Raw genomic sequence first — 72,089 nt, forward strand, 5'->3', positions numbered from 1 at the left:
GATCGGCCGTGATGCCATGCGTACACGCAGTCACGCGAAGTGCAGTAGCCACCAGGCCACATGTTCCTCGAACGTGTGTGCCCCGCCAAAAAAAGAAAAAACGTGTTCATCCCATCACACATGTGATATGTGGCTGCAGTCCAGTGCTGTCGCGTGAGCCAGATAGGAGTCCAGAAGCCGCACGTAGCGGCGGAATCCAACTCCGACACGCCCACCGCGCACGGCACGACGACGACACGCACCACGGCCGATCTCCATCGGCTTTCGACCCCACCCTAAAATTTGTAGTTGGACACCCGCTGGATTCCAGATTCCGTCGGGGCCGGGCCCGGAGACGGACAATGACCGCGCACTGGTCACTGTCGTATCGTTCCCGTATCTGAGCCACGGGGTGTGCGCCTAAAAATATGAAGTCTATTTTAATTGATTTGGGTAACTCCTCAAAATCAGCTAACTTTTACATAGTAAGGGCCTGTTTGGGACTGCTTCATTCCAGAAAATTCAGCTCCGCTCTAGAAAACATAAGCCAAACGGGGTAGCTTCACGATATACAGTTTCATAAAAAAACTAGAATCTGGGGTCCAACTTCCTGTTTTTTTATGAAGCTCTCTAGAAGGTGCTCCATAAAATTATAGAAGCTGGAGTTGGATTGAAATTACCCACCACTGCCACCCGTAAGTGGATACCCCTTCGTTTCTCCTCTCTCATCCAATCAAATAGATCATTTCCACCAAATTTTCCATTCGTGAAGCTGAAGCTGGATAAAAGCCAAACATTCTCTTTAAAAAAGCTACAACTTCTATATGAAACTGCTCCAAAGTGGATTTGGTGGAACGAAGCTGTTTTTGATGGAGCAGAGCGGTCCCAAACAGGGCTTAAAATAATGTTTTCTAAAATTCTGGGTGTGCCTCACCCAGCACACCCCCAGGTACGTCACTAGCGCCCGCCACAGCCCCAGCTTCTTTTTTAGAAGAAAAATTACGCCACTAACGCCCGCCACTGCCAAGCAGCACCTTCAAGAAGGATAATGACAACGACGACACTACTGCCCAGACAGGTTTTGGGGTTTCCCCCGGTACGCTTCGGGGAGTGAGGAGGAGGTACACCCGTCATCTTTCAGGAAGGAAGGGTGACGCTCTCAAGCGTCACCGTGTCGGTGTAAAATGACAAGGATTTCTCCCGACCCCCAAACCACCACCTCCCGGACAATCACAGGCGCTCCACCAAGCATGCCATCCACCAACATAAGCCACCACAATCCTGCAGGCACCATCGTCGTCTCACCATGGCAAACGTAGCAAGGCCGGTCAGTCTGAGGCGAACCACCCGAAGACAAGGCCTGACAGGAGGACAACCACGCAGGAGGGGACTACCTCCATCGTCCAAGACGGTCGCCGTCCGGACACGACGACGAGAGCATACCGAGCCATTGGAACCGGAGGGCGGCAGCAGCGCAACCACCCGGAGGACGTCCTCCACCGACATCGGCAGGTGCTCACCAGACACAGCAGCCGGGGCACACCACGCCAAATAGGACCGACCGAGCCCCAGCCAAGCCCTAGGGCTCGTAAAGTTCCCGCCGTCATGCTGCTGCACGTAAGCCACCGTCGCCGCTACCCTCATGCAGCCTAAAAGCTCAGCCGGGCATGGACAAACCCATGAAGCTCCCATCGCCACGCTGTAGCAGTGCGGTGTCAACGCTGTCATCCCAGCCGCGAGCCGCGCCGTAGGCCAACCGGAGACAGCGAGGCAGGCCCGACCTGCAAGGGGCCCATATCTGGGCATGTAGGGCCGGAGCGCCACCATCGCCGCCCAACCACCAACGGCAACACGACCGCCACCAAGGTCACCCACGCCGTACCAGGGGGAGCCCTGCCGCCACGCCAGGCCAGTGCCGCCGAGGAGCACCACCATGCCCCGGGCTGCCATGCGCCACCCGAGCAAGGATGAGAAGGGCCGGAAGCCTGCTGTCACCGGGGCCGCCCGACCAAGGGCCGGCGCGGCACACCGGCGACGACGGGACGGAGGATGGAAGGGGGTGAGGAGGCGGGAAGCTGGGGGCACGACTCGACCGCCGCGGGGGCAGCACGGGTCGCAGGAGGGAAGAAAAAGGTCAGACTTCTCACGCCCCTCTTAGAAAGAGAGAGGAAAAAGCCTATGATTCCTCTGGCTTTTGTCGACGCCGCCACATGTCTGTCTAGAGGCGCGGTTGATACTGGCCCCTTGCCGGCGCGCGCGGAGGAGGGGGTTGTTTCTTAAAATTTTGCTAGGTTTATGTCCTTCAGACGGCGGCACGCCTTCGGTTCGTTATACTGTTTGTGGTCTTCGCTAGTTGTTCTAAAGATCTACATATAATTTTTATCATTTATGAGATAAGGTGAATAGATTGAATGTTTTCAACAACAGAAGAAGAAGCAACGCCCAAACCGCTTCCGGAAAAGTAGGATCGCACGAGGCGGTAAGGGAGGCGACGAGGTTCCCTTGCGCGCCGTCGGTGACGCCACCGGTTCCCTCTCTCTCCGTCGGCCGCTCCGACGGCGGGAGGGAGGGGGAACCTCGGGTCTGTTCGCTAGGTGGGTGTGTGGTAGGGTTAGGGTTGAGGGAGACGCTGCCGAGGCCGTTGCGGTGGTGTCGATTCGGAATAAGTTTCTCCGGGCTCCGTTCATGGTCAGGCGAGGCTTTTACCTTCGTCTAGGAGCCAGCGGGGTTGGTGATTCCCGGATCTCGTCGAGGTCGCGGGCTATGGTGGCTGGAGGTCCATTGGCACTGGCCGTTTGGGTCCTCACATGGGCGATGGATGCAGGGAGACGAAGACCCTTCTTCTTCCTTGTTGGTATGATTTGATGCTGCTGTTCTTTTCCTTCCTCTGCGTTGTTGCTGGTGGGAGATCCTGATTTGTCCGGACGGATGGCCCGGCCGCGGTGCTGGACCGGTCGGATGACTCGAGTTATCTTCCTCCCGGAAGGGATACTTTTTGCGGTACTCAAAGCCAAAGATGGCGACGGCTGTTGCAGGTGTGTTGGATTGATGTCCATGCCTTCTCATCGCTGGTGTCAAGAAAGGAGGAAGCAATGTGACGGCAATTGTACCGTGGTCGAAGAAGATGACCTGCTTGGGACTGGTTGCAGATCCTTATGCTGCAAGGGTATTCTCTCAAGATTCAGGGGTGATGACACAGGGCTCCGGAGATCTTCTTGTTATGGTTGTCTTAAGTACTTTAGGTGTTCATGGTACTCTGTGTTTACGGTTCAGTGTGTTTGTAAGGGTCAATTTCTTTGTACTCATTCGTGATGTGAATGAAAAAACACCTAAAAAAATAAGAAGAAAAAAGGAACACGCACCCGCGGCCGTGCAGGCCGCCCACGCGCGTACAACGTACACGTCCATGCAGGATGCAAAAGGAGCGGTTTCGGCCATCGCCACCGGGCCCCGTCTGTTATGGACGCTCCCCGCGGTAGTCGGTTCCCAGTAGTACCGCCGGTGAGCCGCCATCGGTGAGAATCTCGGTGGATTCTCGCAACTTGCCACTAGCTCGCCAGTGTTTTTTAACCCCGAGATTCTCTGGACCACAACTTTTTCTACCCCTTCTCTTTTTTGCTTCCTTGCTTTCATTTCCTTTCCTTTCCGTTCCTCCTTTCTTTCTTTCTTCCTTTCTCAGCGTCAGCTATAGTATTTTTCCAGTGGCCGTCCGCCGTCGTATTCACCATCACCGTTGTGCACGCATGAATGCATGCATGCACTGCACTTGCCTCAATCTATTGTGCCAGCAAGCCAGCAACAGTACTGGCATGTATGTACCGATGGTGGGGGAGTTGGGTGGCGATCCAGGAAGATGTCACCCTGGAGTTGGAGAAAATTGATAATATGACACACTTTCTTGGAACTTTGATCCTATGACACACCTTTGTTCTGTTTGATTAGATGACACATCTTTCATTGATAACTTGATTAACTGACACAAATAAAGTTTTTCTTTCATTTTCTAGGTTTGGGCCTTCACGTCATATTTTATAGGACGTTTTTGCCCCTGGTCGTTATTTGACCTGCCTGGTACGATCGCTGGTTCTTGGAACGAGAAGCACAGAAGGCGTTGCCGCCACTCGCGCTGCCGCTCGTGCACAGAACGCGCTGCCGCCGCTCGCGACGCCGCTTGTGCACGGAACGCCCTGCCGCCGCTCGTGCACAGCAGCACTCTAGTCGTTTCCTCCCGTTGCCGCCTCATCCATTGACTCACAGGTTCCATCACATGTCCCTCCCTCCCTTCTCCTCCTCCTCCTCCTCTCTCTCTCTCATGTATCGGCGATTCTGCAACTTGTAATTTGCTTCCTAGTAATCAGAGATATGTACAATCTGATGGCGAAGTTGTCATTGATTGGTCCACTTTTGACATAACTCCTGTTGGTGATGATGTAATAGCTCCTATGTCCGAGGAAAACATGTGTGCCGTACTTGAAATTGAGGATGAGGTCGAGGATGCTCAAGAACAAAATGAGCCAGCTCCGGTTGTTGCCTGCCATGTTAGTGAGGAATTAATGGCTGAGAGAGCCATACCAGTAGATGACCAAGTTCCTGAAGACATAAAAATGTTATATGACAAAGATCATCCAAAAGTTGAGAAAGGTTCAATCTTTCCAACAATGATAGAGTGTAGGAGGGCTGTGAGACACTGGGCAATTAATGAAGAATTCAACCTTGGGACTTATAAAGCTAACAAGAGTAGGCGGATGGCACATTGTATGGCCGAGGATTGTCCATGGAAAATAACGTGTTGTTTGATGGCTGATAAGACAAAGACCAGGGTACTAACATAGCTTAATGTTCATTTTACTTTTATGTTATCGCAGCATCCAATTATTGTAGCTATAGTAACAACTTTGTCATGTATGCAGGTTAACAAAATAGGACCATCATACACATGTGTTTCAAGTAGCAGGCTAACTTCGGCAATGACCTCACAAGACTGGGTTCAAGAAAGGTCTAAGAAAATATTGAGAAAAACTCCAAGTATAGGATGTAAGGATTTACAAGACACGTTGGAGGAAGATTGGAATATAACCACTAGCTATGACACTGTGTGGAAGGGGATGCAGAGAGCAAAGGATGAGATATATGGTTCGTGGGGTAGTAGCTTCTGATACCTATTCAATTTCAAAGCAGAGGTAGAACTGAGATCTCCTGGAACCATTGTTGAGGTCGACACTAAACAAAAGGACGGTAATGTTTACTTTCGTAGATTCTTTATGGCACTTAAGCCTTGTGTAGATGGGTTCCATGCTGGATGTAAGCCTTTTCTTAGCATAGACTCAACTGCATTGAATGGAAAGTGGAATGGTCATTTAGCTGCATGCACAACTTTAAATGAACATAATTGGATGTTTCCTCTTGCATTCGGTTTTATTGAGGTTGAGGATGAAGATAACTGGACATGGTTCATGACACAGTTGCGTAGAGCATTGGGGCCAACTCCAAAGCTTGCTATATGTACTGATGCATGTAAAGGTTTAGAAAATGCGGTTAAGAAAGTTTTCCCTCAAGCATAGCAGAGGGAGTGTTTTAGGAAAGATAATAAATTAATTGAAAAAAGGAGAAAGATGGGGGAGAAGCTACATGGAAAAATGCTGCCAGTAGTTGTACAACAAGTGAACAATAGAACAAGAGGGCTTGGTCACTTGAAAGTTACTAGAGCAAGTAACTCTAAAGGTGAAGTTAGGGACATAAATAAAGATAATCTGAGGCATGTGGTTAACATAGAACTAAGTGAATGCACATGCCTAGAGTGGCAGCACACAGGTAAACCTTGTGAACATGCACTTGTTTTCTTGATTGGAAAAAAGGAACGTGAAGATGGAAAATTATCTCCATGAGTACTACTCTGTTGAAAGGTTTAGGGCAACTTACAGGGGGGTCGTTGAGCCTCTCACAGGTCGATCACAATGGCCTCATGTTGAACTAGACATTCTGTTGCATGCCCCACTCCCCAAAAGTTCACTAGGAAGAAAAAAGAAGTTAAGATTAAAAAGTTGCCTTGAAAAGGGAGGGGGAAATTATAAAAAGAAACCACCGCCAAAGGGTCAATTAGGAAGCCAAAATAGGTGCAAGAAGTGTCATGAATTGGGACATAGGCAAGCCGGTTGCCCAACTAATGGGGTGAAGAAAAGGTAATATTTATTGGTTCACATTTACTCAACTCGTATCTGATGTCATATTGTTTCTTTCTAGAACTCGTCGGATTTGTTGTTAGGAAACCAAAACCTAGAAAGATAAAACCAAACTCTGAAGTTGATGTCGAATGTACAATCCCAGGAGATGCTCTCCTTCAAGCTAGCCCTCGCCCCATCACAAGGAGGTAATGTTTTATTTCTCTTCAATATCTCTACAACCGTGGCATGTTTTTCTCTTGATAGATGTATTATATGTAGCCAAACATCTCTTTGAAGCCCTCCTCGAGGGGAATCTTCATTGGCTATTCCACAACGCAGCCCTGGTCCAATCACAAGGAGGTATATCTTGTTGCAAATTGTTCAATATTGTACAAATGTGTTATGTTCTTATCTTAAACAATGCCCTTTTTTGCAGCCAATCGTCTCTTGGTAGCCCTCTCAGAGGGACATCTTCATTCACTATCCCACAAAGCAGCCCTGGTCCAACGACAAGGAGGTGAAATAAATTAAAGTTTTTCTTCAATTGTGTATAACCTTTGTCCATTTTTAATTTAAGAAATTGATGCATTCTGTAGGAAACTTTCTATGGAAATAAGGACTTCCACTTCTTCACCAAAAGTTGTTTTGAAGGCCGCAAAGAAGATCACATCGAGGAAGAGAAAAACAGTATAGCATACCATGCTATGATTTCTCGTGCATGTAGTAATCTTCATGAAATTGATGCAACGTGTTGATGAAGTTGATGCAAGTGAATTATTGCCCTCTGTCTTTCGTGATATTTTCGTGTGTAGTGAAACGAGGACTCACTTTATGCTTTTGAATGCAACTTGTGAGGCATGACTCACGTTCTGCTTTAAATCAAAATTCATACCTATCAATTATGGATTGTCAAGTCTATGTGTACATATGCACCCTATTCAGCTGATTTTGTGGATACACATATGTATTCTTGTGACATGTGAAAATGGTACAAATCTAAAGGGAGATCATGTTAAAAAAATGGTAAAAATTATGTCAATTGTTTGAACAAAACTGTACATAAATTCATGTTAGAACCATTAAGCGAGGGCTATGATACTTCAATCAACAGCAGCGAGCAGCTGCAAAAGGCTCCAGGCAACAACAATAAGCTAGCATGACCTACAGAGCTACTTCATGCAACAACTTCGAGCAGCTACAAAGCTAGCAGCGATGGCATGCTCCGGCAACGCCGCCGGCCGGCCGGCCGGTTAGGGAAGGAGAGACAACGAGGTGGCGGCACGTCGGAAGGAGTCACGACGAGCACGGCGCCGGGAAGGAGGCACGCAGCAGGATCACTTGTTTTCATACGTAGAGGTCCCATATGTACGTGTGCAGCCTCTACATGCATAGTGACCGAGGCGTGTTTGACTCCATGCAGTTGAATCAGTGCGAGGGCAAAAGCGTCCTAAAATAAACTACGTGGGGGCTCATACATGAAACATGAAAGAAAAACTCAATTTGTGTCATTTAATCCAGCTATCAAACAAAGATGTGTCGTGTAATCAAATCAAAAGAAAGATGTGTCATATGATCAAAGTCCCAAGAAACGTGTGTCATATTATCAATTTTCTCCTGGAGTTCGCGTTGCGTTGCGTTGCGAGACGTAACTCGTTTCCACGACGTTCCTTGGCTAGCTGATCCCGGCCTCTCTGCTTTTCCCCGATGATCCGAAAGAGAGACGGCGCTCACTTTCTTTCATTTCATTTCACGGAAGCGGAGCTGAGCAGAGCTCAGGGCTCCGTCGATGGCGCGAGTCACCGCCGTGCCCCGGTGGATGGCGCGAGCCACCCGACGCTACGTACCCCGGCGCCGGCCGGCGGGGCACTCGGGCTCCTAGTCGGAGGCTCGCTGGATCCCGGATTCTTTCGGCTCACCACTATATCCTCCTGCCGCCGGCGCGACCAGTTGCTCACATTTTTAACCGCGAGATTCTCTGCACCACAGCTTTGAGCTTTCGTCCATCTCCGACCCATTTTTCCCTCAGCCAAAAAGGAGATTAGCCGTGGCTGGCCGTCGCTTTCCCGATTTGTCTATGCCCGTGCATGCACCATGCAGTCCCGTCACGCAGATGCGCCTACCCTGAATCCGCCTCTGCCCGATACGAAGGCGTGGTGGGGGCGGTGGATCCAGGCAGGGGCGGAGACAGGGGTGACGAGCAGGGCCTCGCCTGCCCCATGATATCTAGTGTATATTTTATTGATATGTATAAATGCTCTATATATTTAGAGCAATTTTAATGGGTTGATCTATTTCGTCCGTCGTCGTTCGTTTGGAACGGCGGGGACAAAAACAATGGTCCAACGCGTCGATTTATTGTCAAAACGCGTCTGCTTCATGTCCGTATCGATCCATTTTTGCTCAAATTTAGAACCGAAATGCGTTGATGCGGACGCGCGCCTCTTCGGTGTCTGGCCCCAACCACCGCGATCAACATTATTTACGACGACCGTCATCCTTGGGCCCACGCGTCAGCGACCGTCGCCGACCTTTTTTAATCCGAGCGTGCGGTGGGTTCAGTCATCTGTTTTCAGAACCCTCCCCCGTCCCCATCTCGCCACCCCTCGGTTTCCTCGTCGACGACCCAGCAGCCATGGACAACGACGTCAACCTCATCATTTATGCCCGTGCGGTGCTTCCAGAGAAGGTCGCCTACCTGCAGACTAAGAGGGCGATGCATCAGGCGCACGAGCGCGTCCGTGCTGCGCCATCGCCGACACCAACACTACCCGCGCCGGCATAGCCCACCCCCGCTCCGGCACAGCCCGACCTCGCCGTCGCCGCGGAGGACGCCTAGGTTTTTTTTCTTTTTCATTAATAATGTAACACGTGGACTCTCGTCGATCTTCGTGGCCGATTTTTAATGAATAATTATACATGATTGATGCACGCCGATAAAAATGAGTCGAACCAGCGTTGGATGCATGCGCCGACCCAAAATGTCGAAGCGGACGTTCATGTCCGCCTGGTCGATCCAAGCAGACAAAAAAAACGGATAAAATCACCGTCCGTTTGGATCGATCAATTAAAGTTGCCCTTAATTTCATTTATCAATAGCTATATTCAAATTCTGGCTCCGCCATCGGATCCAGGAGGATCCCCGTTTGGATGGACGCGATCCTCTCTCACGGGACCCGTGGTCCGCCGGAGTCGTGTTGCGAGACGGAACACGGGAGGTGGTTGCCACGTACGTACGTATGTTCCGCCCGCCGGCCGCTGATTCCAGCCTCCGTTCCGCTCTTGCCCCGGAAGAAACCAACGAAAAGAGAGCCGTCGCTTTCCATTCCGTTTCGTGGAAGCTGATCGCGCATGCAGAGGCGAGCTCACGGCTCGGACCGATCGGTCACGCTCCTGTGGGTGGACGGCACGAGGCAAGGAGAGCCCGTGCGGCGGGGCTACAAAGGCGGGAGGCTGGCGCCACAGCCACGCCCCCTGTCCCTGTGGGAGGAAAGGGACGAGGAGCCTGCCGCCAAGCCACCCCAGCCCCCAACCCAACCCACAGAGGCCACACACGGCGGCTCATCATGGCTCCCTCCTCCACCTCGCGCCCCTCCGTCGCCGTCCTCATCCTCCTCCTCTCCGGCGTCCCGGCCAGCCTCCTCGCCACGGCCCCCGTCTCCGGTGCGCGTTCCATTCCATTTCACTCACACAGACGCGGTCCTCATGAAACTGTTTATCTTTCTCATCCATCCATGGTTATTTTGCGGAATCAATCAGACGGGCCGGAGCAGCAGCCAGGAGGAGGGGATGGCCTGTACAGGGAGATTCTCAGGGACGAGACGGTCCTCCGGCTCAACCAACTCGGCAAGGTCAGTCAGACTCTCTCTCAGTCTATCCATTCCACGCTGCTGCGGCTCAAGGCTCTTGGGCTGGGCATATTCAGAGTTCTTGATCCGCTTTTCCAGCTCCACATATATATTCAGGGCTCCGACCTTGATCCACTTTTCCAGCTCCAGATACGGGAATCTTGTTTCATCGATCATCACTGCACCTTGACTGTTCTAAGATCTTCAACCACTGCTCGTTATCCCCTCCTAGATGCAACCAAGAACATCTGGGTTTCTTTGTGCAGTACGCAACGCAACAGTGATGAACTGCGGGTATTGCTTGCATATGTCATCTTGTAAGCAACGCGGCTTCTCTTAGCACAATTAAGATCAGTTGTGCGGCACACAACAGCCATAAACTGTGCATGCTGCACATGACTTGTCTTAGCACAAGGCTCTGCAGCACGCAACACACGTAAACTCTGCGTATTGCGTGTGTCATTTTCTAAGCAAGATGACTTCTCCTCGCACCGGAGACCATCTCATACAGCAAAACCACCAAAACTAGTTCAATTAATAACACCGGTTATGTACTTTTTTAGCAAGTGATTAGTTGGGTGTTGACGCAACCTTTTCCTTTTTTTCACGTTTCGATATATAGTTTTGTTCGATTGTGCTTCCCATCAATTCCATGAATATAATCTTGTACTACATGCCCTGTTTTGGGGGGAGATAAGATAACCTGAGGCAACCAAGGTTGCTCAATTTTCACCTTCCGCAGCTGGATTATTATACTGTTCAGCATAAGTAATTTGGGGTTTCCAAGACGTGTGCTGTGCCTTTTGTCTTACTGTTTGGCACCATAGCAGTTCAGCAAAGCAGGAGGCACGTAACTCTAACACGGCGTTGATTGCATGAATCAGATATCTGATGGCGAAGGGTTCCTCGAAAGGACGTTCCTGAGTCCTGCTTCCTTCAGAGCCACTGATGTCATTATCGGCTGGATGAAAGATGCCGGACTTACGACGTATGTCTGTTTGCACTTACAGTCATTTTCTCACGCTTTCGACTTGACTGACCTGTTTATGCTACTTTCTAAAGGTGGGTTGATCAAATGGGTAACATTCATGGCCGATTTGAACCGTCCAATTCGACAGAGAAGGCTTTATTGATTGGATCCCATATGGTCAGAGCTATCAATTCCTTGTTTCATGCTGTGATTATTTTAGTAATCAATGAGCTAACACTGACTAAAAATTTCTTGTATTGAAAAACAGGATACTGTCATTGATGCTGGCATGTACGACGGAGCCTTGGGTATTATATGCGCAATCTCTGCTCTGAAGGTTTTGAGAGTCACTGGAAAACTTCAGAGGCTCACTAGACCAGTAGAGGTTAGAGAATTCCCTAGTGTTTCCTGTTTAGTATTGCTGTTTTTTGAACTGAAGTTTAATAATGCAGTTACTATGTTATCCGCATAGTGTGCTTGTCTCACTGCAATCAGTGAGCTAGTTGCGCGAGCCATTATCTTATTGCTCGCAGATGCACGATGACTCACATGCGTCGCACAAATACGACACTTAATCTGCACTGAACTTGTCCCTGTCTTGTGTATTTAATTTCACTACTTCAGAGCGCTTTAATATTTAGTGTTCACTAGTTGCTTCCAGTCAGCATAATCCATCAGGATGTTTTTTTTCTTTATTTTACTAAATGACGTAGGAAAGTTTTAACTTTTAGCAGTGTCTATGGCCTAATTGTTTCAGATCTAACTTTGCGGTGCTGATTAGATAAGCAGGTATGAGGCCTGCTGCTATTTTAATAGATAACCAGACAGGCTACAAACATATATGTAGGCCTGGAGGAATCTAGTTTTATAGTGTTTCTCTAAACGTTTGTCGCTTTCCATGCTAATCTCGACGAGGACGTGTACCGGTGTACGTACACATTGCTAATCGCTTGGCTTTCGTTATTCTAGCTGTCTTGATATTCAGGATTCATAGCCTATTAGATGCCATGTGTTTTGATTCATCAACATATGCTATTGCATTGCCTTTAGATCACTGATATGCATTATGACTATAAATGTCTGAATGTATCACCATGACAGAGCATTTTTCTGCCTTGTTTACCTCAGGTGATTGCATTCAGCGATGAGGAGGGAGTTAGATTTCAGACGACGTTTCTCGGAAGCGCCGCTGTAGCTGGTATTCTACCTGAATCAATTTTGCAAGTATCTGACAAGAGGTTGCCCTTTTTGCATAAACCAACCGGACTACCTTTTGAAAACGATTTGCTGATGCAGTTTATATGTTATATTCAACTTCTTCAGTGGCACTACAGTTCAAGATGTTCTTAAGTTGAACTCATTTGAGGCTACTGCTGCTGCCCTTGGTCAAGTCAAGTACAGCCCGGAGTCGGTGGGGAGTTACGTTGAGGTATGCAGGATTTGCATATCGCTTTCGTGTAGATGCACACTCACATTAACAAGTTCAGTACTTACCGTCTCTGTTCATCTGTTTATGTATGGCAGGTTCACTTGGAACAAGGGCCTGTCCTGGAAGCCCTCCGTTATCCCCTTGGCGTCGTAAATGGAATCGCAGGGCAGACGCGATTGAAGGTGCATTCAAGTTCTCTGCTATTTTTGTTTTGCTGAAACATAAACATCACAACCTAAGACCAAACATAATCAAGTCAAACCAAACTAAATTATGACCAGGTAGCATTGCACAGTATGTAAAGACCAGCTTTTGCAAAACAACCAAGATGCCATTATATAATACAAATTATTTCAAAATCACCAGCCACTCCAGGACCGCCTTTTAACGAAGAAAATAATCAACTAAGCAATTCGGTCAGCAGTCTTTCTTTCAGCAAAGAATGTGAGCAGCCAACATGAAGCATTTAACTAATAATCCCTTGCTAGTTTACTACGCCGGCCCGGTATGACGCTTGCTCTGTTTGATCAGATTATAAGAATCGCTCCTTGTGAACGGTGAATATGACATGAGTATCGCCATCACCAAAGTTGCTCTGTTTGATAAGAATTAATTTCAGGTCTCCTTCTCTCTGTTTGATTTTCGTATGGGCGGTGCTCTGTAAAGCTTATAGGTTTCCCAGTCTCAGATTCCTATAGACCCCAGTGGCACAAATCGACCCCTAGCTCTGTGGCTTTTGCTTCCTAAGTTGAAAATGCTTAGAATTTTGTGGCTGTTTTATATTAGGTAATAGTAGACGGTTCCCAAGGGCATGCTGGGACGGTTCCAATGAAATTGCGCCGTGATCCGATGGTTGCAGCTGCAGAGCTGGTGGTGACACTGGAGAGCCTGTGCAAAGAGCCGAGCAGGTTCCTGACCTACGACGAGGACTGCGGCTGCTTCACCGAGGAGTCCCTCGCCGGCCTCGTCTGCACCGTCGGCGAGCTGCTCACCTGGCCCAGCGCCAGCAACGTCATTCCAGGCCAGGTAATTAATTAAGCTTGATCGTCATTGAAAGTCACCTGGTCTGACAGTTGATGCCATCAATCACCTCTAATAAGATTGGTGTCATATGTATGGATATGATACAGGTGAACTTCACGGTGGACATACGCGCCATGGACGACCAGGTGCGGGAGACGATCGTGGCCAGCTTCTCGAGGATCGTCATGCAACGGTGCGACCACCGGCTGGTCGACTGCGCCGTCGAGCACAAGGTGGCGTACGTCAACCGCTGAATCATTTCAACGGCGGCGCGTGAGCTGGATCATTCATTTAACGGTGGTGTGTGTTGGTGTCTACCTGCAGCACTCGGCGGCGGCCACGCCGTGCGACCCGGAGCTGACGGCCGAGCTGAAGCGCGCGACGCGGTTGGCGGTCTCGGCGATGGCGCCCGGCGTCCACGGGCACGGCCATGCGGGGACGGCGACGCCGGTGCTGATGAGCGGCGCGGGGCACGACGCGATGGCGATGGCGCGGCTGACGCGGGTGGGGATGCTGTTCGTGCGGTGCCGCGGCGGCGTGAGCCACTCGCCGGAGGAGCACGTGGCGGAGGACGACGTGTGGGCCGCCGGCGTCGCGCTGCTCCGCTTCGTCGAGCAGCACGCGGTCGCCGAGCTGTGAGATGTGTGAATGTGATTGGTCAGTGCCTCCGAAATGTACATATGGACTGGACTGGACGGGCGTCCCATTGGGCCGAATAAACGGGTCTCCGATGATGATATCTGTTGGAATTGAACACGAGCTGGGCCGACCCGTTAACATGTAGCAACGCTTCCGGTTTTACAAACCTTTGAGAGATTGTTGAAACTAGTAGTCATACACGTGCGCAATATGATTTTTTAGGTTAAGCCTAACAAGAAATTCTTTAAATATGGAAGGAAAAAAATTAATAATGTAATAACATAACGAAGGCAACAAAAATGTGGATTGTAATGGTTCCTTTTTTCGGCCTAGAAGATGGTAAGTTTGTCTAGTGCCACTATTTTGCACGCATGCTGGTGAGTTATACAAGGAAAACTATACTTTACAAAGTGATGGCAAGGAAACGAAAGCTTCAAAATTGGCTCAAAGAATCATAAACTTCTTTCTTTATGTAAACGGACAGTTAATCGATATGCAGAAAAACATTACCGGCATATAAATAATAACTGAATACCAACCACCCAATTCTCGTTCGAGGAAAAAAATACAAATGAAAAATTACAAATTCTGTACATTACTCGCAATCAAATGTAAGTAATTTATTCTTGGACATAATCCTTCTTTGAGGAGAACATAATGATTCTATGAGGGAACATGCAGAACCTCTCGTCCGAAAAAAAGTGAATAGAGGAACCAATATAAGCTAACCCTTGTAAAAATTAGTGTCATTAGGAAGATGCCAATCAGGACCAAAATAGGCAAAATGTTGCTCGCGTGAAAGATGCCATTACATAACCTAGAAGAACCGTAGCACACTGAAACTTGCATGTACACCATAAGCAAAATATATTTAAAAAATTATGAACCAACGGAGGCTTGTTTGTTTTCTTCAGTCGGCGTTTCTGTTAGGAAGCGAAACTAAATACGAATACCATGATATATAGAAGTTAAAAAATACAAACTGCGGAATATACGTGTAAATGTAATGAATTTGTGCAAGGCAAGGAGATGGGAGATACGGCTTTGAACATCCAAATATATGTAGCAGACATAATCTTAACCTTCCGTAGGAGGCCAGGAGCTCTGCTAAGAAATTTTGATAACCAATCAAGATTGTCTGAGCAGAAGTATTGATCTCAAATTGTTGGTTGTACACGTTTAACACGGTATCTAGACCGTAAAATCTGAGTTCAACGGGTATGATGATGTTTTTGTGCAGGTTGAATTAAAAATCACGCTGATGGAATTTTGTACCTCTCAATTTAGAGGGTCTAAAGCATTCATCATCTCTCCTAGTACACCCGTGATACAGCAAGAATTCTGAATCTCTGACGACTGAAATAATGAAAATATTAGTAGTATTCAGTTCAATCCATCATTAAAAAATAGCAGCAGATTGGAACACAAAATGGAATTAAGAAACAATATAAACTAAACTAACATAGATGTGTTGTTCAAGGATTCTCATTGGAGACGCAACAAAAGAAAAAGACCCCCTATCCGGTTACAGTAAAGAGGCTAAAACAGACTATATGGAGAAGTGGAGATAAATCAAAATATCACTATTCATCCTTGAATTTAGAAGTGGAGATAAATCAAAATAGCACCATTCATCCTTGAATTTACCAGTTCTCATTATACTTCATGATCATTCATGTAATGTCAGTCCATTGCGTGAAATAGTAATTCAGGTTACCCAAAAAGCTGTATGTATCCATCATATAGTTGTTATGCTTATGGTCATAACCAAAAATATGTTAATTCATGGAAGCACCTCAACAAAATACCTATTGAAGAGCCACTTCTTGTTTTTGCAAATGGTTATAACCAAAGTCTTTTTCTAACATCAGAATTTCAATAAGCATGCTCAGTAAAGGTTATGCTGCCAATAATGGCCTGGTGAAGTCAGCTTACGGGCAGTTGGTTCTTGAGATTAGGGAGTTGATGAGTACCAGGGAGTTTTTACCCCAGAAAATTCACCGTAGTCAAAATTGTGTTGCAGACCGTTTGACCGCGTACAGCCGATCCGAGAGAACCACAGCCGTGTGGTTACAGTCGGCTCCACCTTGTATTGATGATTTGTGGCCTCTTGATTGTAACACTATAACATTGCAATAAAAACTCCCTTTACCCCGCAAAAAAAAAGTAAAGGTTATGCTGCCATACATGATTTCTGTAGGGGTGCACAAAATCAGTAGTCGAGCTGGCCATACAGGATGGAGAACAGATTGGCTATCTCATCTGCGAGATCGAATCACAACCATCAAATTCCACATTCAAACCCTCCTAGCCTGCGATTCGGCATGACAATATCCGAAAGGGACGCAATATAGGGAAGAGGGCGTTCATTACTCACCGAGGCTTCCAGTGACGGAGCTACTGGCTCGTCGGCGAGTGTGAAGTTGGAGCAGGGGACGGAGGATGGAGGACGGAGGGGAGGAGTAGTGAATAAATTAGTTAGCATGCAAAAAAGAGTTTCCAGTATTGAAGTATGAAGTTTAGCCTTAGGAAATTGATTACCTTCTACCGGAATTGTGGAACTGCAAGCCTCATTATAACACGGGATACATAAATTATGGCAAGTCTCAGTAGCAGCAGCAGTATAGTATGATGCATTTCGTTTTATCCGAGAAACTCAAGGAGAACAATAATTTGGTGGAGGCTCAAAATAAAGCTTCTTTACTTTTCAAAGCTGGCATATGTTATCATTTTCAGTTTGTTCAATCACTTGATATTTTGCAACTTTCGCATTGCTCTGCCAAATGATGGAATGGAATAAAAAGTTTGTATTGTTCCAGGGAAGCATGTTAAAAATAAGAATAAATAATCTATGTGTGAGATGACATGAGATCATAATGCTACCCCTTTTGTTGCCTTCATAATTTCCTCAATCCTCAATGACTGAATGATCGTAATTTCCTTGATCCTCATAATTGAACGTTTTGTGTCACTGGACTCACTCCCCGGTGGCCAGCAGTAAGCAACAACATCAGGAGGCCAGCAGTAAGCAACTGTTGGAATTAACCACGATAGTCTTGTCCCGCTCGGACAGGTACAATCACCATGTAGATTAGGACTCGTATTGCTAGCTATTGCTGCTATATATATGCGTGTAATCTATCCCTGTAATCTCAGATCGATAAATCAAAGCAATATCAAAACACAGGTGCGATACGCACCTGCTGCCATCAAATCGCCTCGTGTGTTCTCGTATGCGTATTGCGTATCCATCCAGCTGCTAGCCTGGGTGCTTTGCTAGCTTGCTACGTGCGCGTCAACCAGCTTTGTATTGCTGTGCGTCTCGGCGTAAAAGAAATTCGCCGAGTTAGCCAGCGTTGCTTCATCGTCGGTCGTTGCCGTCGCCGGAAAGTACTCGGCGTCGGGTCTGGGCCAACAATTGGTATCAGAGCTTGGTTTATTGGCGTGATCTTCGGAAAGCAATTGAAGGATCATGTCGAACCTGGGCAAGGAGATCGTTGTGGCGGGAGCTAGAGCACCGATGCCGATGGTTGGGGGGTCGCAATTCCCCCGGCTGGATCGAGAGGACTACGCACTATGGGCGATGAACATGGAGGTCGCGATGGAGGGAGCGGAATTCTGGGAAGCTGTCGATGCCGGCGGCGCCGAGTACGCGAAGGGCGCGGCAAAGTACCGGACGGATCGTCAGGCGTTAACGGCGATCTACTCTGCCATGCCGAAGGATGTGCTGCAACACCTCGTCGGAAAGAAAACGGCGAAGGAGGCATGGGAGACCATCAAGATCCTTCACCAGGGTCATGACCGTGTCAAGGAAGCACACCTTCAGTCCCTCATGAGAAGCTACGAGTGCCTAAAGATGGAGGAAAGCGAGACGGTTGATCAGTTTGCCTCCTGTCTCAAGACCCTCGTCAACGGCATACGCGGCTATGGTTCAACTCTAGAAGAAGTTGCGATCGTCCGACGATTTTTGCGCGCCGCGCCGGCACGCTACATCCAAATCGTCACGTCGATCGAGCAATGTCTTGACCTGAACACTCTCACGGTCGAGGATCTCGTCGGAAGGTTCAAGGCCCACGACGAGAGAATTCGTCTCAACTTCGGCGATTCGAAGGAGAGTGAGCATCTCATGCTTACAATGGCGCAATGGATGGCCCTGTCGAAAGGAAAGCAAGGTGGATCCACAAGCGGTAGTAAAGCAAAGGAGAAGCAAAGCCCGACGAAAAAGGACCTCGCTGGACAGGAAGAAAAGGCTAGAAAACCAAGGAGAAAATTTGACATAAAAAAAGTAAGGTGTCACAATTGTGGAATCCTCGGTCACTTCAAGTCTGATTGCAAGAGTCCACCGAAGGAAAAAGCTCTCATGGCCAAGGGAGGTGATGATAGCGATATGATGCTCATGGTCGAAGTATGCGAACTTATGGACGAGGATGGTCCAGCTCCGAAGGCACCGGCTACCGAGGTTGTCATGCTCGACGAAGAGAAGGTTTACCTTCATGACAAGAAGAGGGTGAACACGGCGAGGAACGTGTGGTACCTCGACACGGGAGCAAGCAACCACATGACCGGTGACAAGGACCAGTTTTCTGAGCTAAATCTCTCGGTTGGAGGCACGGTTCGGTTCGGTGACGGGCGGACCGTTGACATCACAGGGCGAGGTACTGTCCTGTTTGAGCTGAAGAATGGCGGTCACAAGGTACTCACAGATGTGTACTATATTCCCAAGCTAAAGAGCAACATCATAAGTCTTGGCCAGCTCGAGGAGCGTGGTTGCAAGATTGTGCTCGAAGATGGCTATCTATGGGGGTATGACCGTCAGAGGATGCTGATCATGAAGGTGCAGAGGTCGCCAAACAGACTCTGCGTCCTCAACTTGGATCGTGTGGATCCAGTATGTCTCTTGTCAAGCATGGAGGACTCGGCATGGAAGTGGCACGCGCGCTACGTTCATCTAAATTTCCAGGCTCTTCGGCAACTTGGACAAAAGGAGATGGTACGTGGCCTACCGTGCATTGATCATGTTGAGCAAGTGTGCGACGGTTGCCTTGTTGGGAAACAAAGGCGGACCTCGTTCCCGAGAGAGGGAAACTTTAGAGCAAGTAAAGCTCTTGAGTTGGTCCATGGAGACTTGTGCAGACCCATTACACCGGCAACCCCAGCTGGGAACAAATACTTCTTACTCATCGTTGACGACTTCAGCAGATACATGTGGATTGTGTTGTTGAAGACGAAGGACCAAACTTTGCAAGCCTTCAGGAAAGTAAAGATGGCGGCCGAGGTAGAATCCGAAGCCAAGCTGAAGGCCCTCCGTACCGATCGGGGGGGGGGGTGAGTTCAAGTCTCGTGAATTCATAGAATTTTGCGAAGCACATGGGATCAAGCGGTATCTTACGGCGCCATATTCACCGCAGCAAAACGGTGTTGTGGAACGGAGGAATCAAACCGTGGTGGCGATGGCACGAAGCATGATGAAGAGCAAAGGGGTCCCGGGCAAGTTTTGGGGTGAAGCGGTCAATACGGCCGTTTATTTGCTGAACCGGGCTCCAACCAAGAGTGTGGTTGGGATGACGCCGTACGAAGCATGGTACGGACATAAGCCCGCGGTTGATCATCTTCGTACTTTCGGGTGTGTGGCGCATGTGAAGACGGTGGCCGGGCATACAAGTAAGTTGGCGGATCGGAGTACTCCAATGATATTGGTTGGCTATGAAGCAGGCTCGAAGGCGTACCGTGCGTGCAACCCCTCTACCAATAAGGTGGTTGTGACTCGTGACGTGGTCTTTGAAGAAGCAAGGTCATGGAATTGGAACTCTACCGAGCCGGTATACCCGATCTCTGATGAAATCTTTCACGTTGTTTACAACGAATACGAGCATGCCGATAATCAACCGGAGACTACAACAACGCCGAGTGATTCTCTGGACAACGGAGCGCAGCCGAACGCGCCAGATAAAGCAGGGATAGAGGCGCGCGAAGGCACGCAGCAGGACGCGGCAGACGAGGCATGCGATGGCTCGTGCAACACACCAAGCAATGCTCGAAGCGCTCGACCAAGTGACTGCGTACCACAGGGGAGCAGCCTGGGAGCTGCGCCTGGAAGAGAACCTGGATCGCCAGAAAACAGGAGTTTGGCAACTCCACAAGATGAAAATTCCTCGTCTTCGACAGAACAGGAGACAAGGGAACGTCCGCCGACACCAGTTCGTCTTCGACCAGTGGTGGATTTATATCCGGAGGAAGCACTTCGTACTATTAATCCTGTCAAAGTTATAAGAAGAGGACGACAATGTTTGCTTAGCGTCGAGGAACCGACAAAATTTGAAGAAGCAAATACTGAGGAGTGTTGGCGTCGTGCTATGGATGAAGAGTTGGGATCAATACGAGACAACAAAGTATGGGAGCTCGCTGATCTTCCCAACGGTCACAAATCCATAGGGCTCAAGTGGGTGTACAAAGTCAAGAAGGATGCTGAAGGAAACTTGGTCAAGCATAAAGCTCGGCTCGTAGCTAAAGGATTCGTGCAAGAGCAAGGTGTGGACTTCGAGGAAGTGTTCGCTCCAGTCACAAGGATGGAATCGGTGAGGCTAGTTATAGCTCTCGCGGCTCAAGAATCTTGGAGGCTACATCACATGGATGTAAAATCCGCATTTTTGAACGGGGAGTTGGAAGAAGAAGTATACGTGAAGCAACCACCGGGGTACATCAAAGAAGGAGAAGAACACAAGGTGTTGAAGCTACACAAGGCATTGTACGGGCTACATCAAGCTCCTCGGGTATGGAACATCAAGCTTGACCGTACATTGATTTCTCTTGGTTTTGAGAAAAGTCCACTCGAGCATGCTATGTACAAGCGAGGTAAAGGCAAGGATCGTCTCTTAGTGGGCATCTATGTTGATGATCTCTTGATAACTGGAGCAGACGAAGAGGAGATTGCAAGATTCAAGCTACAAATGAAGGAGCTATTCAAGATGAGTGATCTAGGGCTCTTGACATACTACCTCGGGATCGAGGTACAACAAAAGCCGAACGGGATCACAATATGTCAAGAGGCATATGCAAAGAAGATACTTGAAAGTTGTAGCATGGAGGATTGCAAACCAACTTATGCTCCAATGGAGCCTCGGCTTAAACTTAGCAAAAGGAGTGAAGCCCCTGCGGTTGATGCAACGGATTATAGAAGTGTGGTCGGAATCCTAAGGTATCTTGTGAATACACAACCGGACTTGGCCTATTCCGTTGGCATAGTGAGTCGCTTTATGGAAGCACCCACGACTGAACATTGGGCAGCTGTCAAACATATACTCAGGTACATCAAAGGGACAACAAACTTCGGTTGTGTCTATTTGAGAGAGAAAAAGAAGGAGATGGTGGAGCTACTTGGCTACAGTGATAGCGACCTGGCAGGAGATGTGGATGACCGTAAAAGTACCTCGGGTCTGGCATATTTCTTGGGCAGGAGCATAGTAACTTGGCTATCACAAAAGCAGAAGGTGGTCGCATTATCGTCCTGCGAAGCAGTGTATATAGCAGCTGCAACCGCAGCGGGTCAAGGTGTATGGCTAGAAAGGCTACTCGGTGACCTCACAGATAAAGAACCAGAAAGAGTGATGCTCAATGTTGACAACAAGTCTGCGATTGCCCTGTGTAAGAATCCAGTGCATCATGACAGGACCAAGCACATCGATATAAGGTATCACTACATACGACAGTGCATGGAAGAAGGCAAGATTGAAGTCAACTATGTCTGCACCGACGACCAGCTTGCAGATATCCTGACCAAGTCTTTGGGACGACAGAAGTTCACGGAGATGCGGAGAAGGATCGGCGTCCAAGCTGTGAAGTGAGGACATCGTGTTTAGGGGGGTGATTGTTGGAATTAACCACGATAGCCTTGTCCGGCTCGGACAGGTACAATCACCATGTAGATTAGGACTCGTATTGCTAGCTATTGCTGCTATATATATGCGTGTAATCTATCCCTGTAATCCCATATCGATAAATCAAAGCAATATCAAAACACAGGTGCGATACGCACCTGCTGCCATCAAATCGCCTCGTGTGTTCTCGTATGCGTATTGCGTATCCATCCAGCTGCTAGCCTGGGTGCTTTGCTAGCTTGCTACGTGCGCGTCAACCAGCTTTGTATTGCTGTGCGTCTCGGCGTAAAAGAAATTCGCCGAGTTAGCCAGCGTTGCTTCATCGTCGGTCGTTGCCGTCGCCGGAAAGTACTCGACGTCGGGTCTGGGCTAACGGCAACAACATCATCTGGTCAACAGCAAGAAACAACATCGGTATTCAACAAAGCATAGCTGCATACAAGATACACACATTATACAAATATATACATCAAAGTAGCCGCAGCAGGCCATCAACGACAAGGTAGCAAGCATGCAACATCAAGCACCCACACAACACACACGCACGCTCGCGCGCAGAACAAGCAGGACGGGAGAGGACCGGAGGAGAGGAGATACCTTGCCGGCAACAGGACTCCTAGCGGCGGCGACTACTCGTGGTGGCGATGGAGGTGACTTCAGAAGGCGGCCATGGCGAATCCACGCGGCGGCTAATGAATTCAGGAGGCAGGGACACTTGTTGGCGCACCACGGTGGTCATTTACAGATGATTTAAACGAAGTAATCGGCGATATTCCCCATGGTGAGTACGACACTGAACTCTTGCACGCTAATGAGAGACAATAGTGTTGGAGGGCAGACCGTGCAGCACCCAGTAGGGAATAACAGTGCAGATCTCAAACATGTAGGGAGCTCCGTGCGGCCATGCCGCGGGCTCGTTCACCGGGGCCTCCCTGCGTGCACCCACTTTATAGGAAGGGAGGAGGCTTGTGCGACCGGACAGCGAGGGATACGGGCACCCACAACCTTGTTTTTTCCATGCACTTCGTTTTGTTTTTGCTTACTTTCTATTTACTTTACTTATATACTTCTAAATATTCTGAATATCTATATTACAAAAAAACACTTTACATAAAACATTTGTAAATGTTAATCAAGTCAATTTAAAGGGTTAAATGTGTTTAGAAAAAATAATTCTCATGTATAGAAAAACTATATACAATGCGTATTAAAAAATGAATCTCGTGTTTCAAAATGTTAATCAAGCATTTGATTTTTTTTATGTGTACCATGCATATTAAAAAATGAATAATACAAAAATGCAGATCATGTATTTTATAAAAATATTATATGTGTATAAGTATGTTTATCATGTATAATAAAAATATACAACATACACTAAATAAATGCTGGATCAAAAAACATATAATTAGAAACATATTTATTTACTTTAAAAAGGCTAAATAATATATAAAAATTAGAAAATATGTAAAACATTTGTGAAAAAATGTTTATTTATACAAAGAATGTTCAATTTATATATGGAAATGTTGACCATGTATTCAAAAAAGTGTTTCAAAACATATATTTAAGTAAAAAAAATGAACATCATGTATTTGAGAAATGTCCAGCATGTGTCAACACAAATGTTTCATGTGTACACCAAAAATGTACGTTGTGTACTAAAAAGAATAGACACGTATTGAACAAAAAAAGGTAAAAGCGGACAAGAAACAAAGAAAATCAACAAAAGCACAAAAAAGATAAACCAATGAGAAAATGTAACTGTGGAAAAAAAGAGAAATAAATTAAAAGATGAAGTATAATGAAGAAACAAACATAGAAAAGTATAACATAATAAACCATAAAAAACTATGAAGAAATATAGAATCCCTGAAGAAAAAACAAACGGAAACGAACAAAGAATGATTTCAAAAGAAAACCGGAGGGAGCAACTAGCTAGCTAGCGAGCCTTTTTTGAATGGGTTTTTTCAGGATTTTTTGTTGTTCTGGTTTTTCACCGGTCATTCGTAACTTTTGGACGGAATTCTGCTTTTTGTACGTCAAAAAACACGTTTTTCTTATGAGAGACACGGTTTGGCTTCACGAGAGCGTGCCTTTCGGAAAGGAAAAAAATGTATTTTTTTGCGAGAGGCACGATTTTGCTTCCGCGAAAGGCACGATTTTGTCTCCGAAAGTGGCATGCCCATGCCTTTCGGGAAGGAAAAAACACATTTTCTATATTCTTTTGCGAGAGGCACGGTTTGGCTTCCGGGAAAGGCATGGTTTTGCCTTCGGAGAGGCACGCCCGTGCCTTTCGGAAAGGAAAAAAACGCATTTTCTATTTTTTTTAGAGAGGCACGGTTTTGCTTGTGCGAAAGGCATGGTTTTACCTTCACGAGAGACACACCCGTGCCTCTTCCGAAATGGAAAAAAAAACGTGTTTTCGGTTTTTTTTATGAGAGGCACGGTTTTGCTTCCGTGAAAAGCACAGTTTTTGCCTTCTCGAGAGGTACGCCGCCCGAAAGGGAAAAAACACGCTTTCTGCTCTCTCTTTTTTTCGTGAGAGGTACGGTTTTTTCGTCCAGTTTTTTTCTTCCGTTTTTTTCGTGAAAAAAAAGTTCATCAAAACCTATCAACATGTTATCTAGTTTTGAAGATCTCAACGCAAGAAAGTCACGGTGAAAACGATTTCAGATTTGGACGCACGGTTTAGAACATAAAACGTTTTGAAAATACGGATCTACGAAAAAAGAGAAAGTCCCATGTTGCGATAAGTAACACGCATGCAATGCGTCATTTATCACAACCTGTAAAAATAAAAATAATCATTAAAAGATATATTCGCTAACTAATGATTTCGGCAAACCAGCAAAGCGATTGCTAGGGATCGAACACGAATTAGTGAATATGGTCTAGCCCAGTCGTGTAGCGCGCAGGACATCCTTCAGGTGAGAACTCCTTTCGACTTACTCCCTCCGTATTTAAATATAAGTTTTTTAAGATATTTCACTAAATGTCTACATATGGAGCAAAATGAGTAAATCTATACCCTAAAATATGTCTATATACATTCGTATGTAGTCCATTAATGAAATTCTTAGAAAGACTTATATTTAAAAACGGAGGAAGTAGAATAAGTGGATATAGTTCCCGCGGAAAATCGGGGACCTTCTATTCAACACGTTATGGTCTGGCCCAATCGTGGAGCGCGCACCTCAGCACTGTGCAGCGTGTATTGGGCCTCCCTTGCTAGCCTATCATATGTTTTTTCCTCACTTATTTTCTGTACGGCTAGCAAAAAAGCTGGAGGCCTGTTAGCCGCTTGTGACCGACTCATCTATTGGCTCGATAAACTTGAAAAGTAATGAGTCGAGTATGACTATTTTATGTAGCTCGGCAAACAAATTGATCTTTAGCCAACACTAGTTCGTTCGAGTTTAGCTCAATGTTTCACTATAACATGATTTTATTAAATAATCCTTATATATGTATTATAGGAAATTCAATAATTTACTACCAGATGTGTTATGTATGCTTTTTATTCATTCTATCTACTAAAAACATGGATGCTTAATTAAGCGGAAAGACAATTTAGGCTTTAATATGGTACATGGTCAGCTGTGTGTTGAATATCCTAGTACTATTGTTTGGTCAACGTCTCACGGTAGACGTACCTCGTTTGCTTCTCTTGGTAGTTAATCTATGAGCTCTTACTATAATGTACTTCATCCGTCTCAAAATAAGTGTCTTAAGCTTAGTATAATTTTGTATTGTTTTTAGTATAAAGTTAAAACAATTATTTTGAGGCCAAGGGAATACTAGTCTTTGATTGGTAGATAATAAGTCAAACTACCATGAAATGATTTATATTACCATTGTTTTCATTGGAATAATACTTTATAGTGGTTTCTTATGTTGTGTTTTGTGGTTAATCTTGTTCAAAAAAATGTCTTAGATATTTTTAACAAAATTATCCTAGTTGGCTCGACGCTGAGCTTCGCCCAGTTTGAACTCACTCGAATTTCAGTGTGAGTTGAGCTAAGCCCTGGTCAACTTGCTCTCGTTTGTAGCCCTAGTTTCCGCTTTACTACAAATCATTAGCAGTCCAATTTTACTCCTCTTCTCAGTCTATTTTATTTCTGTAAAAAGTATGGAAATATTGTCTGGTTCAGAAAAGTCTTTAAAATGTGTAATACCAAAAGATGTTCATGATTTAAAAAGTTATTTGTGAATTTTAAAAATGTTCCTGAATTAAAAAAATATTCATGGTTAAGAAAATATTCACAAATTGTTCGTGAAGTATACAAATGTCCATGAAGTAAAAAAGCGTATGAGAAATCAAGAAATGCTCGTGTTTTCGAATAAGTCTGTTATTTCAAAAAAGTGCCCACGGATACAAAAAATGTTCAAGAGCTAAAAAAAACACAATTTTAAAAATTGTTCTTGAATTAAAAAGTCATTAAGTTTTCATGAATTTGAAAGTGTCGTAGCTTGGCGACCATTGGGAGTGTCGTGGATGGTCAAACTGAGGAGAAACCGAAGATAAATACCAACAAGCTAATATCCCGTGTAGTTGTAGCGAAAGCATCATGGGCAGTGTGACCTCAAGGATGCATTGACTCAAGCGAGATGATAGTCTTTTGTGTTGATGCCAAGGTAACCGAGAGCGTGGGAGGTGAAGCCATGGTCGAGGCGATGCTATGGTCGATGTCCACATTGGGGTTGCCGGTTTCAAGGTAACTGCATTTGGAGTTGCTTGCTCAAAAAAGTACAATGGAGTCATGGACGCAGTGATGCACCCGAAAAAAGCATGGATGCGATCAAACCAATCGCCAACAAGGGTATCGATGGCATAGCCGATGTTGTCAAAGTCGTTGTAGACGAGGCACCACACATGGTTGACAAGTCTGGGGAGGACACATCAAAAACGAAGGACGCGTTAGTGTTGCGAGCACCGTGCATTTATAGAGGGCACCAACATGAATTGTACGCCATGGTAGAGGGACCAACGGAGGAGGCCGTCAAGACGGGTGCGGCGCAAAATAACATGAGGGTAGAAGGTGTCGATATTGTTTCTTTTCAGAGTAGACGAAATGGTCAGGAAAGAGATGGCAACGCTGGCAACTAGCTAGCATGTGCTTGACGAAACTGAATGTATTGTCGACATGGTTGTGTGTAGTATAAACATGGTGAATTGAGTTTGTGCAGAGCTAGGTTGCTGACTCATTGGGCTAGCCAAAAATAAACAGCTCTCTCTTTGCTGAGACATCTCTCTGATCAATTCTTGCCTCACATGAATGTTTCGCATGCGCAACCCAAGATTTATGGAGGCATAGCCTCATAGAGTGCAACATGACACGATGCGTCTGGGTCTGATGACCCACAAGTATAGGGGGTCAATCGTAGTCTTTTTGATAAATAAGGGTGTCGAACCTAACAAGGAGAGAAGAAAGAAATGAGAAGCAGTTTTCAGCAAGGTAATTTCTGCAGGCACTGAATAGCGGTAACAAATTGTTTTATAGAAGATAATTGTAACAATTGACAAGTAGCAATAGTAACAATAGGTGTAGCAAGGTAGCCCACATGAATTTCGTATAATAGGCAAAGCGTTCTTGAGGACACACGGGAATTTCATCTAATCACTTTCGTCATGTTGGGTTAACTTGCGTTCGGTATTTTGATAATTTGATATGTGGGTGGACCGGTGCTTGGGTGCTGTTCTTACTTGAACAAACCTCTCAGTTATGATTAACCCCCCCCCCCCCTCCCGCACAAGCATCCGCAACTATGAGAAAAGTATTAAAAATACATTCTAACCATAGCATTAAACATAGGGATCCAAATCAGCCCCTTACAAAGTAGTGCATAATCTGGGGTTTATGTTTCTGCCACTCTCGCAACCCACCCACTAATTACTACTAGACAATGCATTCCCTATGCCCAAATATGATGAAGTGTTATGTAATCAACGTTCACATAACACCATAAGGGAATCACAACATTCATATCATCAAAATATCGAACGAATATCAACTTCACATTACTACTTGCAACATAATTTCTCCCGTGGCCTCAAGAACAAAAGTAACTACTCACAAGTGATAAACATGTTCATGATCAGAGAGGTATTAAATGGCATAATGGATCTTAACACTAGTAGAAAAGAGGGCTTTGGTCCAGGGCCTGTAATCCCATTAGTCCCGGTTCACTCACGAGCCGGGACCTATGGGGGCATTGGTCCCGGTTCGTGAGGCCACGGCGCCGGCCGGGCCTCATGGGCCATTGGTCCCGGTTCGTCTCACCCCTTTGGTCCCGGTTCCGGAATCGGGGCTAATGGGCCTCTGGAACCGGGACAAATGGGCAATTTTCTACTAGTGAAACATATGATCTTCCATCAAATAAACCATAAAGCATCGACTACAAGATGTAATCAACACTATTAGTCACACTCCAGGTACAAATCCAAGGTTCTGGTACAAGATTGAGTATAAGAGATGAACTAAGGTTTTAAGATTGGCCTCTCCAAGATGAGAGGGTTGTTGGTGATGCCGATGGCCTCGATTTCCCCCTCCGCGAGGGAAGTTCTTCTGGCGGAATCGCTCCGCCGAAGGGCAAAGGTGCTCCTGCGCAGGTTCCGCCTCGAGACGGCGAGGGAAGTCTTTCTCTTATTTTTTCAGGGTAAAAGAAAATTTATACCAGAAGATGATCACGAGAGGTGGGCCAGGGGGGCCACTAGACATTAGGTCGTGCGAGGGGCTGGCGTGCCATGGTGTCTAGTGGGCGCGTGGTAGCCCCCCTCCGGTACTTCTTCGCTCCAGTATTTTTTATTTATTATAAAATAAATCTTAATAAATTTTCAACCCAATTGAAAATGTGCATAACTGGTATCTCTGACATAGCTTTTTGAGGTCCAGAATTTCATATGTCAGCATTCTATCACTTGATGTAAACCTTGCATATTACATAAGAGAAAAGACATTAAAATTACTCCATCAAGTGGCAAAATGTATAAAAACACTATAATAATAATAAATAAACATGATGTAAAATGGACGTATCAGGGCCTTGCTTGACCATGAGCTGTTGGAACGCATGATAGCCACCACTGAACCATCTGTTAGGAGTTGGCTGTTTGCGACGACGGAAGTATTATACCATGAGGATCTCACACGTATGATTGTGACGTTGTGGGCCAGGCATGCACGAAGAAAACTCGTTCACGAAGGTATCAACCAGACCCCGTACGCTACTCATGCTTTTCTTACAAATTTCAATCTGGAGCTAGATCAAATCAATACCCAGGCTCAACCACATGTGGTAAGAGTGGCCAGACGAGGGGACAATGAAGGCCACCTCCCCAAGGAGCGGTTAAAACTAATGCTGATGCTGGAGTATCGGTGGAGCATAATGTAGGCACGACCGACGCAATATGTCGTGATAGAGATGGCGCCTACTTTGGATCCTCACTGATCCCGCCCCCGCCTAAGGCAGTCGCATGCAGGGAGGCACTTTCACTAGCGCAAGATTTGCATCCATCATATCCATTTCTAAAACAAGTATTTTTGAACGAAGAAAGTAATAGTTAAGAGAAACCCTAGAAACTAGGGTAGCTTTCAATTCTTGTAATTTAACTTTTGAACCCAGAGCTTGCAACTTTTAAGCTCATAGGCTTGCTATATGATTGGTCTCGCCTGTTTTCTAAGACATATTTGGTTGGACATTTCACATGACCCAATAGCAATTCCTGTAAACATCGCTACCAATCAATAAAACCTAGCTTTTGGCGCTTAAAAAAATCTCTCTGATCAATTCTTGCCTCAGTAAAAAAATCTATATATCTGGTCAATTCACCACCGTGGGGCGCTGCCAGTTGCGCCACGGTGGCCGGGGGGAGAGACGTTGTACAGCGGACGGGCCTGTCGTGGATGGATGCAGGCGCGTCGTTGTACAGCGGGCAACGCGGAGACGGAGCAGGATGGATGGATGCCTCGCCTGTCGCCTGCCGCCTCCCGCCTGGCCCTCCGGGTTGCCGCGCGGTGATACGGAGGAGTTAGCGTGTGGTCAGGGGCGGCCGGGTCGGAAGCCAAACTCCCCTGCTGTATCGGTCGCCCGGCTGATTGAGCGACGTTGGTTGTATCTGTCTATCACAGCTCACATGCCTACCAACCTCTGTACCAATTATCTTCTCAAGCTATGGCTCGCTTACACACCCCTCGGAAAACACAATCTTGCTAGACCTGGAGGAGAGTAAAGCTCAATTACATGATTCACATGGATACAGCCAGGACTACTCATTTATCCGCGTTTGCTAAATAGTCGCTCCGTAAAGGCATATAAGATCGTTTGAAACACAAAATATAGTGATCTTATAATTCTTTACAAGGGAGTATCATGCAACCGAAAAGGGATTTCAAACGGTCGATTTCCTAAACAGAGAAGGTGATGCGGTGCGGAGCTCCCAGGCCGAGATGGCCTTGCTCGGACCTGACCGGAGATGAGGATGTCGCGGCTTCATCGACGGAGGGGGTGCTTTAATGTGAAATTACATGTGGTCTTAAAGCAACACTCCCTTCAGCTATGTTTATTCTTCATAAAGGACCAAAATGAAGAAGAAAGATGGTGTTCACCCGTCAATTGAACGGTTCGATCGGTCACTCATGTAGCGTGCTGCTCCCTACAACGAAGCTTCCAACAGCGTGTCACCCTACTCATAGCGCCCCACTCCCACCATGGTTTCCCTCTATCGCCGTTGCCACCTCCATATGCATGCATCTCCTACTCCTCTACGGCTACTACTTATCCTAACCCGTGTTGGTTGAAGAACACCTAGTTGGTATGGTGGGGCTCGACTAGTCGAGTACGAGCCAAAAAATAGAGCTACTAGCATCACTGACGCGAAAAAGACGACAACCGGGAGAGGATGGGTACAAGGTCGCCGCCGATCCGGTGTGGACACGTATCTGGCGAGCCGACAAAGTTGGTGCTCCAAAATGAAGGTTATTGGTTCAAGGGATTTTTTATGTTGCATACGTTCGCTCAACGTGTTGCACTCTTTTTCTTATTTGCTGCTATAACACCGACGACTTGTTGCGATTATTCTTGTTGTCGAATGTGAACGTTGCTTTATTATCACATGCAATTTTTTTTTAAGTTGTCGCATTTGTTGGTTTGTACGTGACGTGTGCAATATTTTTTCTTGGTAATTTGTCGCGACCACTGGGTGTCCGTTCTATAAGGATGATTTTTTTTATTGCACTGGGGGTTTGAAATGTTACAATATACTCGGAAAAGTATATTTTTAACATGCTACACGGTAAATCATGCAACAATGTTGTAATACCTTTTTTTGCCAGGTTGTTGATATGGGCTACGTGCATCTTAACAATGTTGAAGTCGAGTCTTGCTCTGTTGCTCATTATGCCTTGTATGATTGTATCCCTTTGATGCTACATTTGAAGTTAGTAAACCCATTCTTTATCAAAAAGAGATTAGACGGGGGCGACGTTCTATCGGGAGCCGCCTCCTTCCGGATGACGCCTAAGCAGGTTCGACTAAACCCTCTAACCAATTACATGACCCTAACCGACCCAGCTCTCGCGGCTCCATCCGCAGACCGCAGCTCGCCATGGACGACGCTTCGAGCTCAAATGTCTTGTTTGATTTGCTTTTCGTATCTCTAACAACACCGGAAAGGCAACGTCAACGGAATCTGATGGTTTCCCATCTCCATGTTCATGTGCGTCGGCGAGATCTCCACCGTAGCGAGGGCACGCGGAAGGTTCTGCCGTTGTGCATGCATCGATGATGCGTGCCCCCACGGCAAAGCCCCGTCCGATCCCACAGCTAGGAAGCCAGTGAAGTACACGGTGAGCTGTACTGCTGTAGCCCGTGCAGGGGGACGGCATGGTCAAGGGACGCAAGGATGGCACGCGCAGCTTAGCCTTTCACGTACCAAGCCCGAATCATAGGGATGTGTGACCAAAAACAACCTGCCAGGATTCTCCCTCTTTTGCATGTAAACCAAAGGAAAGGTTCGCTCCTTCCTGTCTCCCTGCATGCCCCCATGCATGCAAGTGGCCAGTGGCTTGCAGGTTGCAGCATGCAACGGGATAGTAGTCGTGGTAGGAGTATTAAGACGTCTGCTAGGGCGCAAGGGAACAAAGCAAAAGATATCATGATCCACCTGGGAAGGACGTACTCCTTCTCCCTCCCTCACTCACTGAGCCAGAGCCACACACGAGACCCCTAGCTACGTGGCTACGTACGTTGAGCCAGTAGGCAATACGTGAGCTGAGCTCTCGTGTTAAACGGGACCGATGCTGCGTGCGTCGTAGGCCACCATGCTATACGTACTATAGGCTGGGCTGCCTGGCGTAGAACGGTGTACGTACATGATTGCATGTGTAAACTACTGGTGGTGACGTCGACCGTGTGTTAGTTCGCTCTTTCACATCACGTGTGTTTGGGTCTGTTTGTGGTTAAGTGATGCAGCGGCCCTACAAAACACAAACCGGACACAGAGATCCAGGGTTCCCAAACGTCGATCATGTCCAGATGTCGATCGAACACAAACGGATGTCAAAATGCTTAACCATTTTGCCTACAAATTTGTATGTACTCCCTCCGTCTCAAAATAAGAGACTCAAAAATGACTCCAATTTACGCTAACTTTAGTGCAAAGTTAAATCATTTATTTTAGAACGGAGGGAGTAGATTTAAATGTGACACAAAACACATAAATTTTTTATGAGAATTTTCTCTGGCATTAAAAAAAAACCACGCTCATGCAGGGAGTGCCTCCCTGCCCACTCCGGGGACCAACAGATTTGGCTATACAATCTTGTTTCCTAATTGTGACTTGCTATGGCGAGGGCCCATTTTCTAGTTTGGCACCGGGCCTCTCTTCTCTTCGGTACAATCCGAGTTACCAGAATAGTTTGATATTCTCCAAAAATGAGCTTTTTCTTCAAATTAGATCAAAAAGTAGAAAATATGCACAAAGTTTCAAACAATTGGAAAAATGTGCTCTAAGTTTCCGAAAATATCTATAGAAGGTAGATTGTATTAGTAGAGTTTACATGGTTTTTTTATAGGATGTATCAAATTTTACTTTAAACTTGGTGGAAATTTAAAATAACAAACAATTTTCTTAAGAGCCATGTGAGCTGGCTCTGCTCAAGCTCCCCTATCAGTTCAAGCTGAAAATGAGGATATCACTACCGTAGTAAAAAACATGTACGCCATGTTCAACGGAATTCAACTTGATGACGAGGTTCTGTTACTACGAGTCAAGCCACTGTTGTAGTCAATGACATGTGGGCCCTGCCAGTCGGACTTTGCATAAATCAAGCGGCTCACCCGATTGCGGGGTTTATTTGCTATTACTTGCCCCTAGATCTAGGGTATCACATAAAATCTCCCAAATTATAGTTTTGAGTTACAATAGCCCTAAAGGATAGATATGTTGGCAATATTCCCTTCGAAAAATGGGGCAAATTGCTTTGATGTCAATATTTGACATGCCAATTATGTAAAATTAAATGTACATTAATCTTTGAGGTACCGGCATGTGTTTTCCAGGTCATGTGGGAGCAAGCTATTATATATTTTTATTCTGTATTCCCCTGAGGGAATCTTCAACCTCGCCCTAACACAGACACAATATTTGTCAGCCAAATGGTCCGGATCAAACCTGCTGACACTGAAACAGATTTTCGGCCATCCAACCGCATCACATATTTGTCTGTCAAGATCGGAACAAATCATTTGAAATGCAAAGCAAAATGTAGCAAATTAAAATATGGTGTTCAAAATGCCCGGTCACAACGAAGAGAAGTGAATGATCATAGTTTTTACATGCACCCGATCAGAAAAGTTCTTGCCCGAAAGCCTGTGAAAAAAATACGGCAATTTTGTCGTGCCAGACCGGTTAACCAAGCCTCCTCGCTCACTCTGCCGATGGCTCCTCCTCACCAACCACCTCCTTCTAGGTCTCCTTCATCTGGCCCGCCAATCGCTTCAACATCTCGACATGAATGATGTGTATGATCATCGCCACTTCGGAATCCAACTTGTTGGTCCTTCTGTGGATATTCCACCTTCGCGGGTCCGGCAGCTCGTCGAGCGGGTCGATACAATGGCGGAAGCGAAAAGGGCGGGAATTGGTGTTAGAGCAGTGGTGATCGGAACGAAAAGGGTGGAGGTAGGGGGAGGAGGGTTGGCGCGAAAAGAGTTCAGATCGCTCCAAATGCGCAATCTCTGCCTCTTTTTTGGGTGGGTCGGGGGTCTCATAGTCCTACACGGCGGATGCCGGACACAAAGACCCATCTTGTTTGCTTCTGGTTTGCGGAATTTTGGACAACTGGACCAGGCCAGGGACCAACGAGGTACCGTGTTATAATCTTCAAAATTAGTTTGCATCCGAATCTATAAACTTTGGGTGATGCACCGAAGCAAAAATTGTTAGTTTTTTAAGAGTAAGGGCATCTCCAAGGGAGACCCGGAAAACTCTGGTATATGTTCGGTCGAACACTTTTGTTCATTTCTACAATTCAGCATGGTCCTGCATCGGTCCCGAAGTGGTCTGAACAATCGTTTTCTGGTAAATTGGAAATAAACGTGGAGGTGTTTTGAGGAAATCTAGATATGCATTTGATCAATCACATACATGTCCCTCTCTTCTCTCTCTTCTTCCATCCGCACATACATGGCTCCTCTTCTCTCTTTCCTCCTGACAAGACAGTAAATCACAAATACTTTGTAACTAGACGATGCCCCGCGCGTTGCTACGGGAACCTTGTTAAAACAATGTATGATTAAGTGACATAATACTAAAATTAATGCAAAAATATATAGAAGTGTTTTACATGACTTAATTCCATGGAAAAAAGGCATGCATGAGGTGGTATGATTTGCATGAGAAGATTAATGAAAAAATAACTTATTACTTCATGCATGGCTTGGTCATGTGTCATTATTGCATGAAGAAGAAAATTAGGTAATGGGTTATAGCTATTTAAGAATAGAAGATTAGCGTTGAATGACTCACTTTCATATCATGTTCGCAGACCACGTGGGGACACTAGTCGGGACGGGGCCTTTAGCCCGGCCCGTAAGGGGCTTTAGTCCCGGCCCTGTTACAAGCCGGGATTAAAGGTGCTCCACGTGGGCGCCTCGTAGCGCCCCAGGGGCAGGCCCTTTAGTCCCGGTTCGTTACACGGACCGGGACTAAAGAGTTTCAGATTTTGTTTATTTTTGGGTTTTTTTTTTAATGAAATTATTTTTTGGTTTTAGGGTTTTAGGGTTTAGGTGTTCGGGAGATTAACGTGATGCCTCGTTTGGTGTTCGGGAATTTGTTTTCATATAATTTAAATAGAAACAATTGTGCATATATATATATATAAGATTAACTTATCTTACAAGCGGGCATATATATACAATTATATGGAGATCTGAATTATCAGGACTAGAGCCCGTCTATTCGATTACATGGACGAACATCAGTAATGGCCCCTAGCTACACTAAATCGTCCTTTGTCATCTATAGCTTCCGTCCTCAGAAATGTCGCAAGCTCCTCTGCAACAGCAATCGCGCGTTGCTCTGGTAGGACATTCGTCCTCATGGCCGTGTACTATATAAGAAGAGGAGATGAATATGAATATCAATCATGATAACAAAGAATGACGGGTAAAAATAGAGGTGTGAATGTTCATTTCTTACGTCGAATCTGTGATCCTTGTGCTCAGAGGTAAACGTGCGAATGGTCTCGCAAACATAGTATCCGCATAGATGCGTCCCCCGTGGCTGCTGGTCGCACTTTACGAGAATAGAATATATATAATCAAAATAATAATCTAGCATCATAAATGTATTGAAAATAGAAGTATATCATACTACTACTTACCTGAGCCGCTCTAAAGGTCAGCTTCTCAGGCTCGATACCGGGAGTCACGCACTTGAACCGCTTCCAAACCCTGTCCGACAAGGATAATGATTTGCTAAGTTTTTCATTAATTGATATATCAGAAAATCATCGAAAGAGACCGATAGAGCGCAAGAATGATTGAAATTACCCTTGGAGCATGTCCTGCAGGCTTTGGAACTGTTTCAATGGTCTCGATAATGGGTCGAAGGCATAAACTCTTCCCTTATCAATTTGAATGTCCAACAGAATCCAATGGAAGCTGCACATGTATATATATATATATATGTGTGTGTGTGTGTGTGTGTGTGAGTAACTTATCAATTACACTTATAAATGAATTGACACAACAGAGTAAAGACCCTCACCTGAAGTTGTATGGAAACAGTATGTGGTCACAGAAATTTTGATCTGTTAGAAACCTTAGAAGGTTTTCCTCCGTCTCCTTGGGTTTATCAGTTAGCGTCGCTATATGTATTTTATCTGGGTCAATAAACCCAATATTTATGATGTTCCTACTTTTACAATCCAGAATCTTCATTCTGCATAATAGAGTACAAGTTATATATAGACAATGAATTGAAATAACTAAACAAGTTATATGTAGACAACGAATTGAAAAACTTACAGACAATAGCAACTCATAAGCGATTTATCGAGGGCGTCACCATTGTACATCTGGAAGAGTTCATCAAAGTCGATATGGATTTCTTCGGGGCGGCCGTAGTACTCCCGTGGGACACTCACCACGATCATCGTTCTCCCATTCTTTGATTCACTTAAGTACCATGTATGCAAGTAACGTATATTTGTTGGGAGATCATCTTTGCTGACCAAAGGCGCTCCCATGACAAACTGTGGCTTAGGGGCTACCACAGCCTTGGGTAGCCTGTCGTCTTGGGAAGCCAGAATGTCTTCAACCGGGATACCCCATTCAGCCGCCCACTTCTTTGCTAATTCCAAATCTTGACCCTACACCGGAGGGGGGACATTCTCGGTTAACACCCTGAGGGGTGGGATCGACTGTTTGGCCTGTTGTCCAAGCTGAGGAACGTCTGATTTTTTCTTGCTTGTAGTTGAACTTGATTTGCTCCCACTTGCACTTGCACGTGATCTGCTCTTTTTCACTTCCTTCTGCAATGTGCGTGTATAGTCATCAGGCTTATGGTGTAAGTCATACTGTGATGGAAGGGTCGTGAAGTATTTTGCAAATGCTATTTGCTTCTCGGTGTATTCCGGGCGGGGCTCGGGTTCCTTCTTTTTCATCTCGATGTAAGTCATACTGTGATGGAAGGGTCGTGAAGACTTTAGGTTTTGGAATTTTTTGTCTTTCATATTTACGATTCCCTTTATATTCGACGAGAAGCTAGTCGGGACCTTGATACTGAAAAGGGCTTCAAAGAAGATTTCCTTCTCTTCCTTAGTAAGAGCGTAGCTGGCACGCCCTTGAAACCGCCCTGGATGCATGCCATCTCTTCCTTTATGACGTTCCTGGTCCTCTCGTGCTTCCGGTGTATCTTTTGACTTTCCATACAAGCCCAGGAAGCCTAGAACATTCACGCAGAGATTCTTCGTCAGGTGCATCACGTCGATTGCCGAGCGGACCTCATGGACTTCCCAGTAGGGTAGCTCCCAAAATATAGATTTCTTCTTCCACATGGGTACGCGCTTATCAGGGCCGTTAGGAACAGGTTGGCTGCCAGGACCCTTTCCAAAGATTACTTTTAAATCTTTGACCATATCAAATACTTCAGCACCAGTACGGATGACAGGCTTCCCCCGGGGTTCTGCCTTGCCATTGAAATGCTTGCCTTTTTTCTTTAAGGGATGCTTGGGCGGAAGAAAACGACGATTGTACGGGTACACATTATTCCTACATTTGTCCAGATATATACTTTCTGTCTGATCCAAACAGTGCGTGCATGCATTATATCCCTTGTTTGACTGTCCTGAAATGTTACTAAGAGCAGGCCAATCATTGATGGTTACGAAAAGCAACGCTCGAAGGTCAAATTCCTCTTGTTTATGCTCGTCCCACACACGTACACCTGGTTCGGCCCATAGCTGTAAAAGTTCATGAACTAATGGCCTTAGGTACACATCAATATCGTTGCCGGGTTGCTTTGGACCTTGGATAAGCACTGGCATCATAATGAACTTCCGCTTCATGCACAACCAAGGAGGAAGGTTGTAGATACACAGAGTAACGGGCCAGGTGCTGTGACTGCAACTCTGCTCCCCAAAAGGATTCATGCCATCTTTACTCAGACCTAACCATAAGTTCCTTGCGTCAGCTGCAAATCTCGGGAACTCTCTCTCGATTTTTCTCCACTGCCGACCATCACCGGTGTGCCTCAACTTATCGTCTTTCATACGATCTTCCATGTGCCACCGCAACAACTTCGCATGATCTTTATTTCTGAACAGACGTTTCAACCGTGGTATTATAGGAGCATACCACGTCACCTTGGCAGGAACCCTCTTCCTGGCTGGCTCGCCCTCAATATCACCAGGGTCATCTTTTCTGATCTTATACCGCAATGCAGTGCATACGGGCATTTATCCATATTCTCGTACTTCTCACCGCGGTAGAGGATGCAGTCATTAGGGCATGCATGTATCTTCTACACGTCTAATCCTAGAGGGCAGACAAGCTTCTTTGCTTCGTACGTGCTGGCGGGCAATTCGTTATTTCTTGGAAGCATCTTCTTCATTAGTACCAGCAACTTTTCGAATGACGAGTCAGTCACACCGGTCTCTCCCTTCCACTTCAGCAATTCCAGTGTGCTATCCAGCTTCTTCTGGCCATCTTCACAAGTTGGGTACAACAATTTGTTGTGGTCCTGTAACATCTGCTCGAACTGCAACCTCTCCTTTTTTGTGTCGCAACCTCGCCGTGCATCAGAAATGATCCGGCCAAGATCATCAGTGGGCTCATCTGGTTCCCGTTCTTCATCCTGATCTTCTTCTTCATTGTCTTCCATTGCGGTATCAGCATACTCAGGGAACATAGATCGGTAGTTGTCATCATCGTTCTCTTCTTCTTCATCGTCGTCTTCCATCATAACCCCTCTTTCTCCGTGCTTGGTCCAAACATTATAGCCCGACATAAAACCGGACCGAAGCAGGTGGCTCTGAATGACTCTTGAGGAAGTGTAATCCTTCTCATTCCGACATTCAACACATGGACAAAACATATAGCCACCACCATGCTTGTTCGCATCGGCTGCATCTCGAAAAGAATGCACGCCTTCTCTGTAAGCGGCCGTGTGTCGATCACCGTACATTCATGGATGGCTCATCTGTGTTATACGACAGTATATCAAATACAATCACAATCCTAAAAATTAGTACCGCACGGTCTAAACGAGGAAATATAGTTGCTAACCTTTTAGAATAAGTAGAAATAAAGAGGAAGATGTTTAAGCGTGGCTCGGGCATCTCATATCGTAGTTGTGTTCGGTGAACTGAAGCGGCACCGCTCTAACACACATTTCAACAAACACCTCTAGTGCATCCAAAAAAATGGAGAGCTAGCACACACCCACACCCTTCCATCCAAAAAAAAGTGCAAGGAAGAGGGGAGAGGGGGGTTGTGCTATATATAGGCAGAAGACTTTAGTCCCGGTTTGTGACACAAACCGGGACTAAAGGTGTCGCACATGGGGGCTGCCCACCGCGTAGCCCTTTAGTCCCGGTTTGGGATCGGGACCAAAGCCTCGACCAAATACGGATCGGGACTAAAGCCTCGAGGAAGGCATTGAGAATTGGGACGACGTGGCCGGACCTTTAGTCCCGACCCAGAGTCAGGCCGGGACTAAAGGGTCCCGGCCAAATGCCCGTTTTTCACTAGTGGGATAAAAAACGAACATATACCCAAAAAAAAATTATGTGTCGGTATCCTGACTACAAGTTACGTGGGGGCAAATAAGTCAGAGATGCATGGATTGCGCTGCAGCCTGCACGTTGCTTGCATGTAGCTTGAGCACTGCGTCCTGGTTACTCACGCATGTTTACTCTTACAAGACACCTTGACATGCATCCTGTCAGCCTTGCAAGCAGATTGAACCGTCGCCAGACGGAGACGTGTGCTGTTAGGTATTTTCGAAAGGCAGAATCACGGTGCAAAAATGGAAATGGAGTAACACGAAAATGCAGGGAGAAGATGGTTGGGACAGCGACACGAGAGTGCAAATGGTAACAAGCAAACCGGATGGTGCTCGGCGATGTGGGTGACGATGTATGGGTATGCATGCATGCATGCATGCAGGTCTCTCTCTCTCTTCCCGTCTCATGGTGACAGCCTTTTGGAAGAGAAAGGCTGATGGCCCTGTGATGAGCTTCGAGTTGGCTACTTCATGCATGTCAATTCGTTGGAGCTAGAGTTCAGCAGCTACGGAGTGCCCTAGCTGCTGGCTAGGTTTAGCGACAGCCGTAGCCACTACTCCTACACTGCACTGTACTATCCAATGGAGTAGTACTAAATTCTTAAAAAAAGAAAATGGAGTAGTACTAGTGTGGTTGTCCTCGATGGAAGTAACAAATTCCTCCCACCAAGCGACGAGATGCACGGCTCTAGGATAATTTGTCCCGTGTTTCTTCGTAACTAAGAGCTTTTCTAGCTCTAACTGAGAGCATCTCCAACCGGTGCCCCACGGACCGTGAAATAGCATCGTTTGAGGGCGTGTCAGACAAAAAAAAAATGGTGTAAAGGAGTTTGGGTTTTCAGTTGCCCCTTTCAAAAGTTGTCCCAATCATTTAAAAAAAACAAACTTGGCCTAAATTTGATAAAAAACAATTCAAATTTGAAGAAAATTCATAGTTTTTCATTATATTTATACAGAAGTGAAATAAAACATAATTAAACCCTAAATGGAAACTACGTTGCCGCCGCCCGACGCCGCCGGCCTTCTACATGCCGAGAATATTGTAGAAGTTGGTGTAGTCACCGCGTCGTCGTCGCCGTCGTCGTCCTACGCTCCGCCGCCGTCCTTGCTGCACCACTGCCCTGGGTCGCCGTGTCGAATGGGGTTGGAAGGCCCATGCGTCTCCTCGTCACTGTCGTCGAGGATGACGACGTCGTCCTCCTTGCAGCCGCGGCGTCGGGTGGCGATATCCTCAAGGGCGCGGCGCTGGCGCTCCATCTCCTCCCGGATTTAGTCGTCCCACGCCCATTTAAGGGTGATCTCGTCGTCGGCGGCCATGGCCACGTGCTCCTGCTTGACCGGGAGGAGCGCTGGTTCCGTCTTCGGCTTGACGAGGCAGGAGGAGGCGCCGCGCTCGTTGATAGCGATGTCGCCGCTGCGCGTGCGTCGCCCTAGAGGCGTCTCATGCGGCTCCAGTTTGACGAGGAGGAGCGTCGGTGAACCGGAGGAGGGGGAGCGGGAGCCGAACGAGGAGGAAGATGCCGTCTCCATCCGCCTCCGCATCCAAGAGCTGCCGCGACGGCGGGTGGCTGTGGGTACTCCTACCACGACAAGTTACTACCCTCGATGTGCTCAAGGATGGCCTCCAAGGTGTGGCCGGGGACGCTCCAGCATTGACGGCGCCCCTCGGAATTGTGGTGGCCGCAGTGTTCGACCCCATTGGTGGCGGCGAGCTGGTCAGCGTGACGGCGTTTGAAGTACGCCGTCCACAGCATGTTGCTGTCGGGGGCGTACCTCGGCAGGTTTCACGACCTCTCCGACAGCGATGACTGAATGCGTGCGATCTCCATGCGACGGTCAGCTCTAGAGGGCGGCGGTGGCACCTGGACTCTGCCGGCGCTCAACCTCCACGAGCCCGGCACCCGCATGTCCGATGGCGCTGGGTAGTCCGCCTCGTAGAGGAGGAGGGCCTCGTCCTCGAGGAGGTAGCGGCGGCCGAAGCCGTTGGCCGTTGCTCCGTCGCCGGGGAAGCGCTCGGCCATTTGAGGGAGAGAGCGGGAGAGCAGGTGCCAGTGATGAAAGGGCCGAAAGAGGAGAGGGGCATCAACAGCAAGGGGAGGGACGAGAGAGGTGTGTGGTCACCGGCGAGAGAGACGCGGCCGAGCGTAGTGGACGGGGTGGGCGGTTGGTGTCCGAGGACGGGCGCCTGACGTCTAGGGCGGCGCACGACGAACATGGACGACGAACACAAACATTTCTAAGACAGTTGGGCTCCCTCAGACTGCTTTCTCTCGATAGAGGGCACCATAGAAGCGGACGTGAAAACCAAGTTTTTTTGTAGTTTGGGAGGAGATTTTTACCATATCCCTTAAAAAATTACAGGTTAGAGTCGTTTACGGGTTCTATTCGGGTCTTCTATCCGTCCAGAACTGTAAGCGGCGGTTATTTTACAGTTTTGTGCGATATACGGGGTTTGCTAGAGTTTCTCTAACATGGATGTTTAGGTGGAACTTTGAAGAATTGAAACCATATGAAACTTTTTCTTTGTAGTTACTTGGATAAAAATTGTTAGACTTGTATGAACTATGTAAAGTAGCAGCTTACGAAAAATAAGCGCGTTGCTGCTAAACAGTTTCACGTGGCCTTTTGCACTCTAGGGATTGGACATGGTCGGACCACTTAAAGGGGGCCAAGAAAAAGTAATACTTACTGGTTATGGTCGATATATTCACCAAGTGGATGTAAGCCAAACCGATAACTTCTGCCAAGTCTGGACCGGTGATCGATTTTATATCCAGCGAGGTTAACCGTCATGGTGTCCCCCATAATATAATAACAGACAGTGGATCCAACTTTACAGCTCAAGAAGTGAAGGATTGGTGCGCTAACTTGGGCATCAAGCTGGATTACGCCTCCGTCTATCAAACCTCGTCTAGTTCGTTCTCAGAAGTAATCTTGTTGCCGTTGGGAGAGGAGCTCGACTCCGTACTATCGGGTTTGTGCACCACTCCAAACCGATTAACGGGATATACGCCATTTTCTATTGTGTATGGGGCAGAAACGGTCCTCTCCTACGATATCGTTCATGATGCATCGAAGGTGCGCATGTACGAGGTAAAAGAGGATGAGCTAGATCGGCAGGAGGACTTAGACGCACTAGAAGAAGAGCATGATATAGGTGTGGCACGTTCCACCATCTATGAGCAATAGGCTCGGCGCTATCAAAGGAGGGAAGTTCGGGAGAAAGCATATATATAATGTGGGCGAGCTTGTGCTCTGCCTCTAGGAGAAGAAGAAGAATAAACTTGCACTTAAATGGGAGGGCCCTCTCATAACTGATGAAGTACTTGCAGGAGGAGCTTATCGCCTTCGCAACCCATGAGATAATCGCCTTGAACCGAACCCATGGAACGCAGCTCGTCTTCGGTGTTTCTATGGCTAGACTAGTGTCGTCAACTTACCTAGTTATTTTTCTTTTCTCATTTAAGGTTTTTCTGTAACTTTTTTTCTTTTAGATTAATAAGCATATCTCGGGTTATGTTTGGCTAAATCGAACTATGTTCATGAAAATGTATTTCCCAGCAACACCTCGGGGCTTCTTAATAAAAGTTGATCAACGTACACTTGTGCATCTAATTTTTGCTTTTATGTTGTATGCATTCCTCCTATATATTAATGCTAGCATATGCATCAATTTGACTTAAGATATGGCCAAGTTGAGTTGCCTTGGTCTTGTGCTTGCCCTCTACGTTTCCGATTGTTCGCTTAGAGGGTAAAGGGAGCACCTCCATGATTGCTACGACCGGGTGACCCGAATACGTACCTCAGATGGGTGAAGTCGAAAGCTAGAGTTCTTAAGGAAATAATTGATCGTCCACAAAGGGAGTGATAATAATTAGGTGATTATCACTCGCATACTGCGGATATTCGGTTATCATGTCTACGTTAGCGATGGGGTAATCGCGCGGCAAGCCACAATACAGAAAGAATGCCTATCGTTTGTAAGGAAATATCAATGCGGATAGGTGTTCGGGTTTTCAAATCCATACCTTTGCACTCGGGGCTTCACCCTGAGGGTCCTTCAGGGAACCCTTTTAAAGTCCCCGGACACCTCGGCAGAGTCCAAGACATCATCAAATATGGCCACACTGACCATGCATGGCCTCTTTGGGTCGTAGAATCTAGATCTCCCTCGACATCTTCGGACACCGCCTTTTTCTTTGTGTGGGAGGAGCCCCTCTCCTCCCCGCCCTCTTCCTCCTCTCCCTCCAGAGTAGAGGAATCGAGTGTGTATTCATACCTAGTGTCCGGCGGCCCTTTCGAGCGAAGGCCTCCTGGGGTCTACTTCTTCTCCTCCTTCTTTCTTCCTTCTTATTTGGTGTCGTGTATGGCTTTTCGGCCAGCATGGCCGTTAATAAATCCATCATCGGCCCCTCGAGCAATGGCGTCAGACAGTTGATTGATACGTCCATTTTGCATCATGATTTTATATCGATATTTATTGAATTATGGGCTGTTAATACACATTATGGTACAATACTTATGTCTTTTCTCTCTTATTTTACAAGGTTTACATGAAGAGGGAGAATTCTGGCAGCTGTAATTCTGTACCGAAAAAGGAGCAAATCTGATAGACATATTCTGCACAACACCAAAAGTCCTGAAAACTTAGAAAGAATTATTTTGGAATATATAAAAAATATTGGGCGAAATAAATACGTCAGGGGACCCACCAGGTGGCCACAAGCCACGGGGAGCGCCCTGCAGGCTTGTGGGCCCCCTGGCAGGCCTCCGGTGCCCATCTTCTGCTATATGAAGGGTTTTTACCTGCAAAAAATCATATCACAACTTTCGGGGCGTAGCGCCGCCGTCTCAAGGCGGAATTTCGGCAGAACCAATCTAGAGCTCCGGCGGAGCTATTCTGCTGGGGAAACTTCCCTCCCGGAGGGGGAAATTGAAGCCATCGTCATCACCAGCGGTCCTCTCATCGAGAAGGGGTCAATCTCCATCAACATCTTCATCAGCACCATGTCCTTTCCAAACCCTAGTTCATCTCTTGTATCCGATCTTTGTCTCAAACCTCAGATTGGTACGTGGGAGTTGCTAGTAGTGTTGATTACTCTTTGTAGTTGATGCTAGTTGGTTTACTTGGTGAAAAATCATATGTTCATATCCTTAATGATTATTAATACCCCTATGATTATGAACATGAATATGCTTTGTGAGTAATTACGTTTGTTCCTCGGGACATGGGATAAGTCTTGCTATAAGTAATCATATGAATTTGGTATTCATTCGATATTTTGATGAGATGTATGTTGTGTCTCCTCTAGTGGTGTCATGTGAAAGTCGACTACACGAAACTTCACCATTATTCTGGCCTAGGGGAAGGCATTGGTAAATAATAAGTAGATGATGGGTTGCTACAGTGACAGAAGCTTAAACCCTAGTTTATGTGTTGCTTCATAAGGGGCTGATTTGGATCCATATGTTTCATGCTATGGTTAGATTTATCTTAATTCTTATTTCGTAGTTGCGCATGCTTGTGAGAGAGGTTAATTATAAGTGGGATGTATGTCCAAGTAAGGGCAGCACCCAAGCACCGGTCCAACCACATACCAAATTATCAAAGTAACGAACGCGAATCATATGAGCATGATGAAAACTAGCTTGACAGAAATTCTCATGTGTCCTCGGAAGCACTTTGCTTTATATAAGAGTTTGTCCAGGCTTGTCCTTTGCTACAAAAAGGATTAGGCCACATTGCTGCACCTTTGTTACATTTGTTACTTGCTACCTGTTACAAATTACCTTATCATAAAACTATATGTTACCGATAATTTTAGTGCTTGCAATACCTTACTGAAAACCGCTTGTCATTTCCTTCTGCTGCTCAATGGGTTCGAGACTCTTACTTATCTAAAGGGCTACAATAGATCCCCTATACTTTTGGATCATCAAAGACCTTCAACCACAAGCCGAAGTGGGATTGGACCCACAAAAAGGCCTCACAGATGACGATAAAAGACGAAATATGCAAAAAAAGAGTTCAGGGAGTTCCACAAAAAGCCTATCTGCTACATTTACTTTCTAGTACTTACCTTTATGTAAGAGTCATGGTGATCTTCACCATTTCCTTTATTTTGCCTTTTATCTTTTGGCAAGTGTCATGTGTTGGGAATGATCTAGACAAATATATCCACTCGGATATGGGTGATCATGAGTTATTATTGTTGACATTACCCTTGAGGTAAATAGTTGGGAGGCAAAACTATAAGCCTGTATCTTTCTGTGTGTCCGATTGAAGCTTTGACCTCATAGGTACCGCGTGAGTGTTAACAATTATGAAATACCATAAGATGATTGAGTATGTGGATTTGCTTTACCAGCTCTTATATTGACTCTTTCCTACGTTGCGATAAATTGGAATTGCTTCAATGACTGAAATCATAGTTTGTTAGTTCTCGGTAGAGTTCTTGATTCATATTTTACCTTGCGAATGAACTCTTACTCTAACATAACATATTCTATGTCAATATGTGTTGCTGTTCTAAAGATAACCATGATGCCTTCATGCCCGTATTTTATTTTATCGACACCTCTATCTCTAAACATGTGGGCATATTTATCGATCTCGGCTTTCGCTTGAAAACAAGCAAGGTCTAAGCTTGGGGGAGTTGATACGTCCATTTTGCGTCATGCTTTATATCAATATTTATTGAAATATGGGCTGTTAATACACATTATGGTACAATACTTGTGCCTTTTCTCTCTTATTTTACAAGGTTTACATGAAGAGGGAGAATGCCGACACCTGGAATTCTGGACCGGAAAAGGAGAAAATCTGAGAAACCTATTTTGCACAACTCCAAAAGTCCTGAAAACTTACGGAGAATTGTTTTGGAATATATAAAAAATATTGGTCCAAAGAAATACATTAGGGGACCCACCAGGTGGCCACAAGGCTCGAAGCAATGGAGCAACAAGTCTTCAAGTGCCAAGGGATGGTGGAACGAGGACTCAATGCCAATCACATGATGATCGCCGAGTTTAACCATAAGCACAAGCTAGACGCTAAGGACATATGGGATCACGTCTTCAAGCTTTACAAGAAAATCGAGCATCTCCAAGCCCAGATCTATAACCTGCAAAACCAAAACTGCGAGTATGAATACATATTTAAGAGAATGAGTTTGGCTGCAGATTTGAGGATCCCGGAGACTCGTACATATTTTTACAATGGTGAGCCCATGCCTTGGAAGACAGAGGACAAGCTTCCAACCTCATCAACAACTCCAACATCACCACATCCGAAAAAGTACAACTAAACACATGGGTATAGGGCACTTCCCTTGGCTTGTTACAAGCTTGGGGGAGGTGCCCCGGTATCGTATCACCATCACACCTTTTACTTTCTTCATTTTTCTTTGTTCGATCCTTTTAGTGTGATATAGTTTTGAGTTTTTGATTTATGTTCCCCCTATGTAAGCAAGTCCGAGATTTATATAATAAAGAGTAGTTTTGAGTTGAGGGCTTTGCTTGCTTGCTATGATCTTGAGAAAAGTATATATAATGATCTTATGAGGAGTGATGACTTCACATATAAAAAGTATGTCGATTGAAATTTGTTGTGAGTTGACAGACAAAGTTATTGGTCATTGTTGCAATTAAAGGGAAGTAATAAAGAAATGGAGGTTCACATATAAATATATTATCTTGGACATCTTTTGTGATTGTGAGCACTCATTAAAATATTATATGTTAAGAAGTTGATGTTGGACAAGGAAGACAACATAATGAGTTATGTTTTCTTATTTCCGAATAGAAGTTATATGGTTATAGATCATTCAACAGGTGTTGCTTGCTTCCACCCCATATCAGCCAAAAACTTCCGCACCAAGTAGAGATATTACTTGTGCATCCAAACACATTTAACCCAGTTTTGCCTTGAGAGTCCATCATACCTACCTATGGATTGAGTAAGATCCTTCAAGTAAGTTGTCATCGGTGCAAGAAATAAAAATTGCTCTCTAAATATGTGTGATCTATTAGTGTGAGGAAAATAAACTTTATATGAACTTACGATATGGAAGAAATAAAAGCGATAGACTGCATAATAAAGTTCTTTATCACAAGGGGCAATATAAAGTGACGTTCTTTTTGCATTAAGGGATTGCGCATCCAACTATAAAAGTGCATGACAACCTCTGCTTCCCTCTGCGAAGGGCCTATCTATTACCTTTACTTTCTAGTACTTACCTTTATGCAAGAGTCGTGGTGATCTTCACCATTTTCTTTATTTCGCCTTTATCTTTTGGCAAGCGTCATGTGTTCGGGAACCACCACGTGGCCACAGGCCAAGGGCACGCCCTACCCCCTAGGCGCGCGTTGTAGGCTTGTGGGCCCCCTGGCAGGCCTCCGGTGCCCATCTTCTACTATATTTAGGGTTTTGACCTGGAAAAAAATCATATCAGAACTTCTGGGCCAAGCGCCACAGTCTCGAGGCGGAACTTGGGCAGAACCAATCTAGAGCTCCGAAGAAGTTGTTCTGTCGGGGGAACTTCCCTCCCGGAGGGGAAATCAAAACCATCGTCATCACCAACGATCCTCTCATCGAGAGGGGGTCAATCTCCATCAACATCTTCATCAGCACCATCTCCTCTCCAAACCCTAGTTCATCTCTTATATCCGATCTTTGTCTCAAAACCTCAGATTGGTAGGTGTGGGTTGCTAGTAGTGTTGATTACTCCTTGTAGTTGATGCTAGTTGGTTTACTTGGTGGAAGATCATATGTTCAGATCCTTAATTATCATTAATACTCCTCTAATTATCCTTAATTATGAATATGCTTTGTGAGTAATTGCATTTGTTCCTCAGGACATGGGATAAGTCTTGTTATAATTAATCATGTGAATTTGGTATTCGTTCGATATTTTGATGGGATGTATGTTGTCTCTCCCCTAGTGATGTTATGTGAACGTCGACTACATGACACTTCACCATTATTTGGGCCTAGGGGGAGGCATTGGGAAGTAATAAGTAGATGATGGGTTGCTAGAGTGACAGAAGCTTAAACCCTAGTTTATGCGTTGCTTCGTAAGGGGCTGATTTGGATCCATATGTTTCATGCTATGGTTAGATTTATCTTAATTCTTATTTCGTAGTTGCAGATGCTTGCGAGAGAGGTTAATCATAAGTGGAAGGTCTGTCTAAGTAAGGGCAGCTCCCAAGCACCGGTCCAACAAATTTCAGGCGCTCGATATGTCCTGTTTTTTGAAAAGGTCATGCCAAAATTTTGGTATGACTTGTGCTACAAAGTAGGAAATATCGATTGCCTGTGATTTGGTAGAACAAGAATTAGATGACATTCCCACAAGACATAGGCCATTTTATACCATTACTCCATAAATGCAATGTTAATTGACTTATGCTTATTAGGGTACTTTCAGTCTGTCGGAGCTCCTTGTATGACTTTCATTTCTATTCTTGATGAAGGAATCTCGACTGTTGTCGCGGGGTTCGTTTCTTCTTCCTCTTCTCACGATATATACCTTGGTACAATGTGCGAGAGAGGAAGAGGAAGCGACCAACACAGGCGGTCAAAATATCAAACGAAGAATCGTGACGGTTGTTGTGAAGGTCGTTTCTTCTTCCTCTTCTCACGAAATATACCTTGGTATAGTGCACAAGAGATACAGAGGAAGCGACCAACACCGACGGTCAAAATCTCAGAGGGAGAATCTCGACTGTTGTTGTGGGGGTCGCTTCCTCCTTCGTTTCTGTGTGCTAGACATTTTTGGTAATGCACGCGGGTACGAAGGGAGGAGTGACCATCATCGACGATCAAAATATTAGTGTGAGGGAGTGTCCACCAACATACACCATCATATCAGTGTGAGAGAGCGTGCATCATATACAACATGAGATATGAGAGTTTTTCAGGGAAGCCTCGACAGACGAAAGTCAACCCATGTTGAATAGTTTCTGGTATAATTGACATTGATTTTTAATCTTTGAAACATGAACACAAAAAATGTCTCACGACGAGGGGATCCCTGAGTGCTATATGTGCACCAATGCTAGGGGTATATGTGATCATTATCCTCACCTAGACAACGGTGCGTCCTTCACCGTCAAGTTAAAGGAGGACTTTGAAATTATTACGGTATGTAAAGACGACATGGCGTTTACACTTTTGTTGTTAAGGTAAAAATGGAGTAGATCACACATATTTTTGTTGTTCTTCTTGGAGAGTATTTTACAAGACGTACGGGTTTGAGGAGGACATGAACATTACCTTCGATCTTGGTCATGACGATGATCGTGATAATTATATCAAAATTTGGGTGCATGCGGATCACTCGTTTCCAGATCTGCCTCCAGGTGAGTTTTTCAACAATTTTTTTAGGCAATTTATATTGATTATTGAAAAGTACTTGGTACTCATCCCGACTAAACCTATTTATTTTTAATTATCAGCTTATTTCTCTGCTCCCAAAAATACACGACATATAGTATATCAGACCTACTACAGTTATGACTCCAAGCTTACTTGGTTGGAGAAAAATCATATGATTTCATTTATTTATCATGTTGAGCAACTTTGTAATAATTACATGATCGACAACAGTTATCATGGATATGTGTCACTAGTGCACAAGTTGGACCATTATAACATCACTTCGGACTACTTTGTAAGAATTTTTTTACTATTGTGTCACTAGTACCTCTTGTTCATACATTGTTCTTAAGCAAAACTCATTTGCTAACTATGTTGTTATTACTTATGTTCTTCAACGGGTACTCCGGCCAGAGACCTGCTAAAAGTGATGCTTATCAAAGGTGATTTGAATATGGTTAGCTTACGGCCAAGGCCGATGAGTTACCCTGGTAAATAGACGATATCTTGAAGTGAGGAAACCTTGAAAATCAAAGGATGGAACAACGTAATAAAAGCATGCATGCAACCACTTGGAGACAATAACTTGCACATCCCAGAAGTTGGGCATAGGTTGATATGTATTCTACAATGAAGGGATGCAGGAGTTCATTTTTTTATTCTATTTTATTTAGGAGAAAGCAGTAGTTAGTGTTAGTAACTTGTGATACTGTTGTAGCTTGTTATTTAATTTGTGATAACTTGGTCACTTGCTAGTCTGTTGCTAGAATGACAAAGAGTTGTTTAACTAGTATGATAACAACTAGAATGATGAGGAGTTGTTTTTCTATTTTCTGACATTTTAACTTGGCATGATTAAGATGATGATGAGTTTTTATATGCCATATATTAAATTTAAGCAGATGGATGCAAGAGACCAAGTTTAATTACAGAAAATACGATGTTGTGAAATCACTTGCATTCATTCCCTTTAATCTAAATGTTGTTTTTTGTATGATTATTATTGATGTTGTATATTAATATGTTTAATCGTGTGTAAATACAACATAAATAAAAAACATGCTTAATTAGTAGTGTCGTGGGGCATAGAACCGCGGTACTGATAGTTAGCAGTACCAATAGCGAGGTTATAAAACCGCACTAATGATATGTTAATTACAAGGAGCAAGGGCATGAAACGCGCTACTGCTAACTGTCAGTTGTAGCACCCTGTTAGTAGCGTAGAGCACTGTGCTACTGATATGAGAGAAAAAAAAACCGTCACTAACGTAGGGCATCATGCTACTGATATGGAAAATACCCATCAGTAGTGTAGAGCACTGTGTTGCTGATATGAGAAAAACTCACACTACTACTAGGTTTTTTTCTACTAACGTACGAAAACGCTGAAGGAAAACCCTACGGCAACTTAGAATTAGAATTGCCAAAATGAACATTTATAAGTTGTTCTCCGTCAAGATCAAACGCAGAAGAGATCAGTGTTTTGAGGACAATAGCGGAGACCAATGTACATGATTCATTAACTCAGCCTATTGGCTAGCCAGGGGTTCCTGAGTGCAAGTGGAGTATTTCTTGTTCCTTCTCCTCCCGGTTCCCCCCACTTCACTCCTGCGGCTCAGCTCACTTTCACGCACTTCCTGGACAGCTCCCTCCCACTCTCCAGCTCGCCGCTCACGATGAACCCACAGGCTCACCACCACCTGCCGCTGCCGTCTGGGCCTGGCCGCCGCCCCTCCACTGCCGCGGCGGCGGAGGTGGAGATGGACCCGCGCGTGTGGCGCCGCCTGCCGCAGCCGCTGCTGGACCGCGTGCTGGCGTGCCTCCCGACACCGTCCTTCCTCCGCGCCCGCGCCGTCTGCCGCCGCTTCTACCACCTCCTCTTCTCCTCCCCGTTCCTCCACTCCCACCTGCTCCACTCCCCGCACCTCCCCTTCTTCGCCTTCGCCGTCCCCTCCGCCGGCCACCTCCTGCTCCTAGACCCCACCCCCCAGCCTCAGGGGCCCTCCTGGTTCCTCCTCCCGCTCCCGATCCCCGCTCCGGCCGCGGGGTTCTCGCCGGCCGCCGCTTCCGCTGGCCTGCTGGCGTTCCTCTCCGACGCATCTGGCCATAAGACGCTGCTCCTCGCCAACCCCATCACGCGCCTCCTCGCCGCGCTGCCGCTCGGCCCCACGCAGCGCCTCTCCCCCACCGTCGGCCTGGCCGCGGGGTCGACGTCCATCATCGCCGTCGTGGCCGGCGACGACCTCGTGTCCCCTTTCGCCGTCAAGAATATCTCCGTCGACACCTTCGTCGCCGACGCCGCCTCCGTCCCCTCCCCCGGCTTCTGGACCCCTAGCTCCCTCCTGCCACGCCTGTCCTCCCTCGATCCGCGCGCCGGCATGGCCTTCGTCGCCGGAAGGTACTATCACTCTCTCTGTCCCTCGCACATACGCATAAGTGGAAAGGGGTTCTTGTACATCAAATTCCCCCCCCCCCCCCCCCCATACGATCCAAGAATGGACGTGCAAATTTCTGATTGTGCGCCGCTGATCTGTGTCCTTTGAAGGTTCTACTGCATGAGCTCGTCGCCGTTCGCGGTTCTCGTCTTCGACGTGGCGGGGAACGCCTGGAGCAAGGTGCAGCCGCCGATGAGGCGGTTCCTGCGGTCGCCGGCGCTGGTGGAGCTCGGCGGCGGCAGGGAGGGCCCGGGCTCGGCAAGGGTGGGGCTCGTCGCGTCCGTGGAGAAGAGCCGTCTCAACGTGCCGAGGAGCGTGCGCGTCTGGACACTGCGCGGCAGAGGAGCCTCCGGCGGCGGCGGCGGCGCGTGGAGCGAGGTGGCGCGGATGCCGCAGGACGTGCACGCGCAGTTCGCGGTGGCCGAGGGCGGGCGCGGGTTCGAGTGCGCCGCGCACGGCGACTTCATCGTGCTCGCTCCCCGCAGTGGGCCGGCAGCCGTGCCGGTGCCGACGACCGTGCTCGTCTTCGACTCACGCCGCGACGAGTGGCGCTGGGCGCCACCTTGCCCATACGTCGGGCACGGCTTGGCCGCAGTCGTCGCCGGCGGAGGCACGGGGTTCCGGGTGCTCGCTTACGAGCCACGCCTGGCGACGCCGGCCATCGGCCTTCTGGACGCCACGACGCCGGTGGCTTTGCATGGGATGCATGGTTAGATTGTGTGGCTGCTTAATCGCACTAGTTGCTACTATGCCATGCACTTAATTTATAGGCAATGCATCAAATTTGCTATCTTTAGTACTACTAGTACTCATTAAATATTTCAGTCTTGAATTTAGTAGTATGTGTGGTACTTCCTAATTTGTTGTTGAGAATTTGTTATGCAATTATATATGCATGCATATTGTTTAATTTACTAGACAGGTTGTGAATCGGTGGTATCTTTGTTGTTCTGTTCCTAGCATGGGATTTGATGAAAGTGAAACATGTGTTCTCAAGAGAAGTAGAGTAACTTAGTAGTATGTCGTTTCATGATCACATGGAGACATATAAAATATGGTGTGCTTGCTCATAATAAGCTGATTTCTAGCTTGTTTTATTGTTGAATCTAACTTCAGATATATACCACCAATTGTTGGAAATGCAATCCTCCCCTGAATATTAATAGACCAATGTATATGTAGAAGATTACATTATCTATTTGGAAGATACTACAAGATTTTACTAGGAGATCTATTGTATTGGAGTATTATGTGGAAATTTTATACTGGAATTTTTTTTAAATGTAGGATTACTTTTGAAATTTCTTTGCATAATTATTGCATTGACTTCATATTTTAGGAGATTCCTTCATATTTGCTCAGATCTCATGTTTTAGTTGATTTATAAAACATTTTTCTCGATCTCCTAGCTTACAAAGTCCTTCTGCAGCATCGAAATAACACTTATGTGTAATCCTATTCTCCAAGTTTCATGTAAAATATCTTCCGCAAAATAGTTCCATACAAAATTCCAATTGACACGACGTCCTATTCTTGTATATTTTCCTTCTATAAAAAAATATACTATTAAAAAGCACAATTATAGAGAGTGACCAGCGATAAGCTTGCAAGCGCTACCAATGTTAAAACTCTAATTTTTCTCTATTTATGATCATATTTTTCTCATTTTCCTGGAAAACGTTTAAGTTAATTCATAGTAAGAAGAATAACTCATGGTTTGGAGCTTTGTATTTCCCTCTCTCTTGCAATGTGCACTGAATTATTCTTCAAAAAGATGTGTAGAAAAAAAAGACAAATGGATGCTAAATTGACAAGGAACATCCACAAATCTATATATTGTAACACAACGAATTTATCATCTAACATAAAACTAGGACATTAACTATATGCATTTGGGTCCATGTATGAAAATATAACATTGGAGAATAGAAAATGATCCCAGGCTCCTTGGACAAACACATTTTAAAGTCTACATTTTCTCTGAATTTTCCTACAAGCAATATATTATATCAATACATGCCTGTAAAATTTCATGAATAAATACGTTAATTTATGGGCTACACAAACAAATAATATGTGGGTCTGTAAATCTACGCTGCTTTTGAGCACCACATAATTGAAGGATCTTTCAGTTCATTTGAATCTTCAAAAATGTTATTCTATTACTTCCTTCATTTCATAATGTAATGCGTTCGTGTTTTTTAAAACCATACCAGTGAATTCGAAAGAAGTTTTTAATTTTATGTTTTTTTGCTCCTGCCGCACTTGTCCATGCTGATTAAATTTATGATCAAAATCAAATCTCGGAAAACGTAGACGCACCATATTATGAAACGGAGGGAGTATAATGTTTCTTTCTCTCCGTTTTAACAAATCATATACTATGTATCTCTGCAAAAATTACAAGTGGATGGAAGAGGATGTGCATGCACAGTGGGACTATATTTGGCAATCAACAGTAGAACGGAGGAATCTTTTATGGGGAATGCACATGAGTTCAGTGCAGTACACCAAGGTACCGGATCGACCTGCAACGCCCACGGAGAAAGCTCTCGTGGTTGGGTGCTGATGGATTCTCACCTCATCTTTCCCTCTGCCTTGGCCAAGAAAATCAATGCGCCAGTACAGCCTCACCTGCCAGACTAAGACAAAAAACCCTAGCCCTGGCCTGCTAGACTTGCTGCTATTTTTCTAAGGAGAAAATATGCGTGGATGGATGGCAGTAGCTGCGTGTGCGCAAAGTGATGAACTTTGGTCACTCGGGCATATATTCTCTGCTAATACTGCCATGCATCGTGACAGGACTTAAGAGCAGATTGGATGATTGACTACACGCTCATGTGTCGGATAGCAAAATATGACAAGTATATGAAGAAATGGGACTTTAATTCACCTCCTTCCACTAGTGTAGAACATGGTTTTATGGCCGGTTTTGTGACGAATCCTGGCTTCTGACTTGAATGAATTGGAGCCAAGAGCGGCTAGTTGTCATATTTTGTCGATCGACATAATAACCGCCGGTATGACGATTATGGTCCAAAGTGTCATTCTACTAGAGTCGTCATATGTCTTCGAATCTCCATAATTGATGAAGCTTGGTCCGTATCGAGCACGCGAGTGTCCATATTTCGAGTGGGGGGGGGGGGGGGTTGATATGAATTAGCCCGACCAATTACTCTCGTGCGCAACTCGGTTAATGATGTGCTGCTTTCACACCTGTCATGTAACAACTGCATTTTGACCAAGAAGAAAGACAATTAATTGTCGATGCCTAGTTTCGCACTCATTTCGTACCAGCGCACCATTATCGGATTAACTCAATATGCCTGCAATCAAATCTATGCCGACAGGGGCCATCGGCATATATGAAGCTGTGTCGACGACGCACGGTAAACCGCCGGTATATAAACGCAATCCTCATACCTACGTTTATGCCTATGGCAGCCGTAGGCATAGATTGACCTATGCCGACGGTGGCCATAGGCATAGATGCCCCGTCAGCATACAGGTGGCCCTGGTGGCCCAGGTGTTGGGGAACGTCGCATGAAAAACAAAAAATTTCCTACGCGCACGAAGACCTATTATGGTGATGTCCATCTACGAGAGGGGATTTCCGATCTACGTACCCTTGTAGATCGCACAACAGAAGTGTTTAGTGAACGCGATTGATGTAGTGGAACGTCCTCACGTCCCTCGATCCGCCCCGCGAACCGTCCCACGAACCGTCCCGCGATCCGTCCCACGATCTAGTGCCGAACGGACGGCACCTCCGCGTTCAGCACACGTACAGCTCGACGATGATCTCGGCCTTCTTGATCCAGCAAGAGAGACGGAGAGGTAGATGAGTTCTCCGGCAGTGTGACGGCGCTCCGGAGGTTGGTGGTGATCTAATCTCAGCAGGGCTCCGCCCGAGCTCCGCAGAAACGCGATGTAGAGGAAAAACCATGGAGGTATGTGGTCGGGCTGCCGTGGCAAAAGTTGTCTCAAATCAGCCATAATACCTCAGTATATATAGGAGGGAGGGGGAGGGAAGAGGCAGCCTCAAACCCTCAAGGTTTGGCCGAAATTGGAGGTGGAGGAGTCCTACTCCAATCCTACTTGGAGTAGGATTCCACCTTCCCACTTGGAAACTCTTTCCACCTTGTGTTTTTTCCTTCTCAAACCTTATGGGCCTTAGTGGGAACTTATTCCAGCCCACTAGGGGCTGGTTTATCTCTTCCCATAGCCCATGAGACCCCTTGGGGTGTGACACCCCTCCCGATGGTCCCCGGCACCCCTCCCGGCACTCCCGGTACACTACCGATGAGCCCGAAACTTTTCCGGTGACCAAAACAGGACTTCCTATATATCAATCTTTACCTCCGGACCATTCCGGAGCTCCTCGTGACGTCCTGGATCTCATCCGGGACTCCGAACAACATTCGGTAACCAACCATATAACTCAAATACGCATAAAAGCACGTCGAACCTTAAGTGTGCAGACCCTGCGGGTTCGAGAACTATGTAGACATGACCCGAGTGACTCCTCGGTCAATATCCAATAGCGGGACATGGATGCCCATATTGGATCCTACATATTCTCCAAAGATCTTATCGGTTGAACCTCAGTGTCAAGGATTCATATAATCCCGTATGTCATTCCCTTTGTCCTTCGGTACGTTACTTGCCCGAGATTCGATCGTCAGTATCCGCATACCTATTTCAATCTCATTTACCGGCAAGTCTCTTTACTCGTTCCGTAATACAAGATCCCGCAACTTACACTAAGTCACATTGCTTGCAAGGCTTGTGTGTGATGTTGTATTACCGAGTGGGCCCCGAGATACCTCTCCGTCACACGGAGTGACAAATCCCAGTCTCGATCCATACTAACTCAACTAACACCTTCGGAGATACCTGTAGAGCATCTTTATAGTCACCCAGTTACGTTGCGACGTTTGATACACACAAAGCATTCCTCCGGTGTCAGTGAGTTATATGATCTCATGGTCATAGGAACAAATACTTGACACGCAGAAAACAGTAGCAACAAAATGACACGATCAACATGCTATGTCTATTAGTTTGGGTCTAGTCCATCACATGATTCTCCTAATGATGTGATCCCGTTATCAAGTAACAACACTTGCCTATGGCCAGGAAACCTTGGCCATCTTTGATCAACGAGCTAGTCAACTAGAGGCTTACTAGGGACAATGTTTTGTCTATGTATCCACACAAGTATTGTGTTTCCAATCAATATAATTATAGCATGGATAATAAACGATTATCATGAACAAAGAAATATAATAATAACTAATTTATTATTGCCTCTAGGGCATATTTCCAACACCAGGGATAGACGTCAGGTCGACCTTCACCTAGTATGAACCTTTGCAAGTATATAAAATCTATGTCGCCCCATTATTGTCACCACCACACTCACCCACCTAAGCCGCCCTTCACCCAATCCCCTCTCTTCTCCCTTCCCCGTTGCCACCACAATCACCCCTATTGACCATGTCGGTGTGGTTGCGCCTTGCAGTGAACCTTTCACCGACGAGACCAAAGAGGGACGCACGGAGAGAAAGATCTAGAGAGGGCGTGTCACTACTCTAAGTGTGTCAAGGATGACGTGCACCGTAAGGCTTAGCCTCACCACCGCCCTCGAATACTGTCAGCAGATTTAGACGGTTGCTTGTGTAGGAATGTAAGATGCACTCACACCGACCTCCAAAGTTGTGGTCGTATCCCGAACCAGGATGCAGAAGTGTTTGTCGGCTCATGGCCACGGAAGTCACTACAACCGAAGCCTTTCCTGCATGCGAGGTCATTTCCAATAGGAGAAAGGGTCCATAGTTGAATTAGTAGAGAATCATAGTTTTAATGTTGTTCAATCCTAGTGTAATCCTTCTTTGAATTTATTTCGTAAAACCATATTAAAATCATATTTAGAATTTGAGTCCAAATCCTAGTTCAAAAGCTTACAATATTGAGGTTGAAAAATAATGCCTTCTAGCCACTTGTAAACGGATCCCCCATGTAATAAAATTGTGGAGCACTCTTATGATGATTTTGTGTTGGTGTTTTGCCTCGGCATCCTTCATATCCATATGAAGCCTGGTATGGATGTTGCCCATGTGGTGACTCTGTTAGAGTTTCTCTAATACTCATATGTCCGCAGATGTTTATGAGACCAACTGGAAAATCACTGATCTCATACGGTTATGACGGACCAACCACAACCAACAAGATTATTATGGGGCATGAGTTGATACAGATTCAAAAACAGACTAGAATATCATATTGGTTGAGCCAATTGTACTAATGAAACTGACTAGAATATTGTGGTCCATATTTGCTTCGGGTACAAAACCAGTTGTTGATTTAAATATTAATGTGATGTTCAATTTCGTTTTAGTTGCATTTGCATGAAAAGGAGCACAAATAGCATCAACAGAGATTGCATTGCAGAACGCGCATTGCATCAACAGATGTTAAACTGCTTTTTATCGCATTCCATTCCATTGCATCGTTACATTGTTCATGGTACATTTTGTTGATTAATACGACTTCTCAGAAACCGTAGTACGTTTTGTTGGTTGATACATTTTGTACAATCTGACGGTAGTCGAATACCCTGGGATCAGACCGCCAATCTTCTATCTATTATTATCTACTAAAAGCAAAATATGAAGGAAAATAGAACCATCACATTAGTCCACATAGAATAAATTATCTCATCCGTTCAATTTTTATATTAACAGCTTAGATTTAAACATGTAAATGTACATACTAATATTGTTATGTACAAGAAAATACGGAGGAAAATAGAGTCGCCACATTAGTCCACATAGATTAAATTATCTCACTCCTTAATTTTAGATATTAACAGCTCAGATTTAAACATGTAAATGTTACATACTCCCTCCGTCATGATTTAGAAGGCACGCTTGAAAAATCTCTGGAACCAAGGTGGTCATCGATTGGTTGTGAGATGTAGTAGGTGTAGATGCTAATGCGCCTAATCAACTGAAAAAATACTAGTACTAATGCGTGAGCAGCTAATTAGGAGGGCGCATGCATGAGTAGTACTAGTACTAATTAATGAGAGTAATTGCTTTCACGCCTTAAACCTTGTCTATTTTAGAAATTCACGCAAGTTTAACTGTGCCTTCTAAACCGTGACGGAGGGAGTACTAATATTATTATGTACAAGCAGGTCAAGCCTTTCACGTACAATTAATTAGAAGAAAGTCATGTATATTTAATTGGGAACCATTCTGTTTGGATGTGTTGGCAAGCACTCCAATGTGCAAAGCAATTCCCAAGAAAAAAAAAAGATACGTGACAAAGTAACATGGAAAGCAAAGACTGTTTTTTTCTTTAACCAATGAGCGCTCTTTGAACAACAACAAAAGAGACCATGCCTCGGTATCGGTATTTAGAAGTCTTTTCTTTTTACGGAGAGGTAATTGAAAGTCCTTGCCAACACAAACCTATAGTAGCATGGCTTTTTAACGATGACCTATACTTGCATTTGTACTGTGTTCAAGAGAAAAAGACCATACTAACTAAATCATGTATGAGGCAGTGATTCATATACAAACAAAAAACATATATAATGTGAAGTGTTTGTTTCAGTTTCAAGTATGTTTTTAGCTGTCAATGGAAAAAATGTGTATATCATATTGTTTTTTCGATTGGTTACTAAAATAAATATTAAAAATTAAGAAATAAGAAAGATATAGATAAATTTATAAGACAGGAATGCCAATAAAAAAGAAGTAATTCTAGAGCAACTAAAAAAGGAGTAATTCTAGAGAGAGCATGTTCACTATGGAGTCTTCCAGCACGACCACTTTTGTGTCATTGGATTTTGGTTACCAGCCACTGGTGCGGACGTTGCGATGAAAGGATGCCATTATCATGGACATCCTCGAAATGCTCTACAACACTCGCGTGATAGCCACGACATGCCGTCCTAAAAACTTCCTCCATAAAACCAGAAGCCCCTTTGAGGTCTCTCGAAGTTATAGATTGGTACGATCATTAAACATGTTGTTGGCTACATCACCCACTCAGAAATGCAGGCTACAAACAGATGCTCCATGTAAGTATTGCCATGAAAGAAGGAAATTATGATAGGACAACCCAAGAGGATGACTAGCTCCATTGGGTGGATTTTAATGGTCACCACCTGAAAAAATGCAACCGGGGTCCAAAAAGTTCTTTATGTTGGATTCTAATTATTAGTTTGACTACAAAGAACATAAATTTTGCACTTGATTTAAAAATATCCTAGGAAATCCCACAATAATTAGAAACATATGTTTGTTAATCTGGTAGCCTTGAAAAACTTTGAATATTGTTTAGGTGAGTTCCGCCTTACGGATTTGAGTTGGGAAAAGGAGAGAGTCTACAAGAACATGAGTATCTTGTTGACTTCGGGAGCATCTTGAGTGATTACAAAATGCAATAGGGATGTCCGTAAGGAATAACCTCCAAAATCGCTTCACAATCACTTATCCTCTTCTGGCTCCCACCACAATGGCACTTAAGCACTAACGACGAGCTCATATATGTTACACACGAAAGTAGAGAAAAGACTGTTTAAACAAGCACTTATGTCGCATAGATATACCTAAGCCCTGACTCCTATGTACGACCAAAGTATTTATTTGAAACCATATGATTTATTTAATCATTATTCCATGACTACTTCTGCTGCATTTTTACTCTTCATTAATTTTATATTATACAAAATTGCCAATTGCCTTATTTGTCATAATGTCACATTGTTCCTTAATCCAAACATTTTCAGGGATGTAACTAAACACAATAAGCAATAGTAATATTGTGCAATCACCTTTGTGGTTTGATAGACACACGCTTATCCGCGACGTCAGATGGAAACGCTAGCGTACAAAATCAATGCCATAGAACACACTCACCTAAGCAGTTCATTTGGCAAGGTACTCCTATAGGTGCAATACGTCGGACTACAGAATGAAGCGCCAAGGTACAACAAGACAATGGATATGATAATGTAGCAAGACCATGGATCAACCGAATCGGCTACGAAGCAAGCAGCAATATGGTGGAGAAATGAGCCTCTCGATTTTCCGGCCAAACACTTCAACAGACTCACCATCATACTTCGTCAACCTAACGCAAACCCTCAATTTCTTAGCGATTGGTATGTATTTTTTATAGCATTGGATCGAAACCGTGGTCTTGGAGATCTATTGTAAAAGAAGCTTTTGTTCCGTTATGATACTACTTAATGAAAGGGTACGTAGGAGAATGATGTTCTGTTAAACTCAGGATATTGTTATAATTAGTTACATGTAGAACATTAATGTAAGGTAAAACAAAAAGAAAAATGTACATTTTAGTTACAGAAATGTTTCCTAATGAAACTATCTTCTATTTACAAACAAGGCAATTAGCCAAAGTACAATCGCTCTTTATGAAAATAAGTCAACTATTTGTTCTCCATACTGCATAGCCCTTTTACGTACATGATGCAAGTTCATATATTAATTAAGAGTTTAGTGTAATTGGCTATCCAAATGGATTTTAGAGATTATAAATATCGTTGACATAGATTTATGAATATTAAGATATGACGGATCCTTCAAATATTATGCCCGTGCAAGTAAGATGATTTGAAAAGCAAAAGAATGCTACTCCCTCCGTACCTAAATATAAGTCTTTTAAGATATTTCACTAGGTGTCTACATACGAAGCAAAATGAGTGAATATATACCCTGAAATATGTCTATATACATCCGTATGTAGTCCATTAGTGAAACTCTTAGAAAGACTTATATTTAGGAACGGAGGGAGTACATAATACAAGGTGGCCAAGGTCTACCAAATTTTTTGTCGACTCCGTAAACTGAATTGTTTATCCATTACTTTGTGATGTAACACTTTTAATAGAAGAAGTTCATAGCACTACACATCACAGATCTAAGACAAAACTATTTTCACAAAAGTCCAATATTTCTAAGTGTCATCACATTTGGTCCCAATATTTGTTTACACAATTCAAGTAATATTTTCTCATTATTTAACCTCCTAAAGTTCTAGCCTGCGCATCAAGCGGGCCACTTTTCTAGTTACACAAGCAACAAAAGATCAGAGTGTCGTAAACAAGTTGGACGCAAAAATATCGTACACAAAGTAATTTCAAAACTTATATATGATGCAGAGCAGTATATATCGTACACAGTAACTAATTAATTCAGTCAAGCTCTTTTGCAAAGATAATGTACTAACACTCCTACTGATTTTGGTACTGTAAATGGTCTCCACAAAGTATTACATAATGCAAACATGACACATACAGACACGATGACACAATAACGTCTGAGCTAAATTTCGCATCTCGTGGTGTTGTCAACTCACTGTGATTGACAAGACACAGCTTTTCTCCAGCCCTAGCTACTTACTATACTACGGATGCATTCATACATGGCAAATCAAACAAAATGTAGTAGCAGGCTTGAGGCCTTGAGTGGAACCAAAGCAACGGAAGAAAAACACTAATAAATACACCTGCTGTTCTGCACTTTATTTTATTTTCATTACGTTCCCTGCATTTCTCTCTGGCCAAGCAAGCACATGTGCCAAAACTGCAGCTAGAGAAAAGAAGCAAACATCCATGGCCCTTGAGTTGAAATATTTCCTTAGAATATCTGCAGCGCTTTAATCCATATAATAGTTTTTGGTATTTTGATAGCCTCTCCGGTCAGAGGAAACAAACAACCGAAATCAATCATATGGATTATTTTGCATGCATAAAAATTACATCTCTTTGAATATCAGCAAAGTTCCTGTCAAATATTCGAAGGACGCAAATCCATGTTTTTGAGTTTCCTGATTCAGGGGGTCAAGACATCTCCAATCGTTCACTATATACCTATGGTTTTTTGGAGCTTGATAAGGAAGGCTCTTCGGTTTGAGTAACATATCAGTCCATGCAACTTTATGAAAAGAGACTTGCTGTCTGGCTAGCTAGCATCCACCTGGTGAATTCTTGCTGCTGCCCTCCCCTTTATCTGCCCACTTGAGACTTGGGTACTACGTACTCCCCATATTCCTTTCGAGCACTACAACAATCTCATTCCCACCACGCATCATATATACATGCAATTTTCCTCATGTCTTGAGCACAAACCATGGAGCTAATGATGATCAAGAAGCACCACATGGTCCTCCTAGCTCTCGTCATGTCCATTCAACATGGTAATTACAGTGAACATCCCTACGTGAAACACTTGCACTACACGTGCACATACATTATTTACTTTATCTATCATCTTGTAGTTCCTCATATTGTGATCTTGCATGTATCCATTGTCTGCCATATGATTTTTGTTTGCATGCATGCATGCATGTGAAGCAGAGTGGGCGAATGGCGCCTCAATAACAAGAGAATGGCGCAACCTTGTCAACTCGCCGGCATTGCCACCATACGAAGACGTGGTAGGAGGAGCCGGGCCTCCAACTCCGGCACACGACGGCCAGCCTTCGCCGCCGTACTGCGCGTACCCTCCCCCCGCCAACCCCACATCACCGGCGGCGCCGTCGATGCCCCCTCCAGCCGGTGTGCCGCCACCGTCCACGGCTCCGGTCGTCAGCCCCAGCCCGCCAGCCAACGCGCCATCGAGCCCCCACGCAGCTCCTCCGGCTGGTGCTCCACGGGCGGGAGGCCCGACAGCCGTCGTCGGCGCGCCGCAGGGGCTGTGGTGCGTGGCGAACCCGACGGTGGAGAGCCTGGACGTGCAGGCGGCCATGGACTACGCGTGCGGGTCGGGCGCCGACTGCGGCATGGCGGCGCCCGGCGGGCCGTGCTACCTTCCAGACACGCTGATGGCGCACGCCTCGTTCGCCTTCAACAGCTACTGGCAGCGTAACAAGGCCGCCGGCGGCACCTGCGACTTCGCCGGCTCCGCCATGCTCATCACCAAAGACCCCAGTAAGTCACGATCTGCAACTTTGCTTCAGGCTGCCAAGACCTGCGAGTTTTTTTGTGTGTTGAGTGGTAAGACCTGAGAGTTATATCGGCTCATAATACATGCTGGGCTACGACTACTTATCAAACTTAAATGTAAGTTTAAAGACTCTGCCTCTGGCACATTCAAATAGGAAGAGAGGTTATCTGTCCCGCCTTCGAATTTGGGTTGTGCTTTTGAAATTTGACATGTGTTATTGGATATTTTATTAACTTTGGATCATTTTTATTTGCAGGTTATGACGAGTGCCGGTACGTATACATGTGATCGGAACGGAGCTCCTCGGAGAAATGGAAATGATATCCATGACTATCATCCAACGGAATTAGTTCATAACCACACGTCTTCTGGATGATGTCTTGCAGCAAATACATTGTTTTTTTTTTGAATGGTTGAACACCATGGAAAGTCACGAGCATATGCACATTTGCCCTCGATTATTCAACTATTTTGTTCTAAAAAGTTAATAGTATCTGATTCTTTTAAATAATGTACGCAATTTCAATAATATGTTACCGCCTCCACCCAGGTTTACAAGTCTCGCATACATTTGAATAAAAACTTTGATCATCAATTTGGTCAATAAAACAAATAGTTATATTTCACAAAATATATCATTAGATTCATCTTCAAGAGTAGTATCTACATGGAATAAATTTTGATACATATAACTTTATTTAACAAAATGTTCAAAACTTTATTGAAATGTGTGCAATACTTATAAACTCACCTAAAATGATTTCCATTTAATTTTTAAATAATGTTTCAATGCTCAAATAAATGTTGTTCTCAAGATATATAGATTTAATATGATAATTTTGTAAAGTTGTCACATTTAAACGTTAATCTCGACAACTACTCTTATTTCAGTCATGTCTCCAACAAATTCAATTCTAATTGAACCAGTAAGGGTGTTGTCTTAGCCAGGTGCGGTCAGATGGAGTGAAACACAATTTTTTGGAGTGAGGATATTTTGAGATTTAGATAAATTAAATATACATTAATGGATTTAACAGAAGTTCACTAACGGGAAATGATGGTGCTGGCATATTATTAACAAGTTTTGGTTATGAGATGGCACATACACAAAATATATGTATTCGATTACATATTATAAATACATTGATCTCTCCATCAGTTCGGCTCAAATAAGATTGGTGTGTCTAGATACTCTCTTAGTTGAGATAATTTATCAGAATTTTTGTATCATCATTCTATTTCCAGAAAGAACTATGAGCACTTGTAATATTGTCGCATATTTCAAATAAATATGGACAATTTATTGTTTGCAAAACAATGCAAAATCAAGTTGCTTAAGGAGGATCCAAGGGTAACACATAATAACATGTTATATGACTAGATGTGCTACACTGGCAGTATGTAAATTGAACCATGTAAAATTGTGAAGTATTCACAAACGATGTAAAATAGAGATGTTCATGCAGAAAGAAGAGAAACATGACAAACAGAGATGGCGGCAGGAGAAAATCAAGTAGAACTACATGTCGACAACTCATACATTCGAGAATTTTCTGTTAGTACACTAAGAACCAAGCTGCATGTTGTAAGAATCACTATTGTAAGATTTTTAAACTTTTGCATTCAACCGCCTCATAAGATTTTTGCAGATATTAACATAGATGGACAAGTATAAACATCTAACTCAATAAAATATATTAATAATAGCATGTAGCTTTTTCGATCTAAATGGAATTCAGTTTGCTCGAAGAACCGAAATAATATATTGCACACAACTAAATCTCCACTACAAAATAGAGTTATCCCTTAAGATATATTTGTAATTATAGAGTTTTGAGTTGTATAAAAGACTTTGAATTTTGATATTACTAGCGAGTGTGTGTGTTTTATGTTGTTATATATGTAGTTGATTTTCTTGATAAGATTTATTGTATTATAATAGTTATATTGTTTTAAAATAGAGTTAAGATTGGATGACAATGTGTTATTAGGAAGTAAAAAAAATAGTATAAATAAGTGAGAGCCAGTTATAAACGATAATGTTACATCTAAATGGATGCCCGATCCTATTTGTAGGTTATAGATTTGATTATAATCAAACAACCAATGAACCACACAAAATAAACAAGATAAAAGTTGCCATACAATTATCATTATTTATTCATTACTGAAAATTACTTATTACATGTTAACAACCATTTTATTTATAATATATAATGGAACAAATATATTTTGTGTATATGTCATCTCATAACCAAAACTTGTTAATAATATGGCAGTACCATCATTTCCCGTTAGTGAACTTATGTTAAATCCATTAATATATATTTAATTTATCAATGTATGTCTAGGGTTAAATAACCCTAAACATGAGATCAATATATGTCACAAAACCATTTTTTAGTACTGCATTGGCATGCCTTTAACTCGAGACCTCTTGGCTCACATATCATATTGAATTCATGCATCATTCAGTTATTTAAAAAGTCCGAAATGGTAGAGGGAGATGGGCAATATACTTTAACAGTAATCACGCGATAGATGCCACAATAGGAGAAGGAGTTGTACGGGAAAGTGAGCGAGAGAGTAATTATTGACGTAAAAAAACTAGCAGGTAACGACCGTATGATGGTTAGTGTCAACTAATGCACACTCTTCTTATATTGTAGACCCCCCCCCCACCAGCACCACACACAAACTCATCTCTCTAGATTGTCTCTCCACGAATTTGCCTCCGATTAACAATTGACACTTCAATTTTCATAAAAGGTAGTTGACAATTTTTCACCCATGGTCAACAAATTGACCAATTCAAGTTGCATAAATAGCTATCCAATTTTTCCCACGAAACTTTTGGCCAAAATGCAGGCTCGAGTAGAATATAAAGCCTACAAAAGGTCATTCAAGAAACTTTACAATTTGTAGCCGAAAATATATTTGAAAGTAATTCATTGGAACATATTTGATATATATATATATGTGTGTGTGTGTGTGCGCGCGCGCGCATTGCCCACCATTTTGTTCTTTTGTATGAAAAAGTGTTAATGTTTATTTCGGTGGATGCATGTAAAGCACATTGGGTAAACGGCGCCTCAAGAAAATACTCGCGTGACTTTGTCAACACACCCACGTTGCTACCATATGAAGATATGGTAGGAGGAGGTGGGTCTCTAGCTCCGCCAAACAACGTCAATCTTCATCATCGTAGTGCGTGTATCGTCCGTTGTATCATCATCCATGACATTGGTCAGGGGCCCCATCCCACCAGCCAATGCCATCGCCCCATGGGGTTCGCGAACCTCAAGTGGAGAGGATGGACATGCAAGTGGCGATGGACAACGACATGAAGGCGTCCGGGGAGACATGGCTTCATGCTACATGTCGTATACATTCATCACGCGTGCATTCGTCGCCTTCAACAACTATTGGCGGCGTAAGAAAGCTATCAGTAGAACCAATAACTTGGACGACATATTTTAATCTGTGTTCAGTCTGGGGCCATACAGGCAAGACCCTTGCATGGCAATGGTGAAATGGCCCTACCCACTCAGCGTTCTCTGTCTTTCCTCACCAGTTTTGGCAACCAAGGATCCGAAATCTTCACTAAATTTTTATTTTTATTTTTTGACCTTTTTAACTTTTCTTTCTGGGTTAGTTTTTCTGTATTACAATTTATGGAAATTATTGGAATTTTTTTTTATAAATCATGAACATATTTTAAATCCTGGGATATTTTTTTTGAATTCAAAAACATTTCTGAAATTTTTAGATACTTTTGAAATTCAATATTTTTAAAGATTTCACAATACATATTTCTAAGTTTCGACAATTTTTTAAATTACAGTTTTTAGTACAAGACTTATATTTAATTGGATACATTTTATAAATTCAGGAAACATTTTTAAAGTCATGAACATTTTTTTAATTTGTAAATATTTTCGAAATTCTCGAATATTTTTAGTATGGAGGTTCTAAAGACTTATATCAAGCGATTCTAAAGAGAAGTCTTGCGTCAAGAAAACAAAGTTGGGCCACCACATTTTAGTATGGAGGTTGAAAGAAATACTTAAACGATGAACATTTCGTGAATCCTAGGATCATTTTTTGGAGTTCGGAAATATTTGAAATTTGTAAATACTTTCCAAATTCAATAATTTTTGAATAATTTTCAATGCATGTTTCTAATTTGCGACCATTTTTTGCATAAGAAGTTTTCAGTCCAATTTTTGTTTTTGAGTTAGGTACATTTTCTTGAAATTCAGGGAACATTATTGAAGTCATGAAATATTTGTAAATTTGGACACATTTTGGAAATTCTTGAACATTTTTGAAAAGTCAGCAGAAAATAACTGAGAAGCTTTCAAACATTTTTCAATTCCAGGATTTTGATAAAGCAAAGCTAAAATTAATTTAGTAGGAACACAACCAAAAGTAAAAAAGATGATTGAAATAAACCAACCAGTAAAATAGGCAAAGAACACCTGTACCATGGCCTTGCAGCCCAATAGGAGCTCCCGGATGCACAATGCGTTGAATTGTCGGTCTTCCGCACAGGGAAGCCGCAGCAACTATTTATCGCATTAAGTGATTCTGCCGGGAAGTCCTGCGTCAAGTAAATAGTGTTGCCAGGGTTCTCACGGGCGCAACTACACAGGAGCAACTAGTTAGGAAGCGCTCCCTCGCAAGCCTTTCAGCGATCGCTTTCAGGCGCCGCCAATTAGCGCGTTTCCAGCCGCCGCCACGTGTCGCGTTCTGAGCGTTTTCTTCGGATTTTTTTTTATGTTTCCGCACGCGTTTTCTTCTTTTTTGAGTGGTTTTTTCCGATTTTTTTAGTGTTATGGTTTTCCACCGGTCTTTCGTAACTTTTTTCGCAAAAAAAGTGTTTTTTACGCGAACTTTTTGTTTTTTTACGAGAGGCACGGTGTTGCTTCAGCAAAAGCTACGATTTTGCCTTCGCGAGAGGCACAACCGTCCCTCTCGGAAAGGAAAAAAAATCGCATTTTTTTTTGTGAGAGGCACGGTTTTGCTTTCACGAAAGGCACACCCGTGCCTTTCGGAAAGGAAAAAAACGCGTTTTCTATTTTTTACGAGAGGCATGGTTTTGCTTCCGCGAAAAGGCACGGTTTTGCCTTCGCGAGAGGCACGCCCGTGCCTCTTCTGAAAAGGAAAAAAAACGCGTTTTTTGCTCTCTTTTTTTTCGCGAGAGGCACGGTTTTGCCTTCGTGAGAGGCACGCCCGTGCCTCTTTCGAAAAGGAAAAAAACGCATTTTTCCTCTCTTTTTTTCCGCAAGAGGCACGGTTTTGCTTCCGCGAGAGGCACGCCCGTGCCTCTTCTAAAAAGGAAAAAAAAACGTGTTTTTTGCTCTCTTTATTTCCGCGAGAGGCATGGTTTTGCTTCCGCGAGAGGCACGCCCGTGCCTCTTCCGAAAAGGGAAAAAAACACGTTTTTTGCTCCCTCTTTTCCCGCAATAGGCACGGTTTTGCTTCCGCGAGAGGCACGGTTTTGCCTTCGCAAGAGGCACGACCCGTGCCTCTCAGAAAGGGAAAAAAGCGCGTTTTCTGTTTTTTTTTCTATCGTGTGAGGCACGTTTTTTTCGTTCGTTTTTTTTTCATGAAAAAAAAATTCGTCAAAACCTATCAACATGGGATCTAGTTTTGAAGATCTCGACGAGAGAAAGTCAACGGTGAAAACGGTTCGAGATTTGAACGCACGGTTTAGGAGATAAAACATTTTGAAAATACGGATCTACGAAAAAAGGGAAAACTCCCAAGTTGCGACAAGTGGCACGCATGAAGTGCGTCACTTGTCACAACCTGTGATAGTAGGAGTGATCGTTGAAAGGTGTATTCGCTAACTAATGATTTCGCAACTAAACAGTCTGCCAACGAGTAGTTACTGGTTAGTGGTAGGATCGAAGCCTACTAAAGACCTTTGGAGACTGTCTTCTTTCGGATTTTCTTGTATCTCATTTTCTCTCCAATCATTGCATTATTTTCTCTTTTATTCTCCATTTTGATTCATTTTACTGTTTTTCTTTGTTTCTTTTTGTTCTCAATCTACATTTTCATATGCATGTTAAACATTTCTTTCAATACTTGTTCAACATCTTCGAAATACGTGTTCAACATCTTCTTTTTTTCATTCTACATTTTCGTATATGGGAAAAACGTTTTTTTAATAAGTGACGAACATTTTTTGCATACACGTTCAACATTGACCCATAGCTTATTTAACATTTTTTAAATAATTTCTCAACATTTAGTACTTAAGTCAACATTGTTTTATATACATGTTCAACATTTTTTAATTATTTGTTCTATATTTGCAGTACTTATTTAAGATTTTCAAATACTTGTTTAACATTTTTAATACTTATTCAACTTTTTAAAATATGTTTTCAACTTTTTTTCCAATAACTCTTCAACATATTGTTTTAAATTCTTGATTAAAATTTTGTGTACATGATAAAAAAAATTACAACATATTTCAAATACCTATTCAACAGTTTTCAAATACTTGTATAAATTTTGTCAAATAATTGTTCAACATTTTAAAAATGTTTGAAAAGAGTGGTATTTTATAATTTATACATTTATATTATTTGAAACTGCATAATAAGTAAGAAAAACAAAAATCTATAAACAAAACATAAAACACCAGAAAAAGAAGGTTGTTGCTTCCTGTGCTGGTGGGCCGGCCCATGTAGGACCCCAATTTGTGAGGGTTTCCTCCCCTCTCGCTGAAGGCAAGACATACAAAATCAGTAATCAAGGAATTCTTCTTTCAAAGATCACTCAAACTTTTCCAAGTTGCGATAAGTGGCGCACTATATGTGTGCCACTTATCGTTAACCGTGAGTTTTCCTTTTTTTTAGATCCATATTTTTAAAATGTTTTATCTCTTAAATCGTGCATCCAAACATGAACCATTTTCACCGTTGGGTTTCTTGCGCTGAGATCTTCAAAATTAGATTTCATGTTGATAGGTTTTGACAAAAAAAATCACGAAAACACGACGAAAAAACCTTGCCTCTCCCGATAGAAAAAAAATCAAAAAACACATTTTTTTTCATTTCCTTGAGGCATGGCTCACGAAGGACAAAAACATGCCTCTGGCATAAGCAAAAGGGTGCCTCTCGCGAAAATAAAATACATTTTTCGTTTCCTAAAGGTAAGGTCGTGCCTCTCGTAAAGGTAAAACCGTGCCTCTCGCAGAAAAAACACAGAAAGCACATTTTATTTCCGTTTTTCCGAGAGGCACGACCGTGTATCTCGTGGAAAACCACCAAAATATTTGTTTTTTCCGTTTCCGATGGGAAGCCGCGCCTCTCATGAAAGCAAAATCGTGCCACTCACAGAAAAATAAACAGAAAACACGTTTTTTCACGCAAATTCTTTTTGGTAGTTTTTTTCTTAAAAAACTAAGAAAGATCAATGAAAAACGAAACACCAAAAAACCATCAAATCTAAAAAGCCAAAAATGCATGCGAAATAAAAATCCAAAGAAAATGCTCAGAATACGACACATGACAGCATCGGAGAGCGCGTCAAGTGAGGCGCGTGGGAGCGATCGTAGGAAGT

At 44.3% G+C, this 72,089-nt stretch overlaps 3 protein-coding genes across 3 annotated transcripts; all 3 read left to right on the forward strand.

Annotated features, from left to right (window-relative positions):
* The first annotated feature begins 9,589 nt into the window (after positions 1 to 9,589).
* LOC123411062 (probable allantoate deiminase) lies at positions 9,590 to 14,208 on the forward strand. Its single transcript, XM_045103984.1, has 11 exons — positions 9,590 to 9,800; positions 9,897 to 9,988; positions 10,870 to 10,973; positions 11,048 to 11,132; positions 11,224 to 11,340; positions 12,084 to 12,193; positions 12,279 to 12,384; positions 12,480 to 12,566; positions 13,171 to 13,410; positions 13,515 to 13,640; positions 13,732 to 14,208. Exons 1-11 carry the CDS (start codon positions 9,704 to 9,706, stop codon positions 14,044 to 14,046), a joined length of 1,479 nt encoding a protein of 492 aa, XP_044959919.1. The 5' UTR covers positions 9,590 to 9,703; the 3' UTR covers positions 14,047 to 14,208.
* Positions 14,209 to 51,672: 37,464 nt separating this feature from the next.
* LOC123409177 (protein ABERRANT PANICLE ORGANIZATION 1) lies at positions 51,673 to 53,438 on the forward strand. The gene is made up of 2 exons (XM_045102144.1): positions 51,673 to 52,487; positions 52,635 to 53,438. Exons 1-2 carry the CDS (start codon positions 51,766 to 51,768, stop codon positions 53,236 to 53,238), a joined length of 1,326 nt encoding a protein of 441 aa, XP_044958079.1. The 5' UTR covers positions 51,673 to 51,765; the 3' UTR covers positions 53,239 to 53,438.
* Positions 53,439 to 63,564: 10,126 nt separating this feature from the next.
* Positions 63,565 to 64,991, forward strand: LOC123412149 (glucan endo-1,3-beta-glucosidase 12-like). Its single transcript, XM_045105097.1, has 3 exons — positions 63,565 to 63,759; positions 63,920 to 64,492; positions 64,765 to 64,991. The coding sequence occupies exons 1-3, from the start codon at positions 63,693 to 63,695 to the stop codon at positions 64,794 to 64,796; spliced, it is 672 nt and encodes a 223-aa protein (XP_044961032.1). The 5' UTR covers positions 63,565 to 63,692; the 3' UTR covers positions 64,797 to 64,991.
* Positions 64,992 to 72,089: the final 7,098 nt, after the last annotated feature.

The sequence above is a fragment of the Hordeum vulgare genome, chromosome 7H, assembly GCF_904849725.1.
Source record: "Hordeum vulgare subsp. vulgare chromosome 7H, MorexV3_pseudomolecules_assembly, whole genome shotgun sequence".
Classification (NCBI taxonomy): domain Eukaryota; kingdom Viridiplantae; phylum Streptophyta; class Magnoliopsida; order Poales; family Poaceae; genus Hordeum; species Hordeum vulgare.

Excerpts from the sequence above, each read along its gene's own strand:
- LOC123411062 (XM_045103984.1), top strand. The coding sequence starts at position 9,704 with ATGGCTCCCTCCTCCACCTCGCGCCCCTCCGTCGCCGTCCTCATCCTC. Across the intron at positions 9,801-9,896 it reads CGCCACGGCCCCCGTCTCCG|ACGGGCCGGAGCAGCAGCCA; the intron begins GTGCGCGTTCCA and ends GGAATCAATCAG. Across the intron at positions 13,411-13,514 it reads GCAACGTCATTCCAGGCCAG|GTGAACTTCACGGTGGACAT; the intron begins GTAATTAATTAA and ends GATATGATACAG.
- LOC123409177 (XM_045102144.1), top strand. The coding sequence starts at position 51,766 with ATGAACCCACAGGCTCACCACCACCTGCCGCTGCCGTCTGGGCCTGGC. Across the intron at positions 52,488-52,634 it reads ATGGCCTTCGTCGCCGGAAG|GTTCTACTGCATGAGCTCGT; the intron begins GTACTATCACTC and ends TGTCCTTTGAAG.
- LOC123412149 (XM_045105097.1), top strand. The coding sequence starts at position 63,693 with ATGGAGCTAATGATGATCAAGAAGCACCACATGGTCCTCCTAGCTCTC. Across the intron at positions 63,760-63,919 it reads CGTCATGTCCATTCAACATG|AGTGGGCGAATGGCGCCTCA; the intron begins GTAATTACAGTG and ends CATGTGAAGCAG. Across the intron at positions 64,493-64,764 it reads GCTCATCACCAAAGACCCCA|GTTATGACGAGTGCCGGTAC; the intron begins GTAAGTCACGAT and ends TTTTATTTGCAG.